We start from the raw sequence: 72,089 nt of genomic DNA on the forward strand, positions 1-72,089 counted from the left end.
GTTAAAGCATCATTGATTTATAATGTTGATTTTTGTTACATACCTACAAATTATGTTGTTGATTTTAAAACAAAACTTTTAATTGAACATTTCACAGTTATTTTAAGCTAGACTCTAGTTAGGGTCAACGTAGCAATTATCTCTGAAAGTAAAACTATAACTGAAACCAGTTTTTTAAATTAAATGTTATGCATTCTAACAGCAGGACCTCTCCCAAGTCTTGCCGCTGAACTACCAATGTACCAGGAAAAGGCTGCATACATTAGAATATATTTCAATGTACCTCTGTATTTGGAAATAAACATCTATCTCATCAATGCTTGCTGCCGTATGGATTCACACCGCTTATTTTAAAGTATTAAATACATGTGAAAATTGTTTATATGAACACTCGAGACGATGAATTATTAGTCGTGCTTTATGGTTATTTTAGCCATAGATGGTAATATGCAATTAAATAAATTCACATGCTATAATTTGGCAATTGTATGCAGAAATGTACTAATGGTAAAAATAGAATGAGTACAATAAACTATTTTATATTTAAGAGTATGCTACATTGAACAAGTCCCAACTTCAACACCTCAAAATAAAAAGCTGAAACTCGTTCACTATAGTATTAATACCCCAGCATTTAAACTAAAGCCATTTTTGTCATCAAACTACGATCAACATAGTGGTAATGGAAGGCAGATAACTAGACATTCCAAATAGTTACACGAGATCGGATTATGTATAAAATCCAGCTCGGGTAATAAACTTGAGAGATGAAACCTGCTAATATTTGAAATGTATCGTGAAACTTGAGGAAAATAAACCAAATAAATAAACAGACAATCCACTTCTTTATATATCTGTCCCTCCTCATACAAAATAAATGATTAATTTTAAATATATCATTTTTACACATCCCAACAGACACGGCCTTCTGGGAGTGTATAGTTTCAGCAGCATTCGTTCAAACTCTAATAAACTCTGCGCCTGTTTTGACATTCACTCTCTCATCAATTTAGCCGGGCTTGCGTTGGACAAATGCTGGTGAACTGCCAAATATTCATAGGCAAGGATGACTATATTGTGTGAAGGGTCAAAGCACTAAAGCCAACATCAATGAGACTTTGGGTTCAAGTCCATGCTGCAAATCCACCTGTAAATTAACAGGGTTCTCAGTGTTGTGAGTTCATTGTTTTAGCCCCATTTACCAATGAATGCCCAACAAAGCATCACATAAAGTTCAGTTTCACTTAAAATGGCAAAAAACTGCTATGCAACAATGTCCTGTAGCAGGGCATGTGGAAAAGTTCACTTCTTATTGTGCGAATTAAAAATGTCACTTTCAATTATCTAGGTCTTTGATATCCACTTCTCGAATGCATAGGTATGAATTGCTTGGCGAGAATTTCGAATGGATGCTTTGCCATGATATGACACTGGAAGCACAGTTGAAATACATTTTTAAAATATATAAAGAAATAAATGCTGCAGTATCGCTTTACAAAACATGGATGATTTAATACATATGTAGTGACGTTGAATGAGTCACTGTAGCGCTTGGCGCTGGCAGATTGGTAGACAATGGGATTGGGGGTAGCAGCCCGTTCTACCAGTTGGACTTGTGGGCGAAGCACGGCCCCTTCTGGGGGATCCAGAGGGGTGCGGGGCCGAGGGCATAGCCTGGCCATGCTGAGGAGAATAAAAGGCGAGGTCCGACTTACAGTTGGGGCTGCTGTGATCTGGAGTGGAACTCGTCGTGCTGCCATCGTCGTGGTCTTTGCCTCTTCAAGCTGTGGGTCTGGAAGCATGTTGGCTGTCCTGACCCGGTATGTGATTATCCCCTATGGCTGTGAAGGCCAGAATAAACAAGAGAGAGTACCTCCTACTAGTGTCTTTGAATTAGTACACTACACATATATATGTACGAGTCTTCTTCTTTCGCACCGTATGTAGCCAACCATGCTAATAAAAGGTGCGGGGAAAGGACAACATACCTACCAGAGGTGTGGACTCGAGTCATGTGACTTGGACTCGAGTCAGACTCGAGTCATGAATTTGATGACTTGAGACTCGACTTGGACTTGCATAACAATGACTTTGTCCCACCTCTGAGGTGTGGACTCGAGTCATGTGACTTGGACTCGAGTCAGACTCGAGTCATGAATTTGATGACTTGAGACTCGACTTGGACTTGCATAACAATGACTTTGTCCCACCTCTGATACCTACTATCTCCTCCCGCCTCCTCCCACCTCCTCCCTCCTCGTCCCTCCTCCTCTTCTCCCCCCCCCCTCCTCCTACCCCCCATCATCCTGCTCCTCCTTTTGTTACAGATTAGTCCCAGGTTTGTTCAAAGAACTGGAGCACTGTTTGGTCATCATTTAGGTTTTTTTTATTTTAATTTTTTGCAGGTGAGTGTCCATTACTTTGGACTAAAACTGAAAGTAATGTGCCCATAAAGTAAACAAATACTGCTTTAAAACTGCCAGGAGGAGGATGTCTCGGCCTCGCTGTGCGCTATGTTGCACCGCTACCCGAGTAGTTAACCTCGCATCCAATAAACCAAACCCTTAGAGCCAGGGTGAACATTCGACTCCAAATGTAATTTATTGAATTGAACGAGGTAAAACTGATGGAAAAACATAGCACAAATACAGCATATGTTAATACTTGGTAATATCAATACAATGAATGAACACTATATCATCATAACATTGCCTTAGATAACCTGAACTCAACAATAGATCCTGGATCGACCAGGCACCTACATTACTACTGAATAGCTATACAAGAGAATAAGCTACTGTGTTAAATAAAGGCACATCGTGTAATCATCACACTGCACCCCAGATGTACAGTACTACACAACACTAAATTGTGGATGAGATTTTTCGACATCCTTGCTCTCAAGATCGCAATAGAGTTACTTGGATACAAGTCTGACTCGACTTATTCAATTACAAGTGACATTCACAATAAGGAAAATTGCAGGCTTCGTTGTTAACTAGGCCTCATATTTATCATATCAATTTAACAGCATTATAAAGGCATTTACAGCATTATAACGGTCATTCTAACATTATAACATCATTCCCAGTATTACAAGAACATAAACGAACTTACAGACAATGCTTCTTAAAGTCCCACAATGTACAGTTACAGCTGGCTTCACTGGGACGCGATGTGTGCCGCCATCTTGAACTCTGTGTAATGGCGGACCCCCAGCCTCATGGCTGAAAGGCTGTCAAATCGTAGCTTCCAGGTCACGTGACCAAACTCAACCTCAAAACAGGAAATTCCTGTATACACACACCCCCACTCCTGCCATGGAGCAAAACACCTGCCATGAGGTAGAGTAGAGGATGTCCAGCTTAGTCAAACATGATCAGGTCCCCATTGGCTAGTACGGAGCACACAATACCCTCCGCCGCCCATTCTTCGAGGAAGGCGCTGGTATCCCCCTTGTGCTTGGTGTGGCAGAACTCCAGCCATACCCTGGCGGAAAGCAGGGCCCTGAATATGCCCCAGAGGTTCAGTGAGTGGCTCACGTCCACCGCCGCCTTTCTCGCCATGTAGATTGCCAGCTTGGCGTAGCTCATTAGAGCGTTTATATGTCCGTCCCTCCGTTTGTTGTCTCCACTTCCCGTTTGGCCAAAGACCAGCATTGTGGGGGAGAAGTGCAGGTTGAATTTCAGCAGGATATTCCGCAGGAGCTTGAAAAGTCTAGAGCCTTGCACTGGGTGTACAGGTGCGCTACCGTTTCCACCTGCTCCCTGCAGAGAAAGCACTGAGGTTAGGTGTTCATAAACCTGGCTAGAAAGGTGTTGGTGGTGATTTTGCCATGGGCCAGGCTCCAAACTGAGGTCCTCTTGACTCTTGTAGGACGGCTTGGAGTAGAACACCCTCCACAGAGGTTTATCTTGGCCTTCACAGGGCAGGGTCTCCTTCCAGGCGTGTTCCATGCGGGTCCTCAGCACGTCTTGATGGTGGAACTGTACCATGAATTCGTACAGTTTTTTCCGCTCGACCTTGTCGAATTCCACCTCTTGAAGGTCCCGCAGGCAACAAAAGCAATGCTCTGCATCCAACGAGGTTAGGCGACAGCTCTCCGGGATGAATGTAGTCCTGCCCATGTGGCCACCTCGGCCGGTGTAAGCCATCAGCCCTGCGGGCTTGGGTGAACCATGTCACCGGGCCTGGTGATGTGTGTGGCAGCGAGGTGCTCCACCATGGAGGGAGACACCGAGGGGGCAGCTCCAGGTGCGGGCTCAGCACCACCGGCTCGTGGGAAAAGTCGGCTGCTGTCTGTGGCATGGTGAGTCTCCTGGCCTTGAGGCAGCCCCAGGAGTCCCAGCGAGAGGCTCTTGAGGTCCATGTGGAACAGCTGCCTGCTGCAACCGGGGCATCCCAGCTGCTCAAGAAAAAAGGAGGCTGCGATGATCCAGGCAGTTGGATGGTGTGCGTATATGAACCACTGTGCAGCCTGCAAGTGGAAGGTGGCCACCTGGCTCCTTACACACATCACCCCCTGACCTCCTATTTACAGTGGAAAGGCATTTACCCCAGCAGCCTCATGGTGCCTCCTGCCCAACCAGAAGAAGTCCAGGACCTTCTTCTGCAGTGCAATTACCAGGTGGCCAAGGGGGTACCAGGGAGTGCGACAGCATAGATGTGATGAGCTGATTCACCACAAATATTTTCCCTCTGAAGCTGAGGAACTAGCACTGACGATTCCAGATCCCCAACCTCTCCTGCACCTTGCACTCCAGCTCATCCCAGTTATGCTGCTGTTTATCTCGGGGCCCAGGAACACTCCGAGATGGCACAAGGACTGGGTGCTCCAAGTGATGCTCTTGGCCTGCTCTGGAAATTGGGTTGGATCCCATGTCCCGACCAGTATCCCGCAGCACTTGCCCCATTTCATTTTTGCTGATGAGGCCTTGGAGTAAATGTTTTGGCAAGTGTGGAGAATGTCACCCAGTGAGCCCATAGTGAGGAGAATGTCATTGGCGTATGCCGTGAGCACCACTCTGAGGCTCGGCTCTCTAAGGACCAGACCGCTTAGCCTTTGTCTGAGGAGGCACAGGAAGGGCTGCACAATGAGGGTGTACAGCTGTCCCAACAAGGGACAACCCTGTTGGGAGCAGTAAAAGTGCCGTTGACTTTGATTCGGCACTGGGCTTCGGTGTAGAGCAGGCGGATCAGTCCCAGGAAACTGGTCCCAAAACCAAACGCCCTCAGAGTTCCCATCTGGCCAGAAGTTTGTAGTCAGTGCAGAGCACTGACACTGGTCGCTAGTTTTTCAGGTGCCTCAGGTCATTATTCTTAAGGACCAGGGCGATCACCGCCCTTCTCCACGACTGAGGCATGGTTCCTGCATGCACAGCTTCCTCCACAACTGCTGTGTAGTCCTCTCAGAGCGTTGGCCAAAAGGAGATGGAGAATTCTCTGGTGAGGCCGTAAATCCCTGGACACTTATTTTTGGCCAGTGCCTTCACCGCTGTGTCCAGATCGCTCGGCTTGAAACTTTGGTCCAGCAGCTCCTTCGCCTCCTCCCCGATGGTGGGTAGGTCTCTCCAGATTTTCTCTTGAGCAGGCATAGACGTTTCATCAGGAGAGAAGAGGTCACTATAAGATCCCAGGGTTATTGATGTAATGTCCTCACTCTTTGTCTTAAGAGTGCCTTCGTTGTTAAAGAGGCACTCCATGGTATTCTGCCTGCCTTTTACCTCCCAAATGAGAAGAAGAGGCATTAACTGGAGTCCATATTTGAGGTGTTGTTTGACCCCAGATCGTATGAATGCTCCCTTGGTTCTCTCTGCTTGCAGCTCCATAGGGGCCGTCCATAAATGACGTCACGCACCTAGGGGGAGGGGGGTGTCAGACATTTGTGACGATGTGTGACAAGGGGAGGGGGGGGGTTGAGAAATGTGACGTCACATCAAAATGCGCAACTTTAAATAAATATAGAACACACGTTCTACTTAATTAAATATACTTTTTAATACATTTTTTCTCCTACAACATACTCTGCTAATATATGCATTGTCCTTGAAACTGATTGGTCCACATCAGAGACAGTTTTTGGCGTCCTCTGGTCTAATACCGTTTGACACGAGGCTCAAAAGAAAGCTGTCTCTGGTGTGGACCAAACAGTTTCAAGGACAATGCATATATTAGCAGAGTATGGTTAAAATTTTCATTCTGACCAGAAGTATTGTGGTTAATGCAAACATGATTCATTGAAAAAGGTTTCAGTTTGGTGTTTTAACATCTTAACACCTGTTTTGTTGCCATAAAAAAGGGGAAACCCCTATTATCATGTTTTGGTACTGGCAAAGGAGATCCCATGATGATGGTGTAACAGAGGTTGGGTGGTTTTGGCTGTACTGATCTAGCCAGGCCAGGCCACAGCACCCGCTGCTAACAACAGAAAACAAACGCGCACAAATAAACCAAATACCACACAAAACCTTGCACCAAAAAGTAACAGAAAACACAGATAGGGAATCCCATCACCTGTATACATCGTGAGATCACAAAAATAAGACAAAACACTGGAAAAATAAATGTTTTTACCCTTTTCCACGATCTCCAAAAACGTCTCCTCCTTCTTTTGGATATGTTCCAGATATAAGCAACTGATTTGTGGGACAGCAACAAACGTTACAAATCGATGTTTGGGTTATTTTGTCATTCAATGGCGTTTTGTTGTGAGCCAACAAGTAGCTCCGACGCCGCAGGGGGAACCGCCTCACGTAGAAGATGCTCGAACTCGGCCATTCAGCGACGTCCAAATTGCCTTGATTCACTGCGGCCCCGGAGTTTACGGGGAATCAAGAAGACGCTGGGAAAGGGGGTTCGGTTGGGCCGCTGATGACGTGGTCTCCGTTGGCCACTTGTGAGTCCCTCCATCTGTGTGCAGGTGGTTACCCTTGTTGGTCAACGTTTTGAGTAACTGACCAGAAACGGCATCGTAGCCACTGCATTGAAGTATCGTCAAACAACCACCATGACAGGAGTGGCGGAGGCCTTCACGAGCAGTGAATTGATTAAGGGGATAGAATTGTTTTTATTATTCTTGCCGAAAGTGGTCTTCCTTTGAAGAGACTGGATATGAGAATGTGTAATTGTCATCACTTGATAAGGGCTTTCATCAGAGATGAGTACTGCCTAATTGCTTGCTTGAGTCGACAGAGATTTGTGATTTAACTTTGGCGTGATTGTTTATATTGCTACATAGGTTTGGTGCTGCATATATTGCATTTCCTCAGCCTTTTGATTAGAAAAATAATAATAAAAATATACAATGATTTGTTGTTTATAGATATCAACCTTGTCATATGAAACCCATATACTGTATGTAGCTGCGATGTATAAAATAATGCCAACTGTTTAATTATCTTCGTAATTTAAATTTCCCCATCAGATAGAATGTAACTATTAGTATTTTTTCGTAAGTAAAACAGCCTCGTAAATACTCTTTTGTTCTTTCGGTAAAGTCACGTAATTTATACGTGACTTTGCCGATTATTTCGGTAAAGTCACGTAATTTATACGTGACTTTGCCGAAAGAACCAAAGAGTAATTCCTGCAGTTACGAAAGCTTCAAATCAAGTTTGAACCTCGTAAATCATTTAAAGTGTTTACTTATGAGTTATCCGACAAAGTATATAAATATTTCAAACATACGTAATTATTACAACCAGAGATTGTTAATATTAGCATGTATATCGATGTGTAACATAAGAGTGGTTTGGAAGGTCAGAAGCAGTCAATGAACTCAAGTTAAGCAATCATCAGTGGAGCGTGTGATGCTTGTTATCAGGTTACAGGTAAATGGGAAAAGATGACTGAGATGGCAGGGCCTGGCTCGTGGAGGCTGCGCATGACGTTATCCTCGTTGTAACGTAACACACCCGCGGCGGATTTGCTTCATAAGCGGAGGTGTTGGCTACGCAAGCTCAATATTGCACCAACGGCCTGAAAATGGTTCTCATGATAGAGATCATGGTGGGATGACATGAGGACTTGCAGGAACATCCGAAAGAATACATGAGAACCACAAATGTAAGAATTACCAATTTACACTTACTGTTAGGAAAATATAATTCGAAAGATCCACATGTGAGCTCCAAAACATATCATACAAAGCAAGTGTTAGTTTAACAACTTAAGAAGTGCTAATAGTTTTTTTTATATTGCCAAAAATACATTGTAGTGTTCATATATATGTTGTACGGTATATGTAACATGAGAAAGAAAAAAAAACCTCGCAAATGCGTGGATTCTCTTTCCCACACGCGTTTGTCCTCAAATGTATGTTTGGTTAACGAAAGCCTTCTTGCTGCTATGACATTTGCATCATAAGCGAAGAAACTGAAGCAAAAATACATTTATTTGAATGAAATGTAGCAAGGTGTATGCTTGGAGTCACGTTGAGAGACAAAACGAGGAGCACGACCAATATTAATCTAATAAAGGTTTGTATTTGGGTTAGATTCGCATAAATATAAATGTGTCGCGTGATGGCGGGTTTAACGACAAATTAATATTTACGCGATACGCAATCTAACCCCCCAAAAAGCCCTATTATGATTAAAGACATCATCTTGACTGTTAATAAATGTAATTCAGATTTGGTAGGACCCATTGCTGGAAGGCACGATTGCTAATGGTCAAGCATAATGATGAGTGGCAGCCAAGGGAGCGCACACCAGATGACTTCTACTACGGAGATGGGAGAGATGAAATCGAGTCGTGAGCAGGTGCAAATTCTGTTGATTCATCACGGAAGTATGTGAGATGGAAACGCATAAGGCAGGCCTTCATCCAGCAGTGGATTGATCAGGGCCAATGATGATTATGATGAACACTCTTCATAGTACTATACTCTTTGGTTCTTTCGGTAAAGTCACGTAGGTATAAAATAAAATAAATTAAATCACGACGTTTTGGACGCAACACAAGCGTCCGTCATCATAGTATTTGCTCGCTCTCCGAGAGATAATACGACTCAGAGGTGCAGGGAACCACAAACAAGCGGGAAAGCAGCAGCCCGATGGTGAGGTAGAGCCACATTTGGCTCCCAAGCTCTGCTGTCCTATTTATATTTAGGTGTTAACAGTCAATGAATGCATGTTTATACACGTGTGAGGAAACCGGAGTAGCCGGACAAAATCCACGCGTTTGAGGAGGCAACGCTCTATCCCCGTACAGATGGAACAGGTGGAGTCCACCTTTTCTGTATCACCTTCCTTTGGCCAGCCAGGGTATGGCATGTTCTCGATGCCCGCGAGATGGGAGCTTAACAAGATCGGTGTGATCCACCCAAACCCTTGACTCCACATTGCCGAGTTACAGGGGTGCATTGACCACCGTCGCCCAACTAAAATCCACATGGCACGTGACGGCACGGCATGACGTCCCTCGAAACGGCGTCGTTGGAATATAATTACGCGGCGTGTGACGTCGCCGCCAAGGGGAAAGAGGCTGACAGTGTTGAGCCCGTCTGATGTCTTCAAGTTCTGATCAATTTGCTCCGCGTTCTGTAGGTTTACATCCCTAACCGCAACAGATTTAACTTTACATTCACATCTAGTTTATATTGGTACATCTTCATGAGGATTATCATGAACCCGTATAATAGACAGACAGATGGACAGAGGGACGGACAGAGCTAATGCCTTAACAATTAAAATGTTTGTTTGCTTTAATTATTATTCCACTTGTTCACCCAGGAAAGCCTCACTGTACCTCATTACTTTTTAGGAGGGCGCTGTCAAGTTTTCGCAGTCGGGGGGAGGGGGCGACGTTTGTATTTGAAATCACAATTGAGTTAATTTTCAGGTCATTGTTTTGCATTGGGTTTATTAACAATACCAGTTCTACAAATACGTCTTTTTCATTGTATCTCTGTCTATGGGGAATGAAACCCTGAGAATCCTGAGGAAGCCCATAACAGAATAGCGGGAGATCATAAAAAATCCACGCAGAAAGGCGCTCAAGTCAGGCATTTAAGCTTAAGGCACTTCTTGCTTTTTAGGACTCAAATGTTACCATTGCATTTCCACCCTCCTGTCCTAATTGGAAATGTTTAAGACGTCATTAAAAACCCCCATACATTGTTAGCGTCGAGTATCTAATGGCTGCTCTTAATTTATCAACATTTATTTTATCACATGTAATATATTTAAATATTACCATTCAAACACTCGTTCAAATGGTCAAGACATTCGCCTGAAAAAAGTCCACCCATCAACTTGCAAGAAATTCTTCAACAGGGAAATCCCTAATTTGTAACCAGGGCAGTGTTTTATGTTATTGTCTGCCACTTGCAGATATATGGCTTAACAGACTTCCACACACTGTTCTCAAAGGTGCCAAGCGCATCATTCTCTGGTAGCTCAAACAAGCACAACACTCATGTATCTTAGCCACTACCTGCTCCACAATTACTCATGTAATCAACACACGCACACACCATTGTCACGTGATTTAAATGCATCAGCATTTCAGATATCGCAGTGAATATGTACACTTTACAGCGACGATACGTGATTCGCGGCGCTTCCTTAACGCTACGCATAACGTGCGTCCGCGTTGGTGCCAAATTAAGGCACACGCTGCCACAAACGCTGTACATGACCCAAGGTATGCCACAACGCACGTCGTTTATTTAACACCTATAGTCAGAAGCTGTCGGGACCAATATCCATAATAGAGGTGTTTTTGGGTTAGATAGTAGGAATATAAATGTCCTTAAAACCCACCGCCACCCGCCACAGCCAATTAGTAAGGTTTGTCACGTAAACAAAACATACCAATTAGTTATTAGTTAAACACACCGATGTGTTGGAGGGTGAACCCACAACATTTACAATTCGAGTACGACGTTTCGCCGGTAATTACAGCCAGCCTCATCAGGCGACATCCAGGGTTGTGGATAAATCCTCCTGTTTCGGTCTTAGATAGAGGGGGTAAGGGGCCGTCCATAAATGACGTCACGCGATTTTGGACGATGTTTTATCCCACCCCCCCTTCGTCACACGGCCACGGCGTCACAAAAAGTCAGAGCCCCTCAAATATGACGTCACAAAGCTCTGCTCTCCCCCCCCCCAAATAAAACATGCTTCAAATCGCTTTAAACTATCGTCATTGTAGTGCGTATTTAATGTACCGCTGCACTCTGATGTTGTAGGAGAAAACATTTCTTAAACAGTCTATTTAATTAAGTAGAACGTGTTGTCTATCTTTATTTAAAGTTGCGCATTTTGATGTGACGTCAATTTTTCACCCCTCCACTCGTCACACATCGTCACAAATGTCTGACCCCCCCCCCCTAGATGCGTGACGTAATTTATGGACGGCCCCTAAATGTGATGTCGTCACTTGTGCGCCAATCAGGTGTGAAGACCAGAGGGGTGAGGTGGGGGTGTTAATGTATTCATACAAATTACAATGGATAACTGTTATTGGTAGGGTTATTCACAGTTAATCAACACACTTAATGTGTGCACATCACACATGTACATTATGCATGCACATTATGTATGAACATTATGTATGCACATTATGTATTTACATTATGTATGTCCATTCCGCAGTTTTTCTGGGTGCAAAAATGGCAATACCCGTTATTGGCTGCTCACAGTTAATGACGACGCACGTCATACTCATACTGCAGATCCATCACAAGAGAGCGCATTCCTTACAGAAATTAAATGTGGACGCAATGCGTTCACATAAGAATGTATCCTCAATATGATATTTTTTGAAAATGAATCTCTCTGTGGGCTGTGCAAGGGGCAGAGGTGTGGACTCGAGTCATGTGACTTGGACTCGAGTCAGACTCGAGTCATGAATTTGATGACTTCAGACTCGACTTGGACTTGCATAACAATGACTTTGTCCCACCTCTGAGGTGTGGACTCGAGTCATGTGACTTGGACTCGAGTCAGACTCGAGTCATGAATTTGATGACTTCAGACTCGACTTGGACTTGCATAACAATGACTTTGTCCCACCTCTGGCAAGGGGCATCTCTTTAATATGGAGCACTTGTGCAAGCGCATGATTGTGTTGTTTATTAACCTTTTCGCATTCGTATATTTTGCCTTCGGGGATGGCATTTCGCTAATAATGGCACAGCATTACATTTGTTTTCATAATAAGCTTTTCCAAATTTGTGGTTACGATATGCTGGACTGTGTCGCTTGAACTACTTGATCTTAACATTTGTATTAAATGTGCCTGAGTGTTGATAGTGGTTGGCAGTCCAAGACAGCGATAAAACTAAAGGGCAAAGTGGTTATTTTTTCCATTAAATTTCCACTATACCTAGATGTGTAGAAGACATATGCTCACGTAGGCACCTGGATGTGTGTATGTATTCCGTTTGAGCAAGAATACAAGGATTGGAGGCTGGAAGGTTAATGGAGGGATAGAATGGGCAGAAAGCTAAAGCATTTGTGTTTCACATGTCAAATATGTATGTTTACAGTGCATTTAATTTTAAGAACATAGAATTGTTAGGTTGTTCAGAATTAACATATTCACAATTCCATAACATTAATGTGTGAAAGATCTTATGAATGTTCGTGCTGGATAGGTTTGGCTTCCTTGTGAAACCACCAAACCTCGAAGAAATGTGGCAGGTATGTATCATGCAGGCCAATTTTGCAATTATATCACATATAAATTAAACCCATTAATTACACATATCTTTGAGCTTTCTATACAATTTCCAAAGTGTCTACATTTTATTGTAGCTCTGATTAATTGAATTGTTACTGGCTTGTGATAAATTGGGCAGATTTCATTTAATTAAAATTCCTTTGCATCTACCGCGGTTAGCAACCAGAAATATATTAGCGGTGAGTAATTTCCCTCGCTGTTTTCAACTGACTCTACAGGGCGATCTGCAGGGTTACATCAAGATGTGATGGCTTGGCTCATCATGCCTTGTTTACATTGCGTGACAACGTCCACCGTTATTCCACAGTGTATCAGAACGTGTGAATGTATGGCCTTCATTAGTTGACTCTCAAAAGTTGTGCGCTAAAATAATAATGCGCAATGAATATCAGATGTTGGGCAGTCTATCATAAAAAAACATTTTTTACAACATTGATTTGCATAAAAATAATGATAAAAATGTTATTCCAACGAATCATCATGCAAATACATTGAGAATTCATTACAAATATATATGATTAATGTAAATACATTTTGCAATCGTACAACTTAAAATGTGATATGTTTTTTGTATTCCATTTACTAGGTGTTATTTTATTAATTTGACTCTCACGTTCGAATTTTTAATCTGACAGGTGAGGACAACAATCGAAAAATAACCTCACCTCATGGTGTATAATAGGGATTTTCTGCAGCTGAACATTCAAGTCGACCAAATTGGGGTGCAAAACCCTGCCATGCCATTAAAAAGCATTATTCCCTTGAGTCGGCATCAACAGCTGGTGTCTTGCTGAGAAAAGACAGATACTTTATATTCAAGAAATATGTTTAACGCTCGTTTAGTTAAGTTTTTACTTTCAGCAGAATTTTCAATTTAACCGCAGAAAAAAATGTTGTTTTGTGAAGTTGTGTCAAATCACAAACGTATATATTTAAGTTTATTATGAAAATGTAATAAACAGTTTTAGCTAATTACAAGTACGTATATATTTTGTATATAACATTATGTAATTGGTCTTAAACATCTCATTTGCAATAAGCACTGCTAAAAAAATGCTGTATCACCATTGTCAATAACACTGTCATGCAACTGAAAACTACTGTGTCACTATATTATAACAGGCTAAGGTTTCAGACCTTCTGCAGTGCGGTTAAGGAGATATGACAACGATTTTGACAAGGCGAAAAAATATTGTGATGCGGAGCTTTAGTCTTTTGCAATGTTATCTTATCACAGAATATATATTTCAATTACAAGGCAGTGTTAACGATGGTGGTAGTGGTGACGTATTTGCCATCTGTGCATCTATACCACCGCCAATGCAGTCCCTTAACGTTTTATCTGAGGTCCAAACCCGGTGAACTGTCTTCCCAAGGTGCCTTCAAATACATACAATTGTCCACATGCAATTACAAGGTTATTGACTTTAACCTTGTGGGAGGTTGAACAACAAAACAATATTAAAGGGAAGGGTGGTGGTGTCGGAGGAGGGTGAAGTAGTGGGTGAGTGGAGGACCGAGGGTAGGGCAGAAAATGAAGCGGGACGCGGCAGCGTGAGGAGGCACGCAGGACAGGGTTCAGAGTGTGCAAGGAGTGGATGCATTGACACTTTTGTCAGGAGCGCTGTTTGTGCTGTTGTCATCCTGCGCGCGACGCTTGGATTACTGATTGCTCCGCGGCTGTCGCTGTGCGTGTTGATGCAAAAAAAAAACCGTTGCGTCCATCCAAGCAGACTGCTTAGAGTTGCCCGCAGGCCCTTTGGCTGGAACGCAAAGCATCGCAGTAGCGATGCGCTGTGCACTGCTTTAAGTGACTTCCTTCGAGGGTTATGACGATCGTGCATTGAAATATGCATTTTAAAACAATTATGGTGATTATATTTAATACGATGCCAAAAAAAATAGTTGCATATAGCTACAGCTACATTCATAGCGGATAGAAAATCATTGAATATCTAAAAGGCTCATGTGAAGCAAATTCAATTACCCACAACACTGGCTCTTTCGTGAAATGTGATGCGAGGGTGATTTAACACGTGGCGAATATTATTTAATTGATTATAAACTTAGAAAAAGACCTCCTTTTCATAGGTTGTAAATTGATTGTATGGAGTTGCTTCAAGTGTTATTATTTCCCTTCATTAAATCAAACCGAAAACTAGTTTTCACACGCAATTTTCAATTAACTTAGAGAGCACTGTTAAGAATGCAAAACATTTCTACATATTAGCTAACAAGCGTACCCGAAATTTCAATGTTGAAAATTACTCTTTTTATATGGATATGTATGAACAAGATTTTAATTGAAAGTTAACGTAAACTCTGTCTATAGCACTCCGGGTCTCCTATAGGCAGCGGATGCTATCTGCCAAAGGCCACTTTGCTCTCCCATATTTGGACGGAGGTTGTGCGAGGTGAGGGTCCTTAGACTTTCTTTCACCACAATTGATTCGTTTTCCACTTCAAGGAGATTGAATCCTCTCCCGTGAACTGCTAAGCAGTCACTTGGCAGAGGAAATGGTGGAAAACATGGCCAAGGTTTGTAAATGTTGAATTCAAAATAACTCATGTGCTGTGTCTGCAAGAGAAAGTTTAAAAATAATCCTTCCCAAAGAACATTAAGGAAAGCATGGACTTGGGGTGAATAATATATGATAGACTGTTAACAGTTTTGTTTACGTAATTTTTTTTTTCAATTTCAATCCATACAGGTGGCAAATCTGATGTCAAACCCAAACACAATGCATTCCTCCTTAATTATGAATTGTGGTAGCACACGCATGTACAGTCTCGTGACTTGATCTACTTGGGATTAGTGGGTCACGAGAAAAAGGAACCTTAATGTTCAGAGAGTTGCTATCTCTGAGACGTAAAAAAGGGGACGTATCATGGGAAGAATATCCCAACATACTGGAAGAAGGGAAAACTACGTGGAAACGCGTAGTCTTGAATGGTACATTATTATATCACTAATAAAAAAAATGTCCAGAGAAGACTCGCAAATTTCCCAGCAAAACCACTTCAAGAGGAAGGCCGATACATTTTGAAAACAAGCGCAGGTGGCAACCCTACATGCGCAAGAGACACAAGTGTATAGGAGGTAAAACTGCAGAAAGGTGTCTGACAGGGCATCTGCGTGGAGTTAGAATACTATATCTCCAGTATGTTTGTGTTATCTCTGGTCAATTGATTTTTTTACCTGTGCCGCAAACACATTCAAGGAATAGCCAACTATCTCAAGCAAAATCCTCCTGAAGCACGACTGGAGACTCGGAGAGACTTTCCTGAACAATGATCGGCTATATATTATTGGTTCTTTCGGTAAAGTCATGTAGAAGGGAAATAATAAAATAAAAAGCAATATAAATGAATAAATATTGCTTCATTTTTTGCCTTCTATGTGACTTTACCGAAAGAACCAAGAATATGAATCCCTGCAGTCACTAAAGCTTTAAATCAAAATTTAAAGGATAGGCTAGTTAAAGAGTAGGTTTACTTAAAAAATATATACTCATTATAGAAGTGAACATTCTTTCACTTAACATAAAATCTCTGCAAGTCATGCTTCCAGATTTAACGTGAAGATTTTCGTGATCAGTATTACGGTTCATAATAGTTTTTTGGGGGGTCAGATCACTTGAGTAAAATAACTGCACCAGACACAGTCACGCAGCCAATTAATAAAGTTGTCGCGTGAACAAACGTGCCAATGTATTCCTGCTTTAGCACGCCGCCGGTGCGTGTATGTAGGGAGAGGAATCTGCAATGAACCCGACTGTTAAATGTTGCAGATTGCAGCCGACGATCCTCCTGCACAAAATGAAAATACTTGGCCCTTGGCGCATTCGGTGAGCAGTGAAACATCAGAGCCACGGCTCAGCCCACGCCAGTGGCCCGCACGCGGCCACTGCCGGCTCAGGCCAGAAATTCTGGTCAAGGTCGTGGGCACGAAGCCAAACGTAAAGAGAAGTCATCTCTCCAGGCTTAACGTTGGTGCTGTTCACATGAGACGCGTTGTAATTCTATTCCCACAAGCGATTACGGTATTTAACAAGCGGCGCTGTTAAATAGCTGTATGGGAGGGGGAGTGTGCCGCTGTCTGTATCCCGTGTCATTTGCCAATCAGAACGGCTTCATGTTTTTATTACTGTGGTTTCAGATAACCACACTTGGCTTATATGGCAATATATATAAAATGGATTATCCATGAAACGGACCTCAAAAACTAATTGAGCAATTCCATTTTTTTTTACTTAACTTTCGTGACTGCAGGAATTCACGTAGATAGAAGAATGGTAATTAAAAATAAAGTATACATTATAGACTGCCAGTACGCTCACTCAGTTTAATAACCATTGCTACAGCCTACATTACAGACTGCCAATACGCTCACCAGCTTAAAAAACAGGCTACAGTCTACATTATAGACTTCCAGTGCACTCATCGAGGTTAAGAACCAGGCTACAGTCTACATTATAGACTGCCAGTACGCTCACCCAGCTTAATAACTATTGCTACAGCCTATATTATAGACTGCCAGTACACTCCAATTACAAACCAGGCTACAGTCTACATTATTGTTTATTCTTATTTTTATTTACTTTATTTATTATTTTTTCTAAGTGACTTTACCGAAATAACCAAAGATTATCAATTATATATTTTTAAATAAAAATTGACAAAATCAAGATTAACGTGGATCTTTAGTTATCTACGGAATTAATATTTGGTGGGAGAAAATCAAATCGCAAAAAAAAAGGATTAAAAGGAAAGGAAGGTGCTTTGTGACACTGGAAATTTGTAGGATTTGTGACGAGCAAGGGTTGCCATGACAGCACGTGAGTAGGTCTTTTCAAGTACGCGTTCCCTAGAATCATCCCGTGGAGGAAAAGGGGAGCTTGTGCGTAAAGCTTTGTGTACGCTGGCCTTGCGTTCCCCCACGGTGACACCGGTTAAAATCTCCCGGGGCACGTGTCTCCAGTTCAGGGTTACAGAGGAACCAAACGGGTTGCAGAGGAACCAAACCGGAGTGGTGGCACGCGCGCCAGTAGATAGATAGATAGATCGTTTATTGTCATTGTCACCATTACAACGAAATTTTAAATGCTCACCAGTCAGGGCCTCATTCATAAATTTAAATTAAATAAAACAAGAAAATAAAAATAAAATTAAATGAAAGATAATCAATTTATACTATATATAAAAACAGCCCAAGTATACCCACATACCCACATAAGGTTACATTTTGTCATTGCACATCTCTATTTCACAGTCAATTGTAAACGCTATTACTTAATAATTAATTAGCATTATTGAGTGTGGTGATCGCTGTAGGATAAAAGCTCTGTTTGAATCTGTTTGTCCTTGTTTTGACTGATCTGAATCGTCTGCCTGAATCCAGACAGATGGTGTTTGTAAACGGATGATAACCGCTGCCCCCCCCCGCCCCAAAGCCCGTTGGAGGAAGGTGCCAAAAATGAAAATCACTTTTAATTTGCATTGCGCCCCAATTGTTTGAAGAGGCCGAGTGCGGCGATGCCGCGGTGTTTGTAGCGGTGTGTGCGGCGTGAAGCAGGGATTGACGCCTCTCGCGGCAAAAAAACCTCACTTCGACGAAGCGTTCAGCAGAAACGGCCAAATGAGGCATTTCATTGCTCTTGTGTTTTCATCAGAGCTAGCGGTGAGGAATTATGGTTCATCACATGAAGAGAGATGAGTGGTTTTAATAGTGTGTCGTGATTAGCAACAGATTGCAAAAATGCACGTGGGGGTGGGGGGGCGAAATCCTCTCCGCCTCTCGCCTGGTTTCATTACAGATAGACACAACTGCTGCGACGACATGTCTCTGCGTGTGTGTTCACACTTGTGGTGTGGGAAGCGGTGTCGCAAGTGGTATGCGCACTGCGCTGCGAACTTGGACGCCCGAGTTCGATTCCCGCTAACGGCCAACACCGGTGACGATGATCTGAATCGGTCTTGGGCCTCCCCTAGGTCGACTCAACCTGAAATGAGAACTTGGTGTGGTGTGTGAACATTGCCAATGGGGAGACAAATGCAGTTGGGCGTGGTGCTGGTCAGCCATCCCCTCGTGTACTGTCCCGCCTTCATAGGTGCTCGCTAAGAGCACTTGCCCCAAACGTCTGTTAAGGCTATATGGGTAATATTATTATTTGGTTCTTTCGGTTAAGTCACGTCTGAAGATAAAATAATAAATTAAATAATAGCATATTACGACGTTTCGATTGCAACACAAGCAATCATCATCAGGTATAATGAAATAGCGACATAAAATCTAACCAGAAAACTATAGACAGACATATAAGCAGACAGGTATCACCAAGATACATAGAGAAAGCAACACACGTACAGAGAGGGGGTGATCGTCTCTGTGGGGTGGCCTTAAATAGACAGAGGGGGGCGGAGGCAGAGAGAGGGAGGGGGTTAGAGAAAAAATTAGCATATCAATGAGTGGACAACAAACGTGATGCTGCAAGTGCGATGACACGGCAAGCAAAAATTAAGACTATATGGGTAAACTTTGTATTTATCTTTGTCACACATGTGGTGATGCTTAGTGGAATTTTTCCTGTTCCTGCATCTTATCATTCAAATACTCTATAAGCATGCAGGACCATGCTGTTGTTGAAATTATATTTAGGTTCAAAATACATGAATTTTAAAAGGGTTATATGTGTCGTCAATAAATTATAAAACGATAATAATCATCATAATTTCAACTTGTCAAGCGCTACACAGTATTCGCTCGCTCTCGAATAGAGAGAATGACAGACGAGCGGAAGCGGTAGTGAGGTGGTGAGTCAGTGTCAAATTTCCATGAAAGCTCTACGGTACTCTATATATCAAGCTGTTATCGGCCATTTAATGGCTGTTTACATATGGGAGGAAATTGAAGGACTGAATAAAATACACGCATGCGAGGGGACAACACTCTATCCCATACAAAGGGAACAGGTGGAGTCCATATTTGCTGGACTTCCTTCTCCTAGCGAGCCAGGTCATGGCATCACAACACCCATGGGAAGGGAGTTTTACAACATTTGTGCGATCCACCTACCCTCGCTGCCCCCACAGAGCTGTATTCCAGACCACGTGCGTAGCCACCACCGCCCGGCTGAAACCTTGACACTTTCGTCAATGTCAGAAAATGTTTTATTAATGCATGTAATGGAACGTTGAAAGCGCGAGTGTGAACAGATGTTGTAAATATATGAGCACAACACACACACATCCTTAATAATCGCACCTGCAGTCATTGCACATCATTTAAGATGTTGTTTGCAAATGTTGTGTAGTGTCTTGCCATTGTTGATTTTGTATGTATCATGTAGTTTGTAAAACATTTTTTTAGAACGTTTTAATAAAAAAATATTCACTTGGACTGCGCATATAAAATATGTTTTCATCTGTATTTCTCGCAGAGTCGTTTGTGTAGCAAACAAGTGCGTCAGAAGCATGTGTACGGCACAAGGAATCATTCATTTCATATGATGCGTAAACTGCCATTGGAGTGCATATATCTCTGCCAATGTCAATAGATACCCGTCTAAAACAATCAACATTGGCCTAATGAAGCATTGATTTCGCAGTGATTTGCTGTTATCTTAGCAGATACTGACTTGTCCAAGCAGCTACGGTTGTGTGGAAACAACACAAACACACACACCCACGCGTGGTTAGGGCTAATTTCTTCAGCAGTCTGTAAGTGGTGACATCCTGTGGCTACCACTGCACACGAGGAAGGCAAACGAATGGCAGTGTGCAGCATTCGAGCACAGACTGCATCCCACGGTATTGCCACAGGTGTTTTTTTTTGTTAGCATACAGCAGGGTTAAGGGTCAGGGACATGAAGAGTGCTCAAAAGCTGAAAGTGCACACTGACAAAGTTGGCACGATCGTTCCTATTCTAATCGCCGACCGTACCCACGACGGAAGGAGCCGAAGTGAAACTTCAAAGGCCCATCCGCTTCTCCTTGGTCCTTGCCGCAGCTTGCTCATTTACCGGAGTAAGGAATGTCTATTTTTTTTATTTATGATAGAATGAAAAAAAATCGTGAGAAATTCTAAACGCCCATGGCAACAGGGTAGTTAATGAGACAATATCCTGTGACTGCTTCGATAGAACCTTTTTTTGCGTCAATAATATAAGTATTGTATAAACGTGTATTTAGTTTCTTGTGTGCACGCAAATAGGCCTGTACATCTCGTGTATAATGTGGACCTGATGTCACAGCAATAAATAATATATTTTTACGATAATTGATCTATTTCACATTTTTTCATTGAACGCTCCACTCATGTTAGATGTAAAAAAAATCACACCTTACATTGGGGCCAGCGCATTCAACCGTTTGGGCCCTGGTCTCGCGTGTACGGCATTGCATGAACATTTGATGCATTCTCAGAAATACAGACATAGATGTTGGATTATTCCCAGGACGCTTTATAAATAACTTTTATGTTGCTCACACCGGGTGCATTTGCAGAGCAACAACCTTTTCAATAAAAGGGGTGAACAAAAATATCGGACTCTCAGGATCAGCACCAAAGACAAACTAGTTACATATCTAATTTACTTAACAAATGCTGCACACCTAGATTCAATTCCCTTGGAATTATATATCTGTAGAGCATCACTCAGGTCGTGACGTCAGTATTTTGGACATGGGCAATGGAAAGGCTGAAGGGAATTCACGAAATTGTGCGGCCAATCCCTTTTGCAAAGTGTGGTGCTCCAATGTGATCTTAGCGAGAACATCGCCGACTGAAGGGGACTTGTGTGTTTTGGAAAGAAACAAAAGAGTGAAATAGGAGGGCAGCTTTAATCGTTTTGAATACCTTCGCCGTGGTGGTGCTCGCTGCATTAGAGCTGAAGACATGCTGCTCTCCAGTGACATGACAGATGGGAGCTGGACGTGATGCATTGGCAAGTGTGGAAATTAGATTTTGAAAATAATGAGGTCCAAGAAACGGATGGCAGACACGGCGGTAACCGACCCACACGTGAGCACGAGACATTGCGATTAATTTTAATGCTCTTCAAAGCGAAGCATGTAAAAATAAGGGAGAGGTGGGGAAAACTCGTGTACATATTCAGCAATTAATGCACATTCGTATTTTTGCGTGTAATCAAATAATGTTTTGTTCGTTTGCTTGAACGATTTAGTATACGATTACCCAATTATAATTACAACTAAATCATATTACGAATATTTCACATGTTAACGTAAATGATGAAAGTCAACTTGCAACAATTGTTGATTCAGCTAACTACGTATATATATATTTATAATCAATGCTTAGTTCGCAAACACGTCTACATTAGACGTCGTATATGCCACAGTTTTACATTAAGCGTAGAAGTAACAAAGCCTTGGTAAAGAGAAAAGTAATTTTAGATATGGATGCAGTGGAATCTCCAGGACTGAATTTTTTGCAAAGAAAATCAATCTCTAAATTAAATTAGCTATTAAAGAAAATACACTATGAACCATTGCAATGTTCAAAAAAATGTTTTAATGCAGTTTCTCAATGGTTGATAACTTTAAAAAATGTTGAATTCATGTGACAGCTAAAATAATGAATGCATGTAATTTAATCAAACTGTTTGATGGAATATATATGGTACGCATAGAATTGCCACAGGATACATACTGCATAACCCCATTATACACCTGCTGACATGATAATGGACTGCAATTTTCAGTGATGTGGCTGTGGGATTGTGGATTCACAGGTATTGGCACTGATTCATTTACATGTCTATCAGTGCAATTACATATTTTTAAATGGCTTGACTCGCAGTGTGTGTGTATATATGTATGTGTGGACTGGCTGAGTGGGGAGCGGTAGTGTAGCGGTCAGCACAATGTGCTACGAACCCGGTAAACCGAGATCGATTCCCGCATCACGGCCGAATGTGATGCTGACCACCCACCCACCCCCTCGTTTGCCGTTACCGGCCTTCATATGTGCTCGCTGAGAGCATTTGCCCCAAAAGTCTGCACTGGCTGCTGCTCAAAGCCAGGCTGGATACACATTGGCCACCAACTGCAGTTTTATCCAGCTTGAATACATGCTTCCCCATCATGCACAGTGTGACATGCCCACGTGGAAATATGTTCACATTGGAAAGGTGTCGCTGCAGAGCATTCGCTGGGTGTGTTCTATGCATGTGTTTTAAATTAAGGTTTGTGACCTTGTAATGTTTATAATTTTTGTCATAATTATATTTAAAAAAATGTGTTGTCCTATAGTACATTTTCAGAACGTACCCATGCAGCCAGCACGAATGCATCTTTGGCAGCACAAGCATACGTACATATATGGCTAGGTTGGCACATTTAAACAGAGGAATAACATGTGTTAAGACAGTTTGTTTCTCAACCTGTTGGAGCATTGGGTTAACTTTTGAGAGCCATACTCCCCCTAGTGGAATCATTTTCTATATTGAATGCCTCTGAGTTCAGTTTCGAGGACTTCCGTGTTAATCCTGCTTTGTCTCGTGCTCTGCAATACCCGTTAAATGTCTTGAGACACGGAGGTATTTGAGGCGTGTCACGCACACAACACACACTACATATTAGCCACATGGACTACTATGGGCAAGTATTCTGAGGGTCGAATATGGGCAGGCGTGGTCACACGTCTGGCCATCCCTGGTCTCCCCAGATCTCATGATGATGGGAACTCCTCCACCACCGAGCAATCTCGGACCAGAACCTGGTCTGAGGCAACCCAGAATCGGCTCAGTGCCAGGTTCTGATGTCAGTTTCAAAAATAACAAAACTGGTTCATTTTCAACTGTATTCATGAATGAACACCACGTAATTGTGTCCGTGTACACGGTTCGTCGATGATGCCGTGGCGCAATGGTTCACGCGCTGAGCGAACCGAGTTCGATTCCCGGCCACGGCTAGCAGCACTGAACAGCGAGATAAGGTATGATCAAACAACCCCTAATATCGACATTTGTGTAGGGAGGCCTTCATACAGCAGAATATTGACAAAGAGCTGTAGATTATTACGCAAAAGATACATCGTTACAAATACGCGTACACGTTATACGCGACTGCAGATTTCTTCCAGGGCAGTACCTCCTAGGATGGAAATCCAGCACTGCAACTTGCGTGTTGTTTCCCACATTATTGAGATTTGAAATTTAATCCTAAAAATATTAATTATCTCCAGATATAAACACGAACTCATTCAAATTGTCTACTCTATTGACGGTGTGCACACGTGAAGGGGACGGCACAGCAATTAGACCTGAAGAAGGGAATTGTGAATTGCTCTCGCCCCTTACTTGATAGGCAGTACGTGCGGTGCGTGTGCTGTGCTGGGTTATTGGGAGGAGTGCGTATTGCCAAGCAGCATCACAGTGGGATTACACCCAAGGGCCTAATGGGCACTACTAAAACATTAATGCCAGATTAATTCTTCTGACCACTAATATTCGCAACTGCCGCTGTTTCCAATTTTTTTTTAAGCACAGTTTGCTGAACACAGTGTCCAAAAGGCCAAAGCGCCAGGCAACAATCAGCATTATTAAAAGTGTAACTGTGAAAAGATACGTTTCCTGATTTCAGCAAGGTTAAACGAGCCTGAGAATGCCAGCGTCGAGCCATGGGTGGCAAGAGGCAGAAAGAGAGAGAGAGAGGAGTGTTTTGATTGTTATTGCTACCAGCACAATTTTATTAAATAAACATTTACTGAAAGGCAAAAACAGCGAACAAAATTCAACGCTACGTTAATGACTCGTTCATCTAGTTTGGTCTACTTTATTAAAGGTGAAATCTAATATCGGGCGCAGCAACGCTCACGCAACACAATATCGCAAGCCGTCTTGCGTTCGCGTGTGGGCCAGTCTCGTTCCGTAAGAAGAGAGCAACTCAGCTGCGTCTGTAATAAAACTCAGAATGTAACACGTGTTTAGTTTATGGGAATATAACGTTTTATTGATGGGCAGTCTGTGATGAAGTTTAGAACATAACTGGTGTGTTTAAAGTACACATTTTTTGTTGCTGTCGTTGTTGACGGGGCGCTTAGAATTATGCACGGCATTGTTGCCCTACTGTGACTGTAAATTACAAACGTACGCGATATTTTGATGTTGCAAATCTATTTGGCTTGTTTTCTATGAAGTGCACTTAAACCACAAATCCGATTAAACATTAAAGAGGTTTTAAAATTCATTCATTATGCAGTACGAGAGAATCCATCTCGAACATCATGAAAAAACATTGCTTTTAGAATAATCCACTGTAAAACAAAAAAAACCCGACATTTACTGATGATTGGCAGGCGTCCACAGAAAACTCCTGGAGCGCGACCTCGCTTCTAAGCGCCCGCCACTCGCACTCGAATTAACCGCTTTTTGGATTTCAAAACACTCCCAATATAATAATTGCAACGTCGGGTCACAAAGCATCGTTTGAAATTGTCAGCAAAGTCCCGTCGTTATGTGTGCGCTACACACGCGAATGCCATGATTGTCTGTACGTCATCATCATCATCGCGATCCACGGGCAGATAGTCCGTTGGTGTCTACTGCACTATTCCTTATTTGTTTCCACTTTCCTCTATCTTGTGTCAATATGCTCAACTAGTGCACATCTTTCTGGCACCAATCTCTTATGTCGCCAGGCCATTCTCTGGCAGGTCTTCCTCTCTTTCCAGTTGCTTTCATTTTTCCGAACAAAACACTTCAAATTTTCTGTTGTTGCATCCTACATATGTGTCCAAATAGTGCCAGTTTCCTTCTCATCCCTGCCTGCGTCACCAGGTTGCATTCTATGTACAGCCTCTTTCAAACTTCGACGTGAGCCACTCTTTGTTTACGCACGTACTGTGTGGTATTAACGCAAGCCTGTCAGGTCGCGAGGTGTTGCGCAGTGATGGAGGCACCTGGCATGCTGAGAGTCAATCACGTATCCTGGTGTCAATTTAGAAAAGAACACGTTATTGGGATTGGCTGATTATGCTAAATTAATTATACGCCTACATATTATACAGATGTACCTATTATCCGGATTATAACGCAAACCACTTTTCCCTGTGATCATTTTGAAAGCATAAGTTTGAGGTGTGTTGTATAATCTCCAACGTGCCTGTGTGTGTGTGACCAGATGTGCAATCTATGGGGAGCAGTCGTGAAGTGTTCAGCACGCTCCGCTACGAACCCCGCTACTCGCGGCAAACATAGATGATGAATATCCGAACCGCTCCTGGGCCTCCCCGAGGTCGACTCAGCCTTAAATGAGTACCTGATACGGTGTGTAAACATCGTCACTGGGAAGACAAAGGCGGCCCAGCGTGGTGCTGGCCACCTATCCCTCTGTGTACCATGCCGGCCTTCATAGGTGGTCGCTAATAGCACTTTCCCCAACAGTCTGTTAAGGCTATACGGGGGATCTTTGTCTGTTTGTAAAGCATGTGTATGTGCGTGTGCTTGCTTGCGGGTGCATGTGTAAGCATGAAGTGTATATCTCGATTTGAAGCTTTTGTGACTGCAGGAATCCATACTCTTTGGTTATTTCGGTATTTTTCGACATTTCATACCTATGTGACTTTACCGAAAGAACCAAAGAGCATGAAGTGCATATGTCTGTATTTATATATATGTCGGTGTTAATGAGATAACATGGCGCGGACTGTGTGCGGATGCGTTCACCGTATATGTCAGCATGTGTGTGTATGTTTGTCTTTGTCTCTGGGGAGCGGTGGTGCAGCGGTTAGCGCGCTGCGCTACGAACCTGGTGACACGTGTTTCGATACCCGCTCATGGTCAAAACCAGTGACAATAATCTGAACCGGTCCTGGGCCTCCCCTATGTCGACTCAGCCTCTAATGTGCACCTGGTGCGGTGTGTAGTAAACATCGCCACGGCAGAGACAAAGGGGGTCGAGCGTGGTGCTGGCCACCTACCACCTCGTGTGCCATCCCGGCCTTCAGAAACAGAATCTTTATTTATACTGGAGGAATCCGATGAGCTATAAAGCTCTTTTTCACTGATGTCCAGTAGGGGCGGGGCAGAAAGTTACAACAACAAACAATACAAAAACACAATAGAGTGCATAGTATAGGGAAGGTAAGCAAATCACAAAAAACATACGTCTATGTTTGTTGTATGATGTAAAAGTCCACTGAGCTATTAGCTTCTTTATCAGAAGCGACCTGGTCACTAAATGATAACTCGACGAAGTGGCTTATCATGTGGAAATGTATAGCAGCCAAATAATCAAAATACTATCATCGAAACGCATGTTTTCAAATATGGAGGGAAAAACCCGAGGCACCGGAGGAAAAAATACATGCGACCACGGGAGAAAGACACGCCAACTCCAAATATACAGGCCTCAGGATCGGGATCGAACCCCGACCTCCTGTATACCAGGCGAGGAAGACAACATCACGCCACCTTGACGCCGCTTTAATACAATTAAATAGGTTAAAATTGCATAAGCACATCAAACCCCAAGCTAGGGAAAGGCAGTAACACAACAACAAAAACAGTCCCAGACTACACCAAGACAACACACAGTCCCTCGATACATAGGTAAGGATCAAAGTTACACCTCACATTTGCAAATGTGGCTGTGTGTAGCCTTAATGGGTGCTCGCTAAAAGCACTTGATGTTAGCGAGCCATCTAATATAGAGGCCATGTGTATTTTTCTGTCATGTGGGTGTCGTGTGTGTGCGTGTGTTTTTGGTGCTGGCCACCCACCCATTTGTATACCGTGCCGGCCTTCATAGGCGCTCACTAACAGCACTTGCCCCAATAGTCTGTTCAGGCTATACGGGGATCATTTTCTGTCTGTATGTGTGTGTCTGTGTATGTGCGTGTCTGTGTGTGGGGAGCGGTGGTGTAGCGGTTCGCGCGCTACACTACGAACCCGGCCACCTGAGTTCGATTCCCACTCACGGAAAACGCCAGTGACGATTATCTGAACCGGTCCTGGGCCTCCGCTAGGTCGACTCAGCCTCAAATGAGTACCTAGTGTGGTCTGTAAAAAAAATCGCCACTGGGGAGACAAAGGCGGTCGGGAGTGGTGCTGGCCACCCACCCCCTCGTGTATCGCTCCGGCCTTCATAGGTGCTCGCTAACAGCACTTGTCCCTGCAGTCTGGTAAGGCTATACGGGGGATATTTGTTTTTGTTTCCTTTGTGTGAGTGTCTGTGTGTGTCTGTGTGTGTCTCTGTGTGTGCTAGTGTAGCGGTCAGCGCTGCGCTACGGACCCGGCCCCCGAGTTCGAATCCCGCTCACGGCCAACACCGGTGACGATTATCTGAACCGGTCGACACAGCCTCAAATGAGTACCTGGTGCGGTGTGTAAACATCGCCACTGGGGAGACAAAGGCGGACCGGGCGTGGTGCTGGCCACCCACCCACACCCTCGTGTGCCGTGCCGGCCTTTAGAGGTGCTCGCTAACAGCACTTGCCCCAACAGTCTGTTCAGGCTATAAGCGGTATATATGTGTGTGACAGTGTGAGTGTATTATGTGCGTCTGTGTGTGTCTCTGTGTGTCTGTGTCTATGTGTGTGAGTGTCTATGTGTGTCTCTGTGTTATGTGCGTCTGTGTGTGTCTCTGTGTGTCTGTGTCTATGTGTGTGAGTGTCTATGTGCGTCTGTGTGTTATGTGCGTCTGTGTGTGTCTCTGTGTGTCTGTGTCTATGTGTGTGAGTGTCTATGTGTGTCTCTGTGTTATGTGCGTCTGTGTGTGTCTCTGTGTGTCTGTGTCTATGTGTGTGAGTGTATATGTGTGTCTCTGTGTTATGTGCGTCTGTGTGTGTCTCTGTGTGTCTGTGTCTGTGTGTGAGTGTCTGTGTGTGTCTCTGTGTTATGTGCGTCTGTGTGTACGTCTGTGTGTCTGTGTCTATGTGTGTGAGTGTCTATGTGTGTCTCTGTGTTATGTGCGTCTGTGTGTGTCTCTGTGTGTCTGTGTCTATGTGTGTGAGTGTCTATGTGTGTCTCTGTGTTATGTGCGTCTGTGTGTGTCTCTGTGTGTCTGTGTCTATGTGTGTGAGTGTCTATGTGCGTCTGTGTGTTATGTGCGTCTGTGTGTGTCTCTGTGTGTCTGTGTCTATGTGTGTGAGTGTCTATGTGTGTCTCTGTGTTATGTGCGTCTGTGTGTGTCTCTGTGTGTCTGTGTCTATGTGTGTGAGTGTCTATGTGCGTCTGTGTGTACGTCTGTGTGTACGTCTCTGCGTGCGCGCGTCTCTGAGTGCGCGCGCGCGCGTGTGTGGGGCGGATCGGGGAGTGGGGGGGACACGGCGCGTGCGTACTGCGCGGTGGCTCCTCGCGGCGTTTATAACGAAACGCGCGGCACTGCCTGGGACCAGAGCGGCAGTAGCAGCGGCAGTCGGGCACGGCCCACACGGGGCAAATACAGCGAGAGAGAGAGACACGGACAGAGGGGAGATAGGCAAGCCCCGCCAATCACAAGAGACGTAGGGACCACACACCCGTTTAAATAACGCGCAGGAAGGAGCAACCTCGAGCCTCCGCGGAACATCGCGCATAGGTGGACAGCAGTAGCTTGGACGACATCACACGGACGCAGAAGCAGCAGCAGCAGCAGCAGCATCATCGCCACGTTACACACGCGAGGCACATCAGGCTCGTGGAGACTACGCTCAACCGAGTGGCGAAAGGTTCTACAGCACAGCACACTATCGGACAGCACACTCTCGATCACATCACACCCGCTCGAGCACAGAACCACACTCGTTCTATGACATCACACTCGCTCTAAAGGATAGCACTCTACACCACAGCACACTCTCTTTCGAACAGCACACTCTATAGGACAGCAGAACACGCACGCGAGGCAGAGCGGACGCGAGTCCACGCTACCTACACTCAGCGAGGCGACTCAGTCTGTCCATCCGCTACCCCCCCCCCCCACATCCCGCATCTACAGAGCGCCTTCCCTGCCCATCTCCGCTTGCCATGGAGATCATCAGCAGCAGTGCCCTCCTGGTACAGGGCGCTCCTCTGGCGGAGCTGCAGCTGGAACGCAGCGGCAGCACTGCGATCGCAGGAGCAGCAGCAGCAGGTACAAGACGGCGCACACTACGCAGCCTCGCTCACTCACCCACTCAGCCCTGTCTCATTCTGTGGCATTGGGGTCATATTTGCGTGCCTAGTGCTGAGCGCTATCTTACTGCCTCTGCTCATCACAGTAGTCGCGCCGTTACAACTATTTGTCTATTGCTGCGTAATGATTGATGAATATGCTCCATCGTGTAATAACATAAGCGATAGCGATCATACCAGCGTCCGAGTGCTCATATTGTGCCAATTTACATCTGTGCTGCCAATGTCACGTTTCTATGGCAGGGCAAGTAAGTCCATAGTACACACACACACACCACTGCTGATGTCCCATGCATTAAGTGACATCTTGCGATAATGCGCTTGCTTGGTTAGGGCTCGCCCGCGGAATGATGGGCCGAGTGTATTCAAGCCGGGGGATGCCGAACTCTTAGATCAGAAAACTGCTGTCCTGCAAACTGAGCAATAGTCATCATCCGGTTTTATCTCAGTCACGGAATAATGTTGCAATATATTCCGATTGGTTTTGTAATTTAAACTTTCGGTTTTTTTCTTTCTGCGTAATGAAGATGATAATATGCGGTCTAAATAATTACACCCCGTAGCGCAATAAGAATAAGATCTACGAACTATAGAGTATTGTATGATTTAAACGACTAATGAGCCGGCCGGGTGTTATGAACTTAGTTTTATTACAATTAATGTATTGTAGGCTGACTTATGCCGCGATAAACGCAAGCGAGCATCTGTTCACATCAACTATAGCCTGTAGAGCCCTCCACATTTAGAGACTTGTGTTTCGAGTACTTGGTTACTGTACATTTCCACACGATAAGCCACCCCACATGGAGCTATCATTTGTGATAGCTAGGTCGCTTCTGAAAAAAGCTATATCGCTCAGTGGACCTTATCTGGTCAAATAAAATATAAATGTTCAGTGTATTAGCTGACCTCCCGATGCACAGGTGCACCGTATGCTAAAGTGAGCCAGTGAACCGTGCATTCCAAACCCAGACCCTGTTTAAGTAGACGCGTGTCAGTTGCGCACGGCATCTGCGTTACGATGTAGCACAGCTTACCTTACGATGTAGCTGATACACGATCGCCTTGTCGCCGTTATCTCCGTGCTACACTGGTGATAACACATCATGCGTTAGTTCCCGAGCGTGACCGATGCAAATTTATCGAAGTTTAGAATTTTCACAGGGCTACTTTGCAAAGATAAAGCAATTTATTATCGCAGTTGTGTATGCATGTATGTTGAACTTATTTCGCACCTTACATAGGCAACCCTGCTAATCGGAGTTTTGGTATACTCGTTTTGAGTTAATAGAGTGAAGTTATCATATTTGAGTCAATGGTAAGAAATGTCACATTTATATGGCTGGGCCCAAACTCTTTGTAGGACGTCCAATGTTGGTTTGACTGGTAACTCTCGATAGACTCTGGAAATAAAAGGACGGAGTGGGAACCTCGACAGAGAATCGAACTCACAACCTTTGTGTGTGTGGAGTGCACTGACTAACGGTGGTGCCTCTGGGCTGCGTAATGATTACAAGAAAAAGCACCGAGTTAGAATGTAGTTGCTCATTTTCTTAGCTCGTAGTGACCGCACTCACTGTCTTTTTTTTTTGCCTGTGGGCAAAGTAGCGGTGCAAAAAGGTCACGCATTTATAGGATCAGCAAATGGAATTTGCATTACCATCTCATACGCTCGTAATGAAGGCTTGTTGTATTGGAGGGCGCGCACGTGCACTGCTGCTGTGGCTTCTGGGAGGGCCGTAATGCAGCAAATGTATGCAAATTGGATGTTGGACAATGAAGGTAATGAATGGGTTTTAAGGCTGCAGATGCTTTAAGGACAGCAACTGCATCAATCCCGCTCGTGAAAACCTACTGCGCATAATGCGTTGTGATTGAGTGTTCGGTTTGATATGTACCGATAAAGATGACGCGGACACACGCCGAGGAAAAAACACAATACTCATTGGCGTTGTGGAGCACGTAGATCACGTACCAAAAAAGATAAAGCAGCCATTCGCCTTCTTTCAATATCTGACCCTCCACGTAAAGATTGCATCCCATCAGCCACACGTACCCATCAGTCATACACCGTGCGGCTGATGATGGCATGTAGAAAAAAAAACTTTAATGTGGAGGGACATGGTGTATTTTCTGCTTATTAATGTATTTTTTCAGTCCGGAAATATGTGTATTTCATGACTCACGCCCCCACCTGCATTTGCTGAGTAAACACCGTGATCAGGCTGGTGGGATACAATTGAATGTGACTCACGGTGTAATTCACGCCAACTGAAGTAATTGCACGCTCTTAAAAAGCATCCCAACTTGGTCAAGTATAACACCGAAAATGGACACGGGTTCCACTCCATTAATTCCCATACCACCTCCATTCCTGTGTTCATAATTGCCTATTAATCTTTTGTTGTATTACAACTTAATTCGGTTTTGTATTGAAATGCAGTTTCCTGTAGAATTTTTATTTCATTAAGCTCACGCAATTTTACTTTTTTATTCACTTCAAGCACATTCCCATATTTATGCTACATTGATCCGTTGAGACCACCACAATCCTCCGATGAGGCACACCCAGCCCACAGAGGCGTGATTTAGTCAAACACTGCAATTCATTTAAATTTCACAAAATAGTTCCAGATCACAATGGCCCACTTTCATAGCAGTGTTACAAACATGTGATTGGCATTCGTACACAATTTTAATACGTAGTTTTGTTATCAGTTTTTTTTCTCAATCGGAGCTCATAATTCAAAAGCTAACCTTGTTCGGATACATTGTGATATTTATTTCATCATCATCAGTCATGATCTATGCACTGCTGGATGAAGGCATTCACAAGTCGTTGCCATCTCTTGTAGTCTTCAAGATCGATATGAACATTTCATCTTCGCTGAAGCCGCAGTCTTGTGATGTAAGAATCCATCCAGAGCGAGCTAATCTCACTACTCCATCTCTGTAGACGTGATCCTCTTGGGCTATGCTCTCTTCCTTCCACTACGTCGTAATTCTTGACCACTGGCCATCATTCCCTACGAAGTGACGTGTCCTGCCCAAGCCCATTTAGTTGTCTTAAACTCCAATAACATATTTCCTAACTTGCTTTTGTTGTTCTCGGTTCTTTCGGTAAAGTCACGTAGAAGGGAAATAATAAAATAAAATAAATAAAATATAAGTAAATAATTATCACGACGTTTCGGCCACAACGCAAGCAGCCGTCGTCCTCAGGTCATTGTTCACCTGAGGACGGCTGCTTGCGTTGTGGCCGAAACGTCGTGAGAATTATTTTATTATGTTCTATTTTTTTTATTTCATTATTTCCCTTATACGTGACTTTACATGAGGACGGCTGCTTGCGTTGTAGGCCGAAACGTCGTGAGAATTATTTTATTATGTTTTAGTTTTATTATTTTATTATTTCCCTTCTACGTGGCTTTACCGAAAGAATCCAGAAGATGAATCCCTGCAGTCACGAAAGCTTTACATCGAAATTTGCTTTTGTTGTTTACTAATATGAGTGTTGCTTTCTCGGTGTCATTCCTCGTATGCAGCTCACTGAGATCGTTCGTACACTCTTCAGGTTTTATCTTCTCTGTCAGTACCCATATTTACATACTCTTAGGTCACAGCAAGTGATATACACTGATCAGAAACGTTCCACTGTAGTCACATCAGTATTTATTTCCAATTAAAGGCTGGGTAAATAAGAGGGAACACATTATGGATCATTAATAACTCCATAACTTTCCAGACGTATTGTTATTTTTTTATACACAGTAAAAAACAAACACGGCAATTATTTCATGCTTTAAGTTTAATATTTTGAATTTATAATTCATTTTCTTTACAAAAAAACATGTTGCCAACCTTTAAGATTTAACTAGAAATATGCATTACCTCCATACAGGCCATCAACAATGTGTTAGTGAGCACACTTGTGATTTGTTATTGTGATACAGTAAGCTAATTTGAAATAAGGCCCTTTCAATATGTAATATGTTGGGATTCCAATATTAAACAACTAAGAATTGTATGCAGTGAATACATAATTCATGCAACCTATTTAATATTAACATATTCCTTTAAAAAAAAACATCCATAGCTAATTAATAGTGGGAGCATGAGTAAATAACTTGAGGTGATTAGCTTGATGGCAATTACAAAGTGTGCAACGGGGGAAGTCAATATTTTAAGAGCTCAAATCGTGTTGGTGATTCATATATCTACATACACAAATATGGCGTTTTTCCCCATTGAAATGGTTTTGTTTTTCAGATAAGCTGTCACATGTGAAATTGCATTGTCGTGAGGGCAATGTGCCCTTCCCTGGAGGAGGAGGGTTACTTGTGCTGTGGTGTTTGTATAGGAATGCTAAAAAGGGTTACTGGATATAATTGTTTGGCAGGGGCTGCAGATAAAACTTCGCCCCCACGAGATGTGGGATTTAAATACTATCCTAGCCCTCTAATTCTGCTCACCTCTGCCTAACAACTTAGGAGAGACGCCCTGGAGTTGCTTGGGTATGAAGATCAATTGCTGGAAATTAATTGGGTTATTTATTCATGCTGGTATTTATTGAGACTGCAATTTAACATTGCCACCCGTTGAATGGGTACTGATTTAATTTTCAGGTTGTTTATAGTGAATATTCAATCATAGCACATTGAAGATGTGTTTTGTCTCGAATGCACCATTACATTTATATATTGGCAGTGATTGGGCGTTTTTAGTATTTATGTCACACAGTGGTACGTTTAATATGCGGTTAATCCAAAAAGGATTTGTATTAAATACAATTCCACTAACTTTACAATTCATGGTTATGACCCTTATTGTATTTGAGAAGAACAGTAATATAAGTACATTGTGCACATTTTTACAAAATATATGTAGGGTGTGTTATTTCTTGACATGTTATGGAACATTGCGAAAGTGATAGCTCCATGTATTACAGAGGAGAGAACTGAACTATCTAATACTTGTATTGAGATTGGTGTCAGACGTGTAGAAACTTCTAAAGTAAAATCTTATTTTCATTGAATTTTCTCCACAATATTTCAACGGGGTATCAATAAATACATCGCCCTGTATTATTAATCACAGGAATTTCACAGAGTACTGCCGATGAGAGACCGAATGTCGAGTTTTGCTTGTGTTGATACGGTGCTGCTGAAATTATGTGCTCCCAGAAGGCAGTGTGGCTGATGGGATGTGTAAAAAATAAGTGTATCTACATTTTTATGCCAAGGGACGACGACAAATGTGGATGGCAAGGGAGCATTTGTCAGATGATTTCTTTCATGTAGCCGTCGCATCTCGCTAGGTGGCGCTGCTGTGTTTCCCTTCAATGCACTGCCTCCAGTCACAAAAACGTCAGTCTTGCAGACCTGCAAGTCTGGTCGCTTTACATGCACATCGCCCTCTGCCTTTACGGCATCAACAAAGTTCAAGCCACGTGGTTACATTGGGTTTGTATTTAAAGGCAAGACCACTTAGTTTCACCGTTAAGTAAATATCACTCGGTGTATGGGGTTGGTCATTTCTGGAATATCATACACGAAGGAGTGGAGTGAAGGTGCAGTGGTTGGCGTACCGTACTATGGACCAAGACGGCCAAGTTCGATTCCAGGGCAATAGATAACATCTGTGGCAAGGGATACCTGAACCGGTCCTGTGCCCTCTCCCTGCATTGACCGGTGCGGTGAAGTATGGTCAAATAACCCACACGATCAACCCGGTGTGAGGTTAGGTATTTATCCAGCAGTCGATTGACAAAGGGCTGTGAAAATAAAAGAAAATAAGGTTAGGATACATACTAGTGCAAAATAAATTGTGAAAGCGCTGTTCAGCTGCACCGTAAGCTCAGGTGGGCACAGAATCATTTCTCACACCATGCGCCACGACATTTCACGATATGACCATTACCGTGATGTCAGTTTCCCTTAACTACATCTTGTTTGGTGTCCGTGGATGTATTTCAAGTATGATGAAATATTGTTGAAAAACATCTTCAAATTGCAGTTCAACTCGATGATTTAATCGTTGCATCTTGCCAAATGCTGTCATAAAAATATGACATGACATAACCACTCTGCCGTCAATGTATCTGGAAATCATTACATAGAGCACTAATCTAATATGTAGTGTTATTTTATTCATCTTTGTTGTGATTATTTTATCTTTTTTGAAGGGGTCAGGAAATAAAACAATCCGATTTAAAAATATTTTACAAAAAAAAAACAAATAAGATTATTGTTGATAGTATTTTGTACAATATATTGTAACTATGTTATATCGCTGCAACTTGTGTGGTTATGACTATTTTTTCAAGGATGGCATGTATTACAGGCAACGTACACACATATGTAATGTTTTCTATCGTGCAATCTGCAACATTCATGATTCGTATTAATATTCAACTGGCGAGGCTCAACGCTTGTGTTTCGTGAAAACAATCTCAAGGGAACATTTCCTGGCTGCTTGGTGACCTATCTATAAATGGGGGCCAAGAAAATAAATAATCACGCTTATTTACTTGCTTACAAACATTTTGCCAGACGCTTTTTATTTCCCAAACAAAGTGTGCAAATTAAACGTGGGAGCGTTAATCCTTTGACATAATTTGCATATTTTGCATGTATTAAGTAACCATAGCTCCCATTTGACGTTTTACAAAAAAAATAATATTGGTGTTTTGGCACATTTAGTATTGAACTTTGGTTAAAAAAAAACACTTAAAAATATTAACTAAATTTTCCTTTTACAAATGCTGCCCATCTTTAATTTACCACACCTCTGTTTACAGCAGCGACATTTGCTTGTACATCGACCAGACCTCAAATGAGTGGGGGGGGGGGGGCGTTAGCAAGAGCTCGCTGTTTGTAAAGAGCAAGGTGTGGCTGTGAGAAGAAGCCGCTTGTTTGTTCTCATAACGAACAATCAGCAGCCTTTTCTAAGTGCCCTGCTGTGAATGGCGATCTACATTAGCTCCTGTTGAATTCAGTTCCAGGATAAGTCTATAGAATGTGCAGTATAATACATTAATGGTGAATGTGATGAGGGGACCACCTTTGACATTACATCAACGCTCCTCCTTCTACGTTGCTCCTCGTGTTCACAGCGTGCTATTTCAATTATATCCTTTCATAGTAAAATAACTATTTACTATTTTTATTTGACCAGGTAAGGCACACTGAACTATATAGCTCTTTTTCAGAAGCGACCTGGCCACAAATGATAGCTCAACGAAGTGGCTTATCATGTGGGAGTGTATAGCAGCCAAATATTCTAAACGCATGTTTTCTAAATATGGAGGGAAAAAACGGAGGACCCGGTGAAAAATCCACGCGAACACGGGGAGAACATGTAGACTCCAACTGTACAGGTGTCAGGGTCGGAATCTAACCCGCAGGAGAGGTAACCCAATGGAAAGAGTATAAAGTTGCAAACGAAAAAAGCAAATCTTGACTTAAAGCTTTCGTGACTGCAGGAATTGATATTCTTTGGGTTTTTCGGTAAAGTCACGTAGATAGGTTCAAATACATTTACAAAAAATAACCAAAAACTACGACGTTTCCCCCCCCACCCCCTTTTCCTGGTGACGACCGCTTGTGTTGCGATCGAAAGTCGTAGTTTTTTGTTATTTTCTTTGAACGTATCGACGTGACTTTACCGAAAGACCCAACGAATGGAAGAAAAAAAAAAGACGTGAAGTGAATGTGAAATAGCAGCTGGTAGGATTGTTGACTCATCACGAGATCCCGGGAGGGTATTAGCACGCAGCGCGGTAACGTAGACAAGGGGAACCTTCAGACACCCCTTCAGACACCGACGGTGAGTCGCGGAGCTCAGCGGTGCGACGACCAAAAACGAGGCCCTTGCATTTCTGCGAGGTGAGTGGAGGGGGGGGGCAGAAAATAAAACGCAGGTCGAGCACAGTGGACATATCTCGACATTCAAATTCCTGATACCCGATTGAATTACGTAAATATAAACTCGCATTCTAATTGCATCTACATATTAGCTCTGAGATTGGGGGACCGTCTGCAAAGCGGTTTATACTGCATTGTGAAGCAACAGCCCCCCAACCCCCCAGAAAATAAACATCGCACCTCATTAATTGGATCGTGTGTCAGCGCTCGCATCGCAAATTGGAATTGCGATATTCTCTTTAAATAGGCAACAAGGGGTCAGTGTCCTTGAGTTAGAGCCAGGCTCCTCCATGTAAGGAGCTATTTAGTGAAAGTGGCACGTTCTACGTTGGTCTCAGATTAGTCCTGTAAAGGTAACAGATGCTGCCGCTTCAATACAACACCGCTCTACATGGGAGCAAATGTGTTGGAGAATGGGGATTTGTCTGACTTGTCACATTTTATTTATAAAGAGGCCGGCTGCCCGCACCTCCACAACAAGCCAAGTGTAAGAATAAGCTCATTGCAAATTGTGGCTAAAACACGATGCGATGGCCTCTTTTAAAAATGCACGCACCAGAAAGAAACACATATCTGGTTATATTAGGTTGTGCTTAACATCTTACAACTCTTTTCTGCTTAACAGAAACTGAAGTGTGCAAAAGAGATAATGCTGTAGATGAGGAGGAGAGAAAATTCTTGGACTTGGTCAGCAATAAGAATATGAAGTTGGCTGAACGGGTCATCATTCCAGCAAAACAGCATCCAAAGGTACAACAACGTTGATTGTTTAAGACATTGCATGTGGTGGCGGCTGCTGGGTCACAGTTTTAGTTGTGGCAGTTCCTGTATTATAGTGTCTGATGGGGAGGGGCGGGCTGTCTCGATGTAAATGTCCTTGGAATGGCGGTGTGTTATTGGGTAGGCTTGTTAGTTGTCAGGGTTGTTATTGGCCAAGCTTGTTATTGGCCAGGGTTTTTATTGGCCAAGCATGTTAGTGCCCAGGCATGTTAGTGACCAGGCTTGTTATTGGCCAGGCATGTTATTGGTCAGGTTTGTTATTGGCCAGCATGTTAGTGACCAGACATGTTAGTACCCAGGCATGTTATTGGTCAGGTTTGTTATTGGCCAGGCATGTTAGTGGCCAGGCTTGTTATTGGCCAGGCTTGTTACTAGCCAGGCTTGTTATTGGACATGCTTGTTTTTGAATTTATTAGCACTTCTTTGGCCTCATTTTGTTCAAAGGGTGGCAGCAGTCTGTGGGATTGGTTTAAATTGGCCAAGGAGATGGTGGTGAAATATGCATCCCATTTGGGCAGAGAAACCTGGCCAAAAATTCCAATTATTTAAAAATAGATTTTATCCAAATTAAAAATGTCAAAAACATTAAATTAGTTTAACACGTAGGCTTTCGCGACCAATGTTATTCATAATCAACGATTTTTGGGTTTAGATCGCGTTTATTTATAAATGTGTCGTAACCCTCCACCACCCGACACGGCCAATCAGTAAAAATGTGTCACGTTGACAAAGACAAATAGTTCACTGCTTTAGCCCACCGGTGTGTTGAAGCAACAACATTTACAATTTGAGTACGACGTTTCGCTGGTAATTGCAACCAGCATCATCGGGCAATTCCCCAGAATGGTGAGGCTCTCCTGTGTCTCCCGTTCTTATATAGAGCAGCCATTTGTTTCACGTTTAAACAATTTTTTTAGGTAGAGTGCCGCCCCAACGCCCATAGAGACCAGGCGCCACTGACTGCATGCTGAATACGTGCATGCACACTGTCACCGTGGCTCATTCACTCCCGACTTCATGATTTCCCATTTTTGTGAGCAGTGACATCACTATAGAAATGTTAGAATAGCCAAGTCCCTGCATGTGGAGTCTCAAGTCTTGTTTACAGTTCTATGAGCCCATTAAATATATGGTACTCTTTATACATTAAATAAGTAATTTCTGGTTAAAGGAGGATGGGAAGTAGCGCGTTTTTTATTTTGTTTTACAGAGAACGCTGTGCATTTCCTGATTTGTGTTGTCATGCAATGTGTAATTTGTATATTAATCCCACCATGCATTGTATTCATTCTCATCACCTGCGTGCCTGTGGTATTGCAGCTGTAGAGATTCTTCCTTGTTCGGTACAATTGCCTCTCTCCCCAGCAATCATGCACAGAATCGAGCTTTAATGTTTTCCAATCCCATGAATATAGTCACAGCACAGCTTACTTTCGCTACGAATATTACTGGCTCACAAGCATTCACACATCCACTTACTTCTGTGGGGGAGGCTGGGGGACACTTTGAATCACCGAGCATAATTTATTTAAACAGTTAATTGTTTTCCTTTTTATTTGCAATGCTTAACTTCATAACGGAGCCATTTCAGATCTGATGAAAAAATAATAACGTGGATGCTGAGATAATTTGGATTCATATAACGTCCAATTGCAACTACATCTCGAGGAGCAACAATTGGATTGTGTGTGTCCTCATTTGAAATATTTTCTCTTTTGCTTTGCAGTTCAATTTTGTGGGGAAGTTGCTGGGGCCACGAGGTAATTCTCTCAAAAGAATGCAGGAAGAAACGGGAACCAAAATGTCCATTTTGGGAAAAGGATCAATGAGGGACAAAGCTTTGGTAAGTCAATATGGCATAAATAAAGACTTTTTTAAACAGGCACATTGGAAAAAACTTTGGCTGCAACATAACCACCGCTTTACTTTAACACCAACCATTTCCAAAGCCAGACTTTTTAAACAGATATTAAATATTTAGACAGTGATGTGATGTAACATGGACCCAAATTATAATAACCGAAATGCGCAGTCGATTGGCGTCTGGCGCTGCAGTGCGTATTCGCGACTCTGACCATTATTTCATTCTTCGGCAGGAGGAGGAAATGAGAAAGAGCGGTGAAAACAAATACGCACACCTGAGCGAGGAGCTGCACGTCCTGATTGAGGTGTTTGCTCCACCGTCGGAGGCCTACAGTCGCATGGGTCATGCCCTGGATGAAGTGAAAAAGTACCTCGTCCCAGTAAGAGCCGCACATGAGAGACCCATGCTTAAATTGCATACGCAGGCCCCGTGTGAGCCTTCTAACAGAGAGACAGAACGCGTGTAGTAGTGTGCGACTCCTCCGCATGCGCTTTACAACCACACTCCAAACTAGAAGCTTCTCCTGCTCCTCGGCAAAAATATATTTAGAAACCCCTGTTGCATAGTCGGTGGATACGTTCATATTTAGTTGTAATGACATTGAATGAGATCATATTGAATATTTTATATAGTTAATATTTATTTAATAGTTGATATTTATTTATTAATATTTATCTATTTCATATTTAGGAAAATTCTCAATTGACTAAGAATGCATTAAATATGACTTTATTACGAATTATTTTATATAATATTTAATGATATCATAATTAAGCCTGTAGTAGCATGAGGCTCCTACGCACTCCAAACTAGAGACTGCTCCTGCTGCTCGGCCAAAAAACATTTAGAAATCCCTGTTGCATAGTCAGTGGATACTGCATATAAAACATACATTAATATAATAATATAAACGTCCAACTTTATCTATTTGTGATGAAAATGATGAACGCTTGAGAGAGAGAACGAGCCGATTCGGTGTTCATTTACATAATCGATTCCCAGAATCGACTTGGCCCCCACCGACACGACTTTGCCATTTGTTTTGCGACAACGACAATTTTCCATTCTCCCCGCATACGCTATCACAATCAACAAGTCGCAGGAAGAGACGTTTGCGATTACATTAGTAAGCACACAACTTTATATGTCTATGATGAACATGATGAACGCTTGAGAGACAACGAGGCGATTCGGTGTTGATTTCCTGAATCGATTGCCAGAATCGACTTGGCCCCCACCGACACGACTTTGCCATTTGTTTTGCGACGACCACAATTTCCCATTCTCCCCGCATACGTTATCACAATCAACAAGTCCCAGGGACAGATGTTCGATTACGTTGGTAAGCGCACAACTTTATCTGTCTATGATGAACATGATGAACGCTTGAGAGAGAGAAAGAACGAGGCGATTCAGTGTTGATTCTCAGAATCGATTCCCAGAATCGTATTGGCCCCCACCGACAGAACTTTGCCATTTGTTTTGCGACGACGTCAATTTCCTATTCTCCCCGCATACGCTATCACAATCAAGAAGTTGCAGGGACAGACGTTTGTGCGTATATGTTGGTAAGCGCACTACTTTATCTTTCTATGATGAATATGATGAACGCTTGAGAGAGAGAAGAGCTAGGGGAGGCCAAGGAGAGGCAGCCCGCTCTTCTCTCTCTATTTGCCTTCATAATGTTCCTTAAAGATTTTTTCACTTCCAGTAACAAATTATGGACGAGGACGAAGATCCCATCGCAAAAAAGCGTCGAAAGCCAAATGAACGAAAGCAAAGATGGTTGGCCAAGCAAAGTCAGGAGTCGCTCGAGATAATTCGTGCAGCACATTGTGAATCTCAACAACGTTTCATCAATCGACAAACCGCTGAGCAATCGCAGTCGTGGCGTGAAAAAGATGCCGCAGCCTATCGACTTCGAATCGCAGCAGAAACGCATGAACAATCGCAGTCGTGGCATACAGCGGTCATTCAGAGTCAGCGCTTAGTTCCAGAGCATCAGAGACAAGCGATCCGCAAAGAAGCCATCAATTTCGATGCCACTCGAGTAGAGGCGCACAATTGCAGTCCACTGAACATCATCTGCCAGTTCTGCGACTCGAGAAACTTCATCTCAGAATGCCCTGTTGATCGCAAATTAACTTCGTGCTGCTTTAAGGGCAAATTCAAGTTGCCAAAGCCAAAGGACATCAACGGAGTTGAGCTGGAATATCCTGAGTTTCTCCGCGCATTGCTGACTGACCCAACTCATCCGAATCACACTCACTTCCACGATCACATACGATCCTACAACGGCACTGTCTCCTTCGCGTTGATGGGAGCGAAAATCGTCGATTTGGCAGGACGAGGCCCATATGTCTTCAAGGTCCATGGCCAGACATATCACCACACATCTCACCTGCAGCCGCTTGACAATCAAGCACCGCATTACATGCAGCTGTACGTGCTTGACAGCATGCAAGCAACGGAGATCCGTCAAGAGCACACCACGAATGCTCAGTGTCGTCAACCTATCCTGGACGATATTTATTGCTTTTTCCGCCGGCACAACAGATTCGCCACGAGCTACCAGTTGATGCGCAAATTCTAAGCATGAGAAGTTGACTGTGCACTTCAAGCGGGAGAAGAAATTCCGTTGGTCAGCATGGTGCTGAGACGTGATCGTCAGTCGGATCAACGACGATACAACGCACCAACATAAAACAAAGTCGTGATGGTCTTCGTCAACGAGGATGGCGAGCCGCCGTTCGACCGTGACATTACCTAACTGAGGAATCCACAGAATCCCAATCAGCAGTTCGTCAACCTCGACATGAATCTCATGACGTACGTGATTCTGTTTCCATACGGCGAGCCCGGATGGCAACCGAACTGGCAGTGCGAGGCTTACGAGGGAGCACAACTGAATAGAGTTCGGAACAACGTCAGCATGCTTCAGTGGAAAGCAGCTCAAATGGCGATTTGAGGCTACTTTAATCTAGTCATGAATGCCGGAAAGCTGACTGAACAATGGTTGGTGGATTCGTACCTGTAAGTCGAGGCCAACAATCTCAACTACAACCGCCAAAATCAGCAGCGTCTGCGAACAGAGCAGTACCAAGGTCTCGCAAACCACATCGCAAACTTAGCCCAAAACGCAAACATTGCAGCTAGCGTCACAGTCATCCTCCCTTCGAGCTTCGAGGGATCGCCGAGAAACATGAGCAAGTGATGCTGCGATCCAATGTCGATCTTTGTGAGATGGGGTGCACCCGACCTCTTCATAACGTTCACTGTAAATCCGAGCTGGCCAAAAATCACCGACAATCTTCGACCGGGCGAGCAGCCATCAGCTCGACCTGACTTGGTGGCGCGTCTATTCAAAATCAAGTTGGACGCTCAATCTGACCAAACACGGCGTGTTTAGAGAATCGAAGGCGCACGTCTACACCATCGAGTTCCAGAAGCGAGCCCACATCTTGGTGACTCTGCGAGCTCAGGACAAGTTCACAACCGTTGAATGGATTGACCAGTTTGTGTGCGCCGAAATTCCAACGTGGGACCATCCACAACTGTGCGAGATTGTCACGAGATGCATTATGCATGGTCCATGCAGTGCTGCAAACCTACGCGCGCCCTGCATGAATGACGGAAAATGCAGCAAGGAGTTCCCAAAAGTTTTCAACAACACCACATTTCCGAATGTGAGCGGCTACCCACTCTATCATCGTCGATATGCTGGGCAGGCAGAAGTCAGAGGCGTTTCAATGGACAATCGATACGTCCTGCCTTACAACCCCTACTTGACGCTCAAGTACAATGCGCACATCAATGTGGAAGTGTGCACTTCCCTTCAAGCCATCAAGTACATCTATAAATAAATATTCAAGGGATTCGGTTGCACCAACATTGCTCTCACTTCGAATGGACAGCCGGAACTATGCTATGATGAAATCACCAATTTCATCAATTGCCGGTACGTGAGCGCTCCAGAGGTGATGTGGCGGCTCCTCGAGTCGAAGATGCACAATCTCTCGCACACGGTGATGAGACTGGCAGTCCATCTGCCCAACCAACAGACGATAATGTTTGAAGCCGGACACGAGGAGGAAGCTCTGCTAGCAGCACAGACCAGTTGCATGAAGCTGGAATCGTGGTTCTTGCTGAACGGAAGTGATCAAGATGCACGTCAGTGGCTCTACACGGACATCCCGCAGCACTATGTCTACGTTCGAGGCAATTGGCAGAAGCGGCAGAGAGGAGCTGACAAGATCGTGTCCCACATTTACACAGTCAGCATCAAAGATGAAGAACGTTTCTATCTTCGAATGCTGCTGTTGCATGTTCGAGGTGCGACCAGCTTTGAGTCGCTGCGGACCGTCGACGGAGTGGTGTGCGAGAGCTTCAAGGCAGCAGCTTCAGCACGAGGTCTTCGTGATTCTGACGATGAGTGGGATTGCTGCTTGACGGATGCCAGCACCTACATGATGCCGAAGCAGTTGTGCGAGATGTTTGCTGCTTCTCTCAGCCGGCATCACCTCTCAAGCTGTGGGAGGACCACACATTGGACTTAATTCTCGACGACATGCGAAGAGATGCCGAAAACACCGCGATCAACAAAAGCACTTCACGACATCAACAGCGTTCTGCAGCAGCACAGATTCTCTTGCAAAGCAATTGGCTTGCCAACACCAAAGAGAAACCCATCGGAAGAAGATGTGTATGACCAAGTTGAGGAAGCAAATGAGGGTGCACGACGTCTTGCGATGCTCAACAAGAAGCAGGCTGATGCGTTCAATAAGATCATCATGATTGTCGATGATGAGAATGTGATGAACTGATGCTTCTATGTCGACGGTCCCGGAGGTTCGGGCAAGACCTTCCTCTACACAACTCTCATGACGTACATCCAGGGTCAAGGACAAATTGTACTGCCATTTGAAACGACAGGCATCGCTGGAACAATGCTCAAAGGAGGACATACAGTTCACAGTGGATTAAAGCTTCCAGTTCCCTTGCTCGACACTTCAGTCTCTTCCATGCGGCCTGCATCGCCACAAGCTGAAGTTCTGCACAAAGCTTCGCTCATCATCATCGACGAAATTACTATGCTGACAAAGAACGGACTTCGCTGCATCGACAAGCTCTTGTGCGAGGAGATGGGCAACGAGAAACCATTTGGCGGCAAAGTCTACGTTGTAGGTGGCGACTTTCGACAGATTCTTCCCATTGTACCACGAGGAACGCGAACGGACATCATTGAGTGCTGTATCAAGGCAAGCCGGTTGTGGAAGAACTTCACGCAGCTCATACTTTACGACAAACATGCGCAGCGAGGGACAAAATGAGCACAATGAATGGCTGCTTAAAGTTGGAACAGGCAGCTTGCCCCCAGTGCCGGGAATCTTTGAAGAGAGCACAATTCAAATCCCGGAGCTGATGGTGACAATGGAGGATCTCATCGAATCCATCTTCAGCAGCATTGGAGATAGGTCTATAGACGACCTTTCGAAGCGAGTCATTGTCGCACCGACAAATGCACAGATACTCGAAATTAACCGCAAGATCATCGGACAGATGCCTGGCGAGCCAGCCATCTACTACAGTGCCGATTCAGTCATGAGCAAAGATCCCAGCGACACAATACATTTTACAGTCGAGTTTCTCAATGACCAGACGCCATCGGGAATGCCACCGCACGTCCTGATGCTGAAGAATGGCGTCATCATCCTGCTTCTGCGGATTCTCGACCGAAAGAAAGGACTTTGCAATGGCACGCGACTGATTGTCGAGGAGCTCGCAAGAAATTTCATCAAGGCACGGATAATTTACGAGTATAACCGAGGCGATTCGGTGTTGATTCCCAGAATCGACTTGACCCCCACCGACACGACTTTGCCATTTGTTTTGCGACAACGACAATTTCCCATTTTCCCTGCATACATTACCCACAATCAACAAGTCGCAAGGACAGACGTTCGATTAAGTTGGAATTGATCTGCAGACGGCAGTCTTCTCGCATGGCCAGCTCATCTTGATCCCGAAATCCCAAACAGGTGAAAGTCTGCATCGAACTGAACCCCCAGCAAGGACATCTACTGAACGATGAGAGAAAATTCACACAAAATGTCGTTTTCAATTACGTCTTCCAGATGTAAAATGATATAAGCTTTTAATGAAGAAATTTAATTCTCTAATTCAAAACATAATACAATTCAAAGATGTTTCATTTCAAAACTTCAAAACGGAGCATTTGGTGCTTGCGTGAATGCGTCGTTCATGTGCAAATTTCGTGACTTTCCTGGCCAAAGGCCGTAAATGGTTTTGATGGGCGCCAAAGGCGCCCCCAAACAACCTAGTACATTCATATTTAAGCCTAATGGCACGATATCAGACTATCAAATGATGAAGTTGGCCGAATCGTTATGATGTAACATAAGCATGATATGTAAGACAAAGGTGTACCTGGTTACTTTTGTTACTGATGTAACAGTGCATATTTTTCAACGTGGATCCTTTGCATGTCAGGTCTTTCTGGTGCTTTCGTTTCGTCAGACACGGAAACATATTCAACAACAAAATAGGGTCCCACATCTCTAAGCAGGACCCTACCAATCATAGACTTGAGACTCAATTGAGACTTTCCTGTGTAACAAATAATAATCATATAATTTACATATAATCAGTGTCTCCTTATTAAAAAAATCAGAGTGGTGCTCATCGGCATTGACAGCCCTGAGCCAGTGGTTGAAATTCCACATTCCTGTAGAGCGAACCAGTCTTGGATAGAACATTAACTTCCCACAGATTGGAACTCATTTAGCCATATGTAGAGGATGAGTTGAGGCCCAACCGGGATATGAACCGATTAACACTTATAGTTATGTGTCTGGGTTTCTAAGTACATCAACTACACGGGGGAGGCAAAACAAAACCCGTTCTATAATGACGCTACCCTTTCATGCAAACATCGTGATGGGCAAATTTTGTTGACTCACCCACTTGCTTATGTAATCAGCATCATAATGTGCACTTCGATCTTTTTTTTCTATCGTGATAAACATAGGTGCTGGATGAAGCGTCAGTCTGTATGCATTAAATTACACTTCTTTAGATGTTTCGCTTTCATTTATGCTTTAAGTGCATTAACGCTGTAACGTCCTACATGTTTGAATGCAGCACAATGTAGTACATTTAAAATGGCATACACAAATTGTCAGTCAAATGTTGATAGTGAAAATTAAATCAGAGGTTCATCATCCCGGGTTATGTTGATCACAAACTTAAAACATTTTAGTGACCATAACAGGAAATTGTAATTTCACCCGAATGTAGGTTTTGCATTTATTTAATCATTATATTGCTGAAGTTATAATGTTGTAAAAAAGGTGCATAATAATTATAATAAAATAAACTAATTCAACATTTTCTCTATTTACTTGCCCAGGAAAAATCTCACTTAGTCTCAAAAACAATTTCAGGGTTTTCTATTTGGGATATATGGTGGCTCGTGAACATTTCAATGTTTTTACACATGAGTGGAGGACATGGGGGTGCGTGGAGAAAACCCACACCAATGAGGGGATAACACTTGCACTCTGCAAGAGAGGTTAGGAAACCTCAGGATCAAAGCTGACCACCCCTTCCATGTTAGCAAGAAAAGTCCCATACATTTCCGTCTATGCAAATACCTTTTCCTTCTCTGCTGCCTACAACTGCTTCCTGTCTGCAAAATATAACATTCTCCTTCCTAATTCCCCCTGATGAACAAAGATCACCATTACAGATTCGTGAGATGCAATTACGTTTAGATGCTATGTAAATCCAAATGGTAATGTATTGGTATACTCTCTGCAAAATGCCTCCTACAGGCCACTCAATAATGTGATGCTTGTTTACAGAGGAAAGCATCACTGAGTCTCATGCCTCTTTATTCAGGAGAGAGTAATAATTGATATGTTTCCCGCAATTGAGTAAGTTGCGGGTAACTTAAAATTCGGCAAATCTGGATGACGATGGCACGCAATAGCCTACTTTTGCGATTGATGTAACACGATCTTTAACGTCCACTGTGAAGAAGATTCTAAGCGTATTTTACGATTAATACACCCGCAGTAATAACCAGGGCGGCCACTTGATGCTAATTGTGGACCTCTGCAAAACAGACGGCAAGCCCGCTACCGCTGGGTCGTGTCCTCACCCCCACCTGCAAGTCACTGACCTATCGGTTGCCATATTACAAAATAGCTCAACTTCTACGTGGTCCACCAGAACTGCATTCACATTTCTGGGATAATGGCAAGAACCATCACGTTCAAACACATTCGCAGGCTATATATTCTTGACACGTTCAAGTGCGATCCGGCACTTTCAACGAAAATGTGCGCCGTGGAATCCGTGTCGGATACGATGCTCAGCTTGAGTCCACGTGTGGCGCGGGCAGGACTATAACGACGAGATCCGTCAGGAGCAGCTGCGGGAACTCAGCTTCCTGAAGGGCGAGGATGACGTGGAAGTGGGAGCCGACACCCTCAGCAGAGGGGGTCACAGTCGGGGCCCCCTGCCTTCTATGCCCACGCATGGCAGGTACCTGGCCACGGCACCATCATCATCACCTTTCATCATCACGATCATCATCAGCCATATTATTATTACTATAGTATCATTAGCCATCATCATCCATATCATTATCAGCAGCCATTCTCGTTATAATTATCATTATCACCCATCATCATTATCATTATCAGACATCGTCGTTATCATCATCGGCCATCATCATCATCATCGTCCCAGGTATTACTTTGCATAAGTTATCCATGAAGGGATTTCCACACTATATAAGAAAATTTAAACACAACCTTATCGTAAAAAAATAACCAAATGTCAGTCAAGGCACTGAAATAAAGGAATGAGGATACATCAGTGTTCGGTATATCCAGGACCAATAATATCTATCACCCACTTCGTCATTGAAGATCCTGAAAAAGTTATGCAAAAATGAACAAAGGTGGGCAAGACATCCGAGTCAATTATAAAATCGGCGTTTCACACATATGAAGGCAAGGAACCAAGAGGAGAATAATTGTTGAGTTGGTCTGAGATAAAGAACACAGTCTCATATATATATACATCTGAACCCTGATTTTGACAGTGATTCTGCACTGGAAATTTTTATTGGTATCGGTACTACTGCATTATGTTGTATGAACAGCTGATGCTCACCTCCTGATTCTGGAACTTAATCATGGAAGTTGGCCAATTAACAAGCCAATCTAAGGATTTAGCTTAGATGGCAGAATAATGATCTCATGATAATGAGATTTTGAGTTCAAACTCCAACTCAGGGTAACTGGGCCCTTCCCGGGTATAATATAAATAATACTACCAGATGAGCACCGCCGAATGGACACTTAAGTTATTATATATATTTAAAATTGATTTATCCTTGCCATAGAAATGTAGGATTGCCACCACTATTAATGACCACCAGTGGCGAGGAGCACCACTCAACGTTTGTTTGAGCACAGGGACAATTATGGACTGTGTAGCTCCGATGTTTTTGAGTTGTAGCCAGCGTTGTCAAATCCACAAAGCCGGAAGTCGCCAGATAAACGTTGAAAAGTCACTAGATGTCATTATTTTGACATGCGAAAGTTGTCAAAAAAAGTCAGCAGAAAAATTTCAAAATATGCCAGATAGCAAATAGTAACAATTGCTCGATATTGCTATTCTAAGTATTTTATAACAAGGAGAGTGACGTTCAGGTGACATTTGGCGACACCGCTTGAAGCGTGCATTGTTCCGCACGGTGTCCGTCGTTTTATTAGTTGTGACATGTCGGGAGAAAGCTACAGAGAGCACTGCCACGACAGCCCCTCGCGGCTGCATTAGGCCGTTGTGGTTTTGTTATTGTTACCATCATGACCCGAACCCTCGTGTCTTTCTCCTTACCTGCTCCTCACCCAGTGTGGCCCCAGGGCCGTCTTGCGAGTGGCAGCCGCCCAGCGGGGCCTCCCCCTGGCCCGGGGGCTCCCGCCCCCCCTTCCTGTCGGCAGGGGGGCCCTGGCCCCTCCTCGAACTCGGCCGGCAGCCGCATACCGAGCGGCGCCGCCACCACCGCCGCCTCCTCCTCCCCCGCCACCTCCGCTGGCTCAGGAGGCCTACGAAGAGGACTACGTGAGTGAACGGGCCCGGTGTCGACCCGCGTTTCCCAGGCTCGACGTGCGTCGCCGGAGCAGCGGCGCTTGTTGAGAGGCACCGTGTGGAGACAAACACAAGGGAGCGTGGCGCACCTGAGTCGAGTCATGGATACGACGTTTATTAGGGGTGGCCATGGTGGTGATATGTTAACTACCTCGCCTGGTATGCTGAAGGTCGTGGGTTTCGACCCTGACGCCTGTATATTTTGTGTTTGCATCTCTCTCTCCCTGTGGTCGCGTGGATCTTTCTCCGGGTCCTCCTCTCCACATTTAGAAACATCCCACTTCGTTGAGCTATCATTTGTGGCCAGATCACTTCTGAAAAAGGGCTGGATACCTCAGTGGGCCTTACCTGGTAAATACAAATTATACTGACCATGCGTCCAGTGTCCAGTCCCCTGAGCCAAACAGTCCGAATTCCCTCCGCTTCTGTCTTAACTACCCTGAGGCCCTCACCTCCCACAGGTTCCCACTGCCGTTTCCCCGCCCTTTCCCTTTCGAATCCATTTGGCCAATCGCAGGACAACTCGCCGATTACGCCATCAACCCTGATTGGTTGCGTTGCTCAGCCAATTAGAATAAATATAGTTCACTGCTGAGTCAATGAGAGGCTTCCCACGCCGTTCGAACGACACCTTTAATAAAACACGTTGAGGGGTCACCTTTCCGAAAGCCTCTACATAGTTGAAATTATATTTCCTCTGAGCAGTTAGATCAATTCCTCCATTCTATCGTTTGCATAGATCTTTGAAGAAAAATAGGAGCATGTGTGATGCGCATTCCAACGACTTTATTATTTGTTGTACGTTAATCACGGACGTTGTCTGTCCAAAACGCTAGGGCACCGGGTAGCATTTGCACATGAGGCCATAGCCTGTTGATGAGACCTCCGTGAAACTGGAACTTGTCCAAGGTTACTTTGTTTAAACAAACACTCATGGGAAGAATTGATGTGGAGGGACCAGGTACCAGAGTTATAATATTGTATCTTTCAGCAATTGGACCGTTTTCATAATGATTGGCAACTGGTTATGTAGACGTTAATTAGTGATGCCCAATAGCCATAGATTACACTGCATACTATATTTTTTGGGACAATCTTTCCATATAAGTATGATTCACTCTTTTGTTGGTGTAAATATAATGTTTTACTCTTAAACCTGTTCTATAAGTGCTGCTGTTAACATACCATTGACATGCACAGTCTTTGGTTTTTGAATTCAGCGTGTTCAACATAATGATATGCACAACAACTCACTGTTGTGATATGCAAACTTACCTCGCATTCTGCTTTGAGGCCCCTCATGCAGATTTATCCCCTTTTTATGTTCGTCAGGATTACGAGAATGGATATATCGCTGAGTACGAAGATTCGTTTGACGGCACTTTCCCCTCGCAGACACAAAGGCAAGTAAAGCAGACTTTTTTTGGTGCAAAATATTTGTTATATATAAAAAAAAACTACGTTTTATTTCATCAGAAGCGACCAGGCAATCACAACTGCTAGTCCAACGAAGTTGCTTATCACGTGAACATTTATAGCGGCCAAATACTCTAAATGCATGTTGATTTTATAAGTTGCATTAAGTGATTGCACGTTCACGATTGTGCCTTTTAATCCGAACGTGAAAATGTGGCGTGCACACCCATTGTTGTGAAACAGTGCCAGTGAATACTACGCAGGATACGGGCGAGAAGAGTATGAGTCTTACGGTAAGGACCACGTTTAAAACAAGACAAATGTGCTGGAATATAAAATGCTCCTTCAGTAACAAATGTATCAGGATGTTGTAAAAAAACACTGTAATCCTACTAAAACATTAATAAGTACCCACGCCGATTGACCGGAGGTTTAAAAACGGCGCGAGCTCACATTCGCCCAAGAGACTAACGTTATTAATGGTTGGAAACCATAAGCATAAGACACAGCAATGGGTCCTCGAACGAGTGGGTTAAGTTTCCTGTCTGTCCGAAACGAGTGAATATCCACGTTGCTTTAAGAAATGGCTTTTTTAAACTGCTACACTCAGCAATGTGGCTCGTCCCTTGTGTGCGAATGCACCTTCAAGCGAAATAAAATCTGAGCAGCTGCTGAATTTGAAATGGAAAGTTTCGTAAAGCCCAGCAGTGGAGCATTGCAAAGACAATAATTGTTTTTTTTTTATCATTTCTGTGCCTTGTAGGAGAAAATGGTTGGGCAGGGTCCAATGGCCATCTGAAAGCCCTGCCAGCCAGAGCAGTGAAAGCTGCTTTCAGAGAGCATCCGTATGGTAGATAATGATGCTCGTGTGCTCGCGAACATTACCGCTGTTCCAACACTTACATAGACACACACAATGTCGATCTTGTATGCACTCTTGCGTGCACACACACACGCACACAGGCTGATACAGACAGTGGCAGAGGCGCACTATTGTCGTATTTTATTCCCTTTCTACTTGGTTATTAATATATGTATTTATTTTAGAGGTTTTTTTTTCCCATGCGATGTCAATGTGAACTCGATTTGGTAAAATTAGTCCATTTCATTACAGAGTGTTCCATCACATTAAAATATATATTTTAATAAATAACTGTGTGCCCAATGTTTTTGATGATTTTTCTCCGACTTGTGTTTTTCTATAAGAACAATCGGAAGCTTAATGCAGTATAAGCAGTTTCAATGGTAATATGAAACGTGTTGATTACATAGTTGTTCGGTCTACTACGGTTAAAGTACAGTGGTACTGCAAAGCTCTAAATTGTACATAATCACTTTAAATTCAGCTTAAAACATGAACTTATTGTTGTGGTAAAATATAATTTTTACGGTTTAAACTAAAGCTAGAATTTTTAATGCAAAACTTCAATGTCTGCGGTTTTAGAAGTAATATTCCTGCCTAGTTGTTGTAAGTGTTGTAGCTGATCATTGACGTGGAAGAGAGCTGTAAACATATAACATGTAAATAAAGCAGACGTTTAAAAGCTACAAACTAAATGGAATGGACTGTACTTTTACAATGTATTATTGTGACTTCAAAAACATAATGCTGTTATAAAAATATAACTCGGAAGGTTTTGTCACACTATAAAGCTAAAACATTTTAAGCTCATCATAATTCTAAATTTATTCTAAAGCATTCCTAAATAATATTATAATTAATGATAATTAATCAAATAAAAATATAAATTCTTTTCAAACATTCCATTTGTTGGCCCTCTCTAAGAAAGTGAATGTTAACACCTACAAGCATGTGCTTAAAATGTTAACTGTTTGAGTAAGATATGGAATATAACCTATCGCTTTCTTGTTCTGTTTAAGCTAAACTGTTAATAAGTAGCTTCTTACAAAGGGAAGTTATACACAAGTGGTTGCATGCCATGCTACAAACAAATAACTTGTTAAGTTCTCTTTAAGTGAGCTGTTCATAAGGAATGATTTGTAGCGCCCATCTGAAGGAGTCAAAGGATGGCCCCTAAATGTTGAGCAGCCCAGCATTAGCAAGGTAACCATAATGCAGTACAATAAACCATTTACTAATACTTATTGCTCTGTTTAAATGCCCTAAATCTGCACTCTAAAGTTTTTTTGTTTACGGTAAAACCGATAACAACTGAGACTGATCTGAAACAATTTAACACCCGTTTTACAGACTGGTTTCGCTCAATTATAATAATAACAACACCCAACAATTATAACGTTTTTTTTAAGTAAATAAATAATTGATAAATAACACACCTTTCATACGTTAAACGTACATAAAAGAATTAATGTGTGCTCATAGCAATTCTTAAAATTTTCTTCTAAAGTGGCGTTTTAAAGTATGCGTGAGTTTCCCTTCTAACGTTTTAAAGCATTACATGCCGAAGCTAATGTTAGACGAGACACCAAAGGAACCCAATATTTACCGCCACCCTCAATGGTAATGCTACGGCGTTAGTTTCATTATCTGACACATGACACCTACAAATGCAACCATATCTGCTTTGATGTTTTGCTAAATGGATACAATACAAATGTCTGCATGCTACAAGTCTGATGCATGATGTATTCTTGCACGTCAATGTTTGCTCAGTATTTTACGCTTGATATACAACACATCAATGTTGTGGACGATAAGTGAACCTCGGGTGTTATTCGATCATGATAGTTAAAGACGAGCCATGATGAAGGAAAAGTTGCAACGTTTTATATATAACAAAAAGGCTGCGATTAATTTCCACGGTGCATAACCATGTCTCCGAATTCAATCTGCGACAGTTATGGTGGCTTAACGCTCTGTTAGGCTGCAGTAATAGAGCAGATAAGTATGCACACAACACTGACACAAACGAATGGGATAATTTATACAAGCCATGAAAACACGGATTCGATTAAAAGGACGTTTTCTCTCTTTCAACCTCCGTTGATGTATATTACGTCAATCAGAAATGTTTGAATCTAAATCACAAGTATCTTTGTGTTCACCAGGTGTGATCACACGTTTTAAAAGGTGTGCAATTTCATATAAAAGGGTGTTAAGTGTATATATATATGGGTTGTTACTGCAAACATAATTGTGTAGTTATTGGCCATATATCTTTCCCTGGCTTGTTTTGCGTGCTGAAGAATTGGAAGTCACTCAAGTCTATTTTTATTTACAGGAATCTGATATCTTGAGATGACCTCATACAGCAGGGAATTTCCTCATGCAACACAGAGACTGCACTACAAGGTATGAAGGCCTGTAAAAATTACGAATTCCGTACAAAAAATGTGAACTATATTGAACGATAACAATAAAAAAAATGTGTAACGTATTTCTTTTAATGAAAATTGTGTTATGTTTTTAAAATGTTACTTTCAAGTTTGCAACTAGCACACAGTTTTGTTTATTTTGTCATTGGCTGTAATACAAATGGTAAATTTGGGATATTGTCGTTTTTGTTTTCATTATAGACTAGATGATAAATCCTACTGGGTTTGGACAATGCACATATAGGATTTCACTCGTATGCAAGTGAGTATATACAAATACATGGAGTGGTAACACAATAATAATTCTGGTATTACAAATAAAGTTCATAGTTTATGTATATTTTGAAATGGTCAGAGGATGCTGATGGTAAGCACCCAACTCACAGTCTGAAGGTTGTGCTTTCAAATTGACTCGGCCCAACAAAGTAAGTTACAATCTGCGCGACAGAGAGATGCGCGCCACCCCTATGCTTGTTTACACATGGTGATACTTTCAACGTTCTAATTTGAAAGTGTGATCACTATCAATAGACATGTCATAGATTTGCGCAGCCTTGTTTTCTTGTGCTTGGCATCTACCATTTTTATTAAACATACATCTGTTATGCATTTCGTGTTTTCTCAATATGTCCCGTAATTTGAGTTTAGAACATACGCATTTACAATATTTTACTACTTTGTTGCTTGAGGAGCACATGACCTTGCAAGGCTGATGACGTTGAGACTGCAGTGTCCTCTCTGATTGCTTCCCTAAACCACACAGCGACAGCGCACGGCGCTACGGGGAGACGCTAAGGAGACCATGGCGCAATCATTTCTGTTGTGCGCGAGTTCACAATGCTTTATCCCTCCAATCAACCTGTTGGAGGAGGGAGAATGAGTGTTAATATTTAATTAACGTCACAGTTTTGAGCATATTTTGATAATGACGCTGGTCTGGCTTACAGCAGGGATTTGTATGAGCAAAATAAAGTGTTCTTTGTTTCATTATAACTGAAACATTTGACAAAACACGACTTAAACCCCTAAATGCAGGTTCTGTATATAATACATGTATTAATAATATATAACAATTACAAATTATTCCCAAATTGTGCCACTGGAGTCACGTCACGAAGAAAAAAACGATTCTTGCTTCATGAAAACATTTACAGTCAGTGCAGCCCCACATCACGGCCATGAACCTGCCTGCAATACGACACGATGGAACCACTCAATGTCACGTCTTTATTGAGGTCCGCTGAAATAAATAAATAAGCAAAACTATTTTCGACAACTTTTTTTGTGCGCCACTTTGTGCAGTCCTTGGTGACCTCCAAAACTCGCTCAGCTCGAGGACACGGTGTTATTCTTAAGTTGCTGCCCAGAATACAGCCAACGATCTCGTACCAGCCTCAGTGTTCCGACAGCATTTATTCCAGTGCTTTTAATCGTGTTGCTACAAGTGCGCTCTTCACGTCACGCACATGAGGACGGTGACCAGGAGTGTGGCATTGATCCGCTATGCGTGAAGCTCGTCTTCAAAGTGGCTTCCTGGAAATCATGTAAAATATAGAATGACGACGGCGTGATGTAAAACACATTTTAGTCCAAATGTCGTATCGCAAACACATTAGGGAGCTCATCATGAATGTCACTCTCGTGGTAATCTGTATTTGTCTGCTTTCATATTTGCATGTAGGGCATATGTCTGTATTTACATTTGCCAAACCAGATATATTTGAGTGCTTTTTTTCTTCGTAGGGTTTTCATGCAAGATGAAGAAGATGCCCTTTGGAAGCCTCACCGATGCTGAAATGATGCCGGCGCTATGCGTCGAAGCAGCCTTGCAATAAGTTAAATCATTTGAGACTGGTTACTGAAATTAAACTATACATACGGTGTATTTCAGGATGAACTACCACCAGTGTGTGTGTTCTTTACGAATAAAAACGCAAAATGTAGCAGACTGTTAACACAACATTGCATGTGTAAGCTAACGGTACAGCAGTTAACGATTATAATTTGTAAATTTTTACTCTGTAGTTAAACAGTCTTATGACAATATAGCAGAATTAGCATTAATACATCAGCTAAATGCAATGGTATCCGGAAGCCTATTGTGCTATATATTTGAAATATATTTTTAAAGTGGTGACATCTTTTTGAAGTGTACAGATGCGAGTGCACGTAGCATCAGTTATCACGCTGTTAATGAATAAACATTCACAATTTTAAACTGACTATGCATACTTGGGGTTGACACGGAAGGGAGGGTTATGGGAATATTGAAATTGGGGAGAGAGAGATGGGGAGACGTGTGCTATGTTTTGTAGGCACTGTATTTGGCTGTGGGTCAAACACTTTATATAGTTGAGAGTGTAATCAGAGGAGGGATGTGCTGTGTTTTTGTGGACAGAATACTGTTAACCTGATGCATGAGTGTATCTGCAAGTGCAGTAATTGCACACCTTTGGAAGCTGCATATCATGTACATTGTATATTATACAACAGTATTTTTATAACAAAAAAAGAAGGAAAATGCGAACTCCCAACACAGTCCCTTGGAATTTATATCGTTTATCTCAAGTTTTATTTTTCATATCATTCGAATGCAGAAACTGTATTAAACGTTGACGTGAATGTTGTTATGCAAGCCGCTATGACCATCTATGCAATCACTTGCACTCACTTTCGGCAGGTGTCAGATTGCTTTTCCACTTTGATGTGATCACACGGGGAGGAGAAAAGTGATGTTACAGGATACCTAATGCAAATCTTTTCCGAGTTTTTATTTAGCGAATGTATTATACGGACAGACGGATTAAAAAAACCATGGAAATAATAAAACGTTTAAAATAACATTCTTCATTGTTTTTTTTTATATCCGAATGTGATATGCTCACTGAACACATACCTATTTCAAAGACAGAACAATTGTACAGGAAGGGAATTTCGTGTTTACTCTGTAATTTGGATTTTAACTTAATAAAAAAAAAACTACGTGCATCATTAGACCATGCACACTTTGTTCATGTGAAGCAGAATTCACATGTGAATTCCACAAACTCTAACCTAAGGCCTCACCTCCTGTGCAGAAAAGTGTAAGCTTTTCATTACGTCAGCTGTCACACATCGTCAAGTGACTGTGAGTAACATGACTACACACAACAACAAAAAATGTAATCGCTTTTATTCCCAGTTCAAATTTCGTTAACTCCACCATAGCCTCAGTAAAGCCATCACTTTCTGCATTTGAATTCTGACATCACGTTGATGAAAATGTCCGAAAACTTTGGAGTCATTGATTTTGAGCTCTCATGTTCTTTTCACGTCTCTCCACTCTACAAGATCTCCTCCCACCTCTACCTGTACGTCTCCCAGATCACCCACTTGCTTACCCTTTCTGCTATTGAGACCCTTCTACCATAATCGCATATGACTGCTGTGTTCCCGACGGCCACCCAGATTCCCTCACCTGGAAACTCCACATGATTCCAAAATTCCACCGTCAGATTTCTCGCCCGCACCAGTAAATATGACCACATCACCCTAATACAAACACCCCATTCACTAGCTACCAATCCAGATGCAGACCAATGACAGATGGTAGCAATACGACTACGTGGGATTTTGTGGTTGTGCTTGCACATCTCTGCGATGGGTATCCAGAGGCTTGGAGCTTCCAGCACTAAGACCAAAATATCGAACATCATGCCAAGGAACACGGGAAAGATCCCCAACAAAGCATTGGATAGCACTCCACGGGAGATTCTTCATGGACACTTCACCTCGCGGACAATCTCATCACGCGCCCTCCCCTCCATTCGTCCTCTGCTCCGGTAACCGAGATCTCCCGTCGAAGCCTCCCATCAGCCTCTGTTAAATCGGAGGTCACTCCTCCCAAGCCGCCGGCGGCATTCTAGACTTCCCTCCTCCTGTCTGCATGTGCTGCAGACTCCAGTTCCAAATCAATCCCAGGCTCAAGATTCAACGGTCTTCCTCTTCTTTCTAAAATCATGATTCAAGTCCCCCTACGCATATTTCTTCTAACTTAAGAATATATGTTAAATAGATTAAGCAATGCATTATTGCAACCGACTATAATCGGGTTAGGGAACATTTTATTGAACCGAGAGCCGAATAGGAATTACAAATTTCCTTGGTGGGTCACACCATTAACACACATACACACCTCAGGCACTTGTCATGGAATAACAAAATACCCTTGTCGTGAGACAGAGGTCACTGGGAACACTAATATTAGAAAGCCACTGTCGCCAGGTCGAACCATTCCCCCTCAAGTACTCAATTAGTGCAGCAACAACGCCTTGCTGTGAAGGATACATTTCGTTTGTCGGCCGTTTATAAGTTGTAGGCTTCATGTAGCTGCGGGCCATATACAATGGAAGTTGTGGAGCCAGAAACACCCTCGCTCTGTGAGGTGTCTTCATCAACACATTTACCCTGCCTTTCCTATCAATCCGCTCTCTGCCCTGCAGCTCCCTAGCACCTCATAAAAATAACTTAAAGCAACCGCCCCCTCTTCGCAACTGCCTCAAACGCGTACGTATTTGCGATTTGTACAGCTTCGTGATATGTGTAGGTACATTTGTGTGCTTGGGGTTCGACGGTGAGCGCCTAGCGATTGGCGCATCGAACGGCCGTGCGGGGCCCTGGAAGATGAAAATACATCACCACTCCTTCCCACTTTAACATCCGACTTACTTGCAAGCAATAGACGAGGCACCGCGCTCATTCCCTGAAAACAATGCTCGCAGTATGACGCAAACATTGCGAGAATTTTGAGCTCAAATATGCTGAACTAAATGAAAATAGATATTCTTAGTGCAGTCATTGGGAGATTCATTCATTAATAGCCTGTGCATAGACAGGCGCCCGACACGATTCTCTCCTCCGTGTCGCTCTGTCCCCCGCTGCTTTCTTCACCTGTCCGTACGTCCGTCCTTGTTGAACGCCCTCCAGCATCGCTGTTCTCTTTCGTCCTCGTGGACTTTGCCAAACAATCTTCCCTCGGTCAACTCCATCAGCAAGCCCCGTTTTCTCTCACTACCACCGCATGCCCATTCCAGATTTAGTTTCCTCTTTCTAATCCAGTCTTCTGGGCTGAAACTACCTTGATACACGTGAGAGCTTAGTGTTATCATGAGTGACTGCCTCAATTAAAACCCACGTGATTAGCAGTGTTGGCTTCGAAAGGGCACCACCATGTCTCCGAAGGATCTCAGTCACCTCATTAAACCATATTTTCAAAATGTATCATGTGTTCACCCCAGTCATGTGAGCTTATGGCTGCTGATGGACGGGCAGGCAAAAAAAAACAGCTCAAGATTTGATCAAACATTTCCCGCGACATCTTCATAGCGTTCATTAACCGAAGTTAATTTTTTTACAAACGGTTGAGTTCCTCATACGCGATCCAAATTTTTCAGATTTCGCTGGAGGGTTTGTACGCTGGTTTGGTTGACGGGCCGCATCCAGAAGCACTTGATCGGCTGATACGTGGCACTGAGTCGCTCTGCAGTCACAAACGGGGTCCCCTCTTAGTTGCACGTGCGTTGGCCGGTCTGCGCCACTCAGGAGCGTTCGAAAGTGGTGAAGCGGTTAAATCACAGAGGGAGACAAGTAAAACCTTCACAATGGCACGTAGCAGTGCCTTTTTTACGACGTATTCCCAAAACCGAGCCACCGTATAGCCATGGGCGACATTTACCAATTTCTTTGCTCGCAGTGATAGATGTTTTAAATAGAAAAAAAACCCCTGAAGTGTCCATTATGAGGCATTTAGTGCTCGCTTATTTCTAATGCTTTAGAGATAGCAGAACTCTGAATGCATAATATAATATGGTACGCGTACATGTGGACTGTTACATTGTTCAATTGACACCTGCAGGAAGACAAAATAAAGGGTAGCTTCATCCAGGAGAGGGAGAATTGTACTCAACTCGAGACAAAAGACAAAACTTATTGACATTTCATGTCAATAAATACAACATAGGTGGTCCTCTGGCTCGTTCAAATCCCAGGTGCCTTCATTTGTATCTAAAAACAACGGGTATCTGCTGCGCATCAATGTAGTCTACATTTGGACAAATAGAAACTGTCTAACACAGCAATGGCGGTATCGTTGTGTGGGTGCATTGTTCAACTGAGAAGATGTTTACAAACGCATGCCAACGGTGTGGTGATTGTAACCTTGTATACGTTAGCCATTATGTGGAGGTGCGTTAATTACATAACAACCACTTCTGCGTTACTCCAACAATTATTTAAACAATTGACTAACAATACTGCAGAGTGCGATTCATCTCATTATCTGAACCTACGTTTATTTAATAGGCGTCCCTTATCCGGCAATATCCCTTATGGTACTCTTAAGTGTTTTCGGTAAAGTCACGTAGGTAAAAATTAATAAAATAATAGAAATAAAATAAAATAATAAATCACGACGTTTCGGAGACAACACAAGTCTACGTCATCAGGTGGGACCGTCACAGCTAGATTTACTGTATCAAGTGAGGCAAAAAAATTCAAGATACAAGTTCTTAAATACAAGTTAAGGGGGGAGGAGGGGGGGAGGAGCTTATCTGAGTGTGGTAGCCAATGAATGGAACGTATTGATACAGTAAATATAGCTGTGACGGTCCCACCTGATGACGGGGACTTGTGTTGCCTCCGAAACGTCATGACTTATTATTTTATTTTTATTATTACTTTTATAAATTTTAATTTTATTTTTTACCTACGTGACTTTACCGAAAGAACCTCAGAGTATGAATCCTTGCAGTCACAAAAGCTTCAAATCTAGAATCCCTTATGGTCTAGCTAGCCACAATTTGTCTCACTCTTGCACATGACTTGATCTCATTTGTAACATCTCCTCGCCATTAGGACCTCTAATTTGATTGCCGTTCCATTGCTCGTTGCACCATTCAATCAAAATGTATCCCAATGTGTACTTTCTAAGCCCACTTGATTGTCTTAATCGTGAATGTATATCGCAAGTGACATTTTCACGATCCGTGTGCTGCTCTGCAGGTTTCACTGTGAAAGTCGACCAACACAACAAAGCAACAACAAAACATTTTCTTTGCTCTGACTTGTCTTGGCCGACTCTCTTTGTTGTATTGCATTGTATTTATAAGTCCACTAGGTTTGTTTTTTACCTGATGACGGTTGCTTGTGTTGCGATCGAAACGTCGTATTCTATTATTAAATACATTTTCTTTCTACGTTACTTTACCGAAATAACCAAAGAGTAATTTCTGCAGTCACGAAAGCTTCAAATCAAGTTTACACCATTTAATGTTAATGCATGCAGTTAATGTGAAGCAGCCCACACTCAACACCTGTAGTAAGATATTTCACAACATTGCAAATAATGTTTTTTCTGTGGTAGAATGTAAGTGTCACACAGCTGCTCTCGTTTTTTTGGAATTAACTTTAGAAAACATGAATACAGACACCCTTCCCAGTGCTCAGACCACGCTGGGGAACCCAGGCTCCAGCAACAGAACACTCAGGTGAAACCGGCCATTCCACAAAAAAATCTGCTCATGTGATGCGGTCTGATAAGTGTCCCGTTGACCTGACAGAAAATCGATCCAGCTCATAACACAACAACCACAGAGCAGAGTGCGTTTGTTTTCATCCAAGCTAGCTGTTGATTATGGGATCAGGAGATGTAAAGAATAGCTCTGTGTGCCACAACTACAACGATAAAACACATTTCTGCACAGAGACGGTGGAAGTTGTGCAATGGAATATCCAAAAATGTTTAAAAAATGAGACATACTGAGCAGAAAAAATCCACCATGCTTGCAAATTAGGTTCATGACTGCACTGCTTAAAAGGCACAATAATTTTAGCCCCCGGAATATGGCTGTAGTTCAACACATTTAGATAGGAAAAGAGGAATGCACACTTTGGGAAGCTTCATATTAAACTGCTTCCATATTCTTGGGTCTTTCAGTAAAGTCACGTCGGTAGATAGGTTGAAAGAAAATAAAAATAAAACAACCATTTTTTTTTTACAATTTTTTTTCCTTTTTTCTTTGAACCTTTCTACGTGGCTTTACCGAAAGACCCAAGAATATAAATTCCTGCAGTCATGAAAGCTTTAAGTCAAGATTTAAACTGCTCTGCTCAAGGATACATCACTCCTTGCAGAGCATAGACGTTACAACTGTTGCAAAGCAAATAACAATTTTTCACAAGAATTCATTATATATGGGCATTTGATGAAGTGGATTAAATTGTGGGTGACATAAAATATCTAAAGTTTTGTACAACTGGATACAATTAAATTTTACAATGTTATGATTAGCCATCATTTAAACGAAAAATATATACGTTTCCATAAATATTACGGATTAATTACTTTTGCTTCCAACAAAATAAACCGTCTGTAATACATCTTGACAAATAGCATTGGTCTTCAGCCAAGTTCAATTCCTAAAATTGGATTTTAGCCTGTTGGGATATGGTATCACAGGTTTGGTGTCATTACCTGTTATTTTTTTGCCAAAAAAAACCATGAAGGTTTTCATGCTTTAAAAGCAACAACTCACGCTTATAATTTGTTCTGAATGTTGAAACGGCGGCTTGAAATATATTTGTGATCCAAATAATACAGCACAGAGAAAGGACTGATTTGCAAAACCTCTTTGAACCGGTCTTGAAAAATATAATTTATGAGCATATGATGGTGAATGCTTTTGCTTTGTTCATAATTTTCAGCTTCTGTTATTTCCATTGTTTGTGGTTGAGCTCAAGAGAAACCACAATTACATTTAAAAACCGTCTGCATTTTTTTTGTTTATTAAAACAAATGAAAACCAACACTGCAATTAAGAATTATACATGACAATCACACGACGAATAAAGTTCTATGGTTTTAAAATATATATTATTATTACTACATGACAATAGAGTACACACATGTAACGGTGCTGCACATGCAGTTTTTTTTACACACAGGCACAAAACAATGCAAGCTCTCAAATCCTTCAACAATGGTCACAGATGTAAGGCCCAAAACATTATTTTCATGATTTGATTTCATGTCCAGGCAGGCCTGATGATTGGAGTCTTCCATTCCCTTACTGGCTCTATCAGAATCAGAATATTAGGTTCATACTGGAGGAATTCGATGAGCTATAAAGCTCTTTTTCACAGATATCCAGTAGGGATGGGTAAGAACATTACACAAACAAACAATACAAAAACACGACAGGAGTGCAGAGTACAAGAAAGGTAAACAAATCACCCAAACCCATACAAATGAAACTAAACCATCCCCATTCCACCAGGCAAAGCTCACTGAGCTATTAACTTATTTTTCAGAAGCGACCTGGCCACAAATGATAGCTCAACAAAGTGGCCCATCATTTGGACATTTACAGCAGAAAAAATATTTATCGTTCTGATGAAGCATAACATGTTAGCCAAGGCAAAGGTTTTGCTCTGCCATCATTCCAGCTGGACGTTTTGCATTCATAATGGCCTTGTACAAGTTCCTCCTTATTCCTGCAAAAACATTCCACTTGCTAAAACTTTGCTTTATTTTTATTATTGTATTACTTCCCTTCTACGTGACTTTACCGAAAGAACCAAGAAGATGAATTCCTGCAGTCACGAAAGCTTTAAATCGAAAAATAAAAAAACTTTGTTTGTTAAAAAAAGGCATTTCTGGTTTGCTGCTCTACGTTGACGGAACAGCTTCGCTGCTGATCCTCAACTTGGCTCCCTCCCTATCTCCCAACCCCCTCTCTTTATTTCCTATTAAACCAAAAATCGGAGCTTACCTGTACCTCGCTATTCATTTTCTGGTGCCCTTTGCTCCCATGTTTGCACTGTCTTTTTAAAATTGCATGTGTTCATAGCACTGTTAGACTCACATGTAGAGCTTAATTGCACCTGTACCTAACCTTTTCTGGCACCTCTTGCTCTCATATTATATTTGCATAGTTTTTTTTACTCGCGTGTATTTTGTTTATGACAATTAAACACTTATTTTGTTCGGTGTTAATCTTCCTTAAGGACCCTGTACTCGTTCAATACAATGTCAATTTTTTTGTCTTTTCTTTGTTGCTGCTGTGCTCACGCACCACGGATCTCCCTTATAACATAGATGTAAAACAAGCTAAACGGGATCATTCATGTAACAATTAAAATAAACTTAAACTTGTGCAAAAGAATTAAAAGGTTGATAATTTCTGGTAACAAAAACCCATAAACTTTCATACGTGTGCAACATTTGTGCTCTGTGTACGTTGCCTAGTGGGTTATCTAGGGGAGGAATGATTTGGTGGGTGCAATTTGGCTATGCTGAACTGCTTTTTTGTGTTTCGTTTGTTGACCTTCCCCCCCACCTTCGAGGAGCACGGTTGGCTACATAAGGTGCGAAATAAATTCAACATATACAGTATACATAATATCAATTCTGAAAGGCCTGTACTTGCAAAGAGCGCTTCAAGATCAGCAGCAACCACATATTGAAGGGGCATTTCATGGATCCCCTCCGTTCCAAATGAAGCGACGATGCTGCTCATTTACCGTGATTAGATTTTACGTCATTGACCGTTAGACCCGAAGACGGAAGACGCTGCCTCGGAACTTCCTCTGGCTGCCTCGGCAGCCATTCCATCATATCCAGCCATCGTAAACGCAATCTGGTAAAACAGTAAAACAACGGAGCGTTTGTCTTCATAAGCATTTCACAACGAGGATCTGCATTGCGATGGTCTGCTGAACATAGACATTCTCAAGGGCAACTTAATTTAGTTGCAACATGTTTTCCTAATTTAGACTATACGAGTCCCTGAGAAAAGCAATAATGTCAACACCCATGGCTGTTTTTAATCAAAGGTTTGCCTCCCAGAGGCGTGATTTTGAAAATATCAGCTGGACTTGGCTTCAAATCTATTGGAGGATTTATAGCTCGCATCTCCACGAGCGATTCTCTGTAGATCAGTTACGTTTCTTCTACAATTATTCGTTTTCATTATTTTCCCCACTAAACTTTTCAATAACAAAATAAATATGAAATACAGTTCATGTTGACACGTAGCGTTTCTTGCTTCAATATATTTTGCTACCCTCAGCTGATTTAGACAGATTTAGATTTCATGAAACGCACTTGACACGATAAAGAAAATAACACAATATTGTTTGCAAGATTTTCCCTTACATGAGAGCAAATTGCAGGTCCGTGTTGTAAATGTTCAACTGGCAACAGCATTTTAAAGTAAGCTGAACTTAAAAAAAAATGTTTAGAAGTGCTGTCATGAAATAAGTAAACCATTTGTCATGGATTTATTTTGTGCTGCTGCATTTTTCTACTTGCGTAAAGAGTTGGAGACATACGAATAAATTCGTGGAGCTTTCTAAGAGTTTATACACATCTTGAGAAGGCAATGTAAAAAACTTTGGCTATTTCAGGGTGTATATTATTTTCTCCCACCGATTGGTCAGATCGGACACTATGAGGAGTGTTTTTAGGCTGAAAGTCAACATCAGCTGTGTTTCTGTGGGGAGACTTGCCCCCTACAATTGAAAATGTGTCATTTAAAATGCTGACCCAGGGCTACCAATGACGATTAGTGCCAGTGGCCGGTTGTATAAAGAATTGAAGTGAAAATATTCGGAGTTCACATTAATATGGGCACTATCCCTTTGTAATGTTTTGGCACCAGTCACAGGAGTGTGCTTTGTGGGACGAGCCCGTGTATCGTGCAAGATGGAGGAGGGAAGATAATTATCCAGCAGGTATTGGATTATGTCCTTTCGTTTATGTGCCTTGAAGTAGGGCCATTGCTCAAAACGTCACCGATTATAAATGTTTTATGTTCAAGAAAGCAATATTGACGAACGAGTTGAGCATTTTATTGTACTTGCGCACCACTGCCAACGCAGCATCACCAACATTTTTTTAATTTTCGTACAGAGGGATTGGAGCAACCATCCAGAGGTCGGTGACCAAGTAAAAGAGCCAGATGGTGGGACACTGGCTGAGCGACCAGTGTCACATTTACTACAGAATCTGTAGCCAGCAGAATGAAGTGATGGTGTCATTGACTTTGGCCGTTATGACCTCTTGACCTTCAGAATGTCTCACACAAATAAGTCTAACTTTAGACTTGTGTCATTTAAATTGTCACTTCCACGAAATATATTTCAAATAGCCTACGTTTTTTGATGTTGAAGTTGGTGAACAATTCAAAGGCAAAGAGCTACCCGTTGGACAATGAGGTGCCTATCAGCAGAAGTCCAGGAAGTAGGCTTGATATATATACTGAGGAAAGTTGCAGTGTCACCTCATCATGGGTTTTTATGGGAATTACAGCTTTCAATCACATACAAAAATACACCAAATGGTATTTGCCAAACATTCTAAGGAGCATCTTTATGTTAATCTGCCATACAGCTTTAACAGACTGTTGGGGCAAGTGCTGTTCATGGGCAACTATGAAGGGTGGCATGGCACATGAGGGTGTTGGGTGGCCAGCACCATGCCCGGCCGCCTTTGTCTGCCTAGTGTTGACAGTTACATGGCAGAATATGTATAGTCAGCGTAATTACTGAATAAATATTCAGAATAAAAATGATGGAATGCAGAGGAAAATGGAATTTGCAAATATAATACGACAAACGAATGTATGTTGAAGAATACAGAGTTCAGTTAGAGTGGATGTTGCCAACCATGACAACAAAAATGGGGGCTGACAAAGGAGATGGAAGAAAAGTTGAAATGTGGTAGAGAAAAAAACAACATGGCGTGGTCCACTCTCGGAATAACTCAGAGAGACAGAAATAAGAGCACGTAGATATTGGGACACGGACAAATCAGAGACATCATTTTCACTGCAAAGGGGAATAATTGGAATTGAGCGCAGGATACACCACAAGAAGAAGTCGGGTTCAAGATTGGCGATAGAATGGCAGCAAATGGAGCGAGCCTGCCCCAAGAGGATGGCTACCACAGAGATGGAGTGACGAGATCAGTTCATGTGCAAGATGATTTGTGCCATTGCATCACCATAAGGGATAGCGACTGTGTGGGGAGGTCATCATCTAGCAGTCGAGAGACAAATGATGAAGTCGCTTCGTGTGTCAGAACATAATTTGATGTTTCATTGTGAAAAACCGATTGACTCCCTGTACATTTTCACAAAAAAGAAAAACATTGGGAATGGGTAATGTACCTGAGACTTCCTGATACTATCAACTCATAAAGGTCTCAGCAAAGATCAGAGCAAAGCAACGAACCCTTATCTAATGCATATAATGGTGCTTATTGCGAAGTGATGGAGATTCGTGCCAGCTTATTTGGAGGATTCCATTTCGAGTCGTGCAATTCGCTGAGAAAGGATGGAAAACGTGCCAGGGAGATGGAACATCAGCCAAGTAAAACAACCCAGAGGGGCTATAAGAGACACAACTGCATGCTGATGTGTATCGGGGTCGTTCATAATTATCATCATTTTTCACTCGCGCTAAAGGAGTCATCTTTAGAGGTATTTCTACAGCTTGTGCAGAGGCTACTGGGTCCACAGAGCTTCACCTGTAATGAACACATAATCAGTTATCCTCTTTTAGCGATAACATACTCAAAGTGTAAATCCATTCGCTTACATATATCTGTACATGGAAGTTGAAGTGACAATTCATTTTTACGTATATAGATATTATTTAAAAAAATATTTTTATTGTGATATTACTGTTAGAATAATGGAAAATAGCTTTAAAATATTACCTAAAAGTATTTTGTATCATTTTGTTTCCAAATTAAGAACCCAATGTCTCTATAGCAAATGAACCCCAGGATAAAACAAAGCAAAACATCAAGATAAACAGAGAAATGCAGATATTCAAAGAAGGATCAAATGCATAGATTTATTGCTGTACGTACCCTGTTTTTTATTAAATATTGGTGGAGTTATAGTTGAATATGAACAGAGTAGGTGAAAAAGAAATCCACCCATAATATAGTGTTTTTTGGGTTAGATCCCGTAAATATAAATGCGTCATTAAACCTGTCACCACCCAACACAGCCAATTAATAAGATTTGTCACATAAATAGAACACGCCAATTAATTACTAGTACACCAGTATGTTGGATAGCAACACATTCACAAGATGTTCTAAAGAAATTAAACTTAACCCTCATGATATTCTGGTGAGCTTTTATGTGACTTCCCTATTCACGAAGGTTCCGGTTAACGAGTCACTTAAATTGTCTAATAACACTTATTTCTTATGGACAGGTGATTTCTTTAAACAAAAGGAAGGAGCAGCAATGGGCTCTCCTTCGTCTCCTGCTATTGCGAATCTGTACATGGAAAACTTTGAAGCAAGAGCACTTGCTTCAAGTACATTAAAACCATCTTTTTGGTGGATGACACTTTGGTTGTCTGGCCGCATGGTGAAGATACAGTTAATGCATTTCTAAATCATCTCAATTTGCAAAATCCGGCCATCCAGTTCACCATGGAAATGGAGCTAAATAATACACTCACATGCCTGGATATTTTTCTCGGATGCGGCCTAAATGGTAAAAGAACACACAGCATATACCGGAAGGAAACCCACACTGATGCCTATCTGAATGCAGATTCGCATCATCGACCTGCACAAAAATCCTCTCTCATCAAGACGCTCATACATCAGGCTAAAACAGTGTCACATGGTGAAAGTCTGAGGAGAGATATTAAACATGTTAAAGAAGTGCTACGATTAAATGGCTACAATAATGCTCAAATTAACATAGTATTGAAAGCAAAACCAAGATCGACCAGTAATACTGCTTAAAGCGATCAGGTTATTAAAAAATTAAAATACCATATGTTGTGGTAGTGACTCACAAATGAGCTAGGGTGTTGGGAAAAAATGAAAGTTATATTTGGCACGGTACACACAATTTTAAAAAAAACTACTGGAGTATATTGTACTAAAGATGAATTGCCTAAGTTATCCACCGAGGGTGTATATCGGATTAATTGCTTATGTGAACGTAACATTAACGTAAGACTAAAATAACACCAAATAAAATTAAATACTCTCAAACACAACTGTCGACAGTTGCAGAACATGCTTACCAACTAGAACACTCAATTGAATTTGATCACGTTGAAGTGTTGTGTACAACTAATTATTACTGGCCAAGGCTAATTCGAGAATCCATTGAAATTGAGAGAAATACAAATAATTTTAACCGCTCTGACAGCTACAGGCTTTGTGCGGCCTGGAAGCATATTATTAAGTAATACATCTAACAAATACAATTCCTTATAGAGGAAACACATGGTAATTAACGGATTACTAATCTACCATATAATTACAATAATCCCTCCCTCCCTTCGCCTCTGATCTCTGTACTTGATGGGTTCAGTGATGACGTCATCTTGCTCTATTTAAGACCGGAACCAGGTGGATTGCTTCACTATTCTGGTAAATCGCACGATGATGCTGGATGTAATTAACAGCGAAACGTCATATTAAAATTTTAAATGTTGTGGATTTACTCTGCAACACACCGGTGGGCTGAAGTAGTAACTAATTGGCACGTTGTTTACGTGACAAACTTTGCTGGCCGTGTCAGGTGGTAGAGGGTTACAACACATTTATATTTATGCGATCGAACCCAAAAACCTTTCTTATGAATAATGTTGGTCGTGAAAGCCTACATGTTAAACTTACGAGAATATCATTATGGAGAATATCATTAAGGTTAAGCTTAATATCTTTAATCATATTTAGGAGATGTTCTGAGTTTTTATTGAACGAAGAGGTCCTATTGATATTGCGCTGTATTTTTTTCGTTACGCATTGTGCGTATTTGTATGGGGCAGAGCCTATTGTACTAACTATGGGTCTTAATCGGACATCAGGTTTGCGAATCTTTGGTTTCCCATAAAGTCTTGGTGGTTTTGACACCCGTGGTTTGATCAGGTATTGCTCTTCCTTGGGAATTGATTACTTGGCAATGATTGCCGTTGTCTTACATTCCAAGGTGTTGGTTGGGTCTCGTTTAATTTTAAGGTAACAAACATGTATTACCGAAGCTATCAATAGAAGGTGTATACCGGATTAATTGTTCTTGTGGCAAATGCTTTGTTGGGCAGACAAGGCGAATAATCAGCAAGATACTAAAATTATATCAAAGGAATATTAAAAAGTCCAAAATACAACTGTCGGCAATGGCCGACCGCGAGTTCTAACAAGAACACTCAATACATTTTTTTTTATAATGATGAAGTTATGTGCAAAACTAGTTATTACTGGCCAAGACTAATGGATAGAAATTCAGAGAAACACAAATAATTGTCATCGATCGGATAACAACAGGCTTAGTGCTGCGAGGAAGCGAATCATCAAATAATACATTGTTTGAATGTATGCCTATACAGGTCAATGGGGATTACCTTTGTGCAGACAATAACAGGTACTGCTATTTTAGTTCACGCAAACAACAGGAGGTACAAGAACAATGTGCATGCATAATGTGCATGCACATTGTTCACAATATGAATAACTCAACCGGTAATGGATAATTCATTGTAATTTAAAGGCATTCATTAATCCCCCCCCCCCCCCCCTTTGCACGTGAAGGGCTCACAAGTGACATCATCATATCTATCCCTCTATTTAAGGATCTAAACAGGAGGATTTCTCCATAAATATGGCTGTCTACCTGATTATGCTAGTTGTAATTACTGGCGAAACGTCGTACTCCGATTTTAAATGTTGTGGATTTGCTCTCCAACACACCGGTGTGCTATACTAGTAACGAATTGGCATGTTCTGTTTAA

At 42.4% G+C, this 72,089-nt stretch overlaps 1 protein-coding gene across 5 annotated transcripts; it reads left to right on the forward strand.

Annotated features, from left to right (window-relative positions):
- Window positions 1-29,040: 29,040 nt before the first annotated feature.
- LOC133349210 (KH domain-containing, RNA-binding, signal transduction-associated protein 2-like) lies at window positions 29,041-58,122 on the forward strand. 5 transcript variants are annotated; one of them, XM_061562505.1, is made up of 13 exons: window positions 29,041-29,365; window positions 29,635-29,769; window positions 38,361-38,485; window positions 40,242-40,358; window positions 40,612-40,758; window positions 48,805-48,947; window positions 50,339-50,537; window positions 51,897-51,967; window positions 52,224-52,273; window positions 52,744-54,045; window positions 55,184-55,254; window positions 55,479-55,539; window positions 57,021-58,122. In XM_061562505.1, exons 2-10 carry the CDS (start codon window positions 29,664-29,666, stop codon window positions 52,836-52,838), a joined length of 1,053 nt encoding a protein of 350 aa, XP_061418489.1. In that variant the 5' UTR covers window positions 29,041-29,365; window positions 29,635-29,663; the 3' UTR covers window positions 52,839-54,045; window positions 55,184-55,254; window positions 55,479-55,539; window positions 57,021-58,122. The 5 variants fall into 5 exon arrangements, with proteins under 5 accessions (XP_061418489.1, XP_061418490.1, XP_061418488.1 ...); XM_061562506.1 differs by having other exon boundaries at window positions 52,744-52,830; window positions 57,021-58,120; XM_061562504.1 differs by having other exon boundaries at window positions 52,744-55,254.
- Window positions 58,123-72,089: the final 13,967 nt, after the last annotated feature.

The sequence above is a fragment of the Lethenteron reissneri genome, chromosome 29 (assembly GCF_015708825.2).
Source record: "Lethenteron reissneri isolate LAM-NWPU_2019-01 chromosome 29, ASM1570882v1, whole genome shotgun sequence".
NCBI classification, from domain to species: Eukaryota; Metazoa; Chordata; class Hyperoartia; order Petromyzontiformes; family Petromyzontidae; genus Lethenteron; species Lethenteron reissneri.

Excerpts from the sequence above, each read along its gene's own strand:
- LOC133349210 (XM_061562504.1), top strand. The coding sequence starts at position 29,664 with ATGGAGATCATCAGCAGCAGTGCCCTCCTGGTACAGGGCGCTCCTCTG. Across the intron at positions 38,486-40,241 it reads CAGCAAAACAGCATCCAAAG|TTCAATTTTGTGGGGAAGTT; the intron begins GTACAACAACGT and ends TTTGCTTTGCAG. Across the intron at positions 50,538-51,896 it reads AGGCCTACGAAGAGGACTAC|GATTACGAGAATGGATATAT; the intron begins GTGAGTGAACGG and ends TATGTTCGTCAG.